The sequence below is a fragment of the Crinia signifera genome, chromosome 19 (assembly GCF_055691185.1).
Source record: "Crinia signifera chromosome 19, ASM5569118v1, whole genome shotgun sequence".
In the NCBI taxonomy this organism is placed as follows: Eukaryota; Metazoa; Chordata; class Amphibia; order Anura; family Myobatrachidae; genus Crinia; species Crinia signifera.
Window position 1 is genome coordinate 54,812,425 of NC_139226.1, and position 72,089 is coordinate 54,884,513.

A 72,089-nucleotide genomic window follows, 5' to 3' on the forward strand; every position below is an offset into this window, starting at 1 on the left:
CTCGGTACATGTGGATATTTGCATATACAAATGCTCTGAGCCCATACTTGCCTACTTTTGAAAACTAGTTTCAGGGAGATTATAGTTGGTAATAGAATTTTGCGCAGCGTCCCACTGAGTGTGTCATGCTCCACCCAAAGGGCGTGTCTAGTTCCATATATGGAGAGATTGTGAAAAGAGATTGTGAATGTGGCACCTAGAATCGTGGGTGTGTACAGCTACATCTGAGACTTATATCCAAATGTAGATGAGCCCCAAAGCAGTTAGTAAGAGCTACTGTACTTGGTAAAGTGCTGGTAAATGGATAGGATGATTCAATGTAAATGTATCTGTCTCTTATTCCTTTTCCCCAAAAAAATGTAACAGTGTAATGGGGGGCAAGGTGAAATGAGGGAGATTGCTAGACTAATGAGGGAGAGAGGGAGATTGCTACTATTTCAGGGAGTCTCCTGCAGAATGCAGGAGGGTAGGCAACTATGTCTGAGCCGCACCAGAATTCGCATGATTGCGATCCAACGTGAATCACCCCCATAATGTGTGCAAAAGTCCATATGCATCATATGCTAACTGTGTATTTTTTAAAGAGGAACTTTCAGCATGAGTTCTTTGTTTTTGTTGATGTGCATAGTGTTGCTTAGCGTATATCCTGCAGGTATTGCTTTATGATAATCTTCCTCTTTGCTGAGCTGTGGACTTATATATTAGAGTTACTGTGTATGCAGAAGTGATCTGACTCAACTGGGAGATATTGCCAGAGATCGTTAGAGAAAAGATAAAAAAAGAAAAACTGCCACCATAAGGATTCTGTAGCTTCATACATACTGGCCCTTATTCTGGTTCACCCGCAAAGGCAAATTCCTTCTAAAACCATGCGCACTGCAGGAGGGGCAGATGTAACTTGTGAAGTGAGAGTTAGATTTGGGTGGGTTATTTTGTTTCTGTGCAGGGAGAATACTGGCTGCTTTATTTTTACACTGCAATACAGATCTCACTTTGAAGTAAAACCCCACACAAATCTAATTCTCTGCACAAAGTACATTGCCCCCCCCCCCCCCCTGCAGTGCACATGGTTTTGTCCATTTCAGAAGGAATTTGCCATTGCAAGTGAACCAGAATAAGGGCCACTGTGAGAGAGGGAGAACAGGTAGATTAAGACTGGGGGGCTCTAAAAATCAACTTTTGGGATATAGAGATGGGGTAATAGTGTGCCAGCCTGGACATCTCTAAACTTGTTCAGAACATTAAAATGTGTATGGGCTCGCATTACTGCCACACCTCGGGCAAGGTTGCTATCCCCAATAGACATCTATGAAGATAATGTCTAGGTCAGTGGTCTCCAAACTTTTTTGGGTCGGGAGCTACTCGCGATAAAATAAACCGCCCGAAGAGCTACTAAAGTAAAAAATGTTTAAAAATCTGCATAATATCAAAAAAAACACACGGCAATGCCCCAGACATAATATGGCACACACTGCAATGTCCAATATGTCACAAACATACCTCCCAACACTGTAGGTAGAGGAGAAGAGAAGAGGGTTCAGCTACTACCGTGGAACTCCTGCGAGGCTACATCCCCCATTTTTTCCGCTATGGGGGCATGGTCAGCTCTCTAAGAGCTGTAGCCACATGGGGTGCGGCCATGGAAAATGGGGGTGTGATACACATATGCCCTCAATAGTGCAGTGCCAGATACACATGACCCCAATAGTGCAGTCCGTGATACCCATTATAAATATGCCCCGCACCGTGATGCTCCATTATACAAATGCCACACACCGCGATGCTCATTATACATATGCCACAATGTGAAGCTCCATTATACAAATGCCCCACAGCGTGATGCTCCATTATACATATGCCACACACACAATGCCCATTATACATATGCCCAACAACGTGATACTCCGTTATACAAATGCCGCACACCGTGATGCTCCATTATACATATGCCACACACCGTGATGCACCATTATACATATGCCTCACCGTGATGCTCCATTATACATATGCCCCACACAGTGATGCTCCATTATACATATGCCACACACCGTGATGCACCATTATACATATGCCTCACCGTGATGCTCCATTAATCATATGCCCCACACCGTGATGCTCCATTATACTTATGCCACACACCGTGATGCACCATTATACATATGCCACACCGTGATGCTCCATTATACATATGCCTCACCGTGATGCTCCATTATACATATGCCACACACCGTGATGCCCATTATACATATGCCACACACCGTGATGCTCCATTATACATATGCCACACACCGTGATGCTCCATTAATCATATGCCACACACCGTGATGCTCCATTTATCATATGCCACACACCATGATGCTCCATTAATCATATGCCACACACCGTGATGCTCCATTTATCATATGCCACACACCGTGATGCTCCATTAATCATATGCCACACACTGTGATGCTCCATTAATCATATGCCACACACCGTGATGCTCCATTATACATATGCCCCACACAGTGATGCTCCATTATACATATGCCCCACACAGTGATGCTCCATTATACATATGCCCCACACAGTGATGCTCCATTATACATATGCCACACACCGTGATGCTCCATTAATCATATGCCCCACACCGTGAAGCTCCATTATACATATGCCACACAAATGATGCCCATTATACATATGCCCCACACCTTGATGCTCATTAATTAATAATCATCAAGGTATCTGGGGCATATGCCACACACATGATGCCCATTATACAAATGCCCCACAGCGTGAAGCTCATTATTAATGAGCATCAAGTGTGTGGCATCATGTGTGTGGCATATGCCCCACACACCTTGATGATTATTAATTAAAGAGTATCAAGGTGTGGGGCATATGTTTAATGGGCATTATTTGTGTGGCATATGTTTAATGACTCATTAAACATATGCCATACACATGATGCCCATTATACCTCAAGCAGTAAACAGTTGCGCACACACAGTTTAAAAAAAAAAAAATTACCTAACCGAGTTAAGCAGAGGCTGTGGCGTCGATAAGTGCGGCAACCTGTGGACAAACAGTGCGCGGTGACGGGCTGGAACTCACACTCAGGTCCGTGCGCTGCTGGGGAAACCTCTCTCTTCGCTCCCGTTCACGGGCTGTCAGTCACTCCAGGGTCCCTCTCTGTAGTCTGTCGCCGGTACACCGCCGTGTTACCGCATACACCAACACGGCCAATGCGTGGCAGGAGGACTCCGCCCATGCGTGCTCCTGCTGTGCTAGATGCCGCGAGGCGCATGCTGCGCCCGTGCCGCTTGATGGCGCTATAGAGGCGGTCGTGCTCACCCTGCCCAGTCGCCGCCATTACACGAGCGGCAGCGGGGAGTCCCCGAGCTACTCTAAAACACCCGGCGAGCTACCCGTCGCTCGCGAGCGACGGGTTGGCGAACTCTGGTCTAGGTCAACAGTCAAACGGTCAACTCCAAACAGGTCGACCTGTATTAGGTCGATATTGACAAAATGTTGACATGTACAAGGTCGATACTGACAAACGTTTAACACACGCAAATGGTCGACATGACAGTGGTCAACACTTCAAAAGTTCAATATGAATTGAGCCTTGCGAGGGTACAAGGTACACTTTTGGGGGCACCACATGCTCAGGTGTCTACATTGGCACAAAAAATGTGTAAAACTCATGCTGACTGTCATGTCACAGCATATTCCATGTCAACCTTTTGCTTATGTCAATCTTTTGTCACTGTCAACATTTTGTTAATATTGTCCTAATGCTTAATGACCTTTTGTCAATGTCGTACACATACATAAATACTTTTACACACATACATAATACATAAACATACATACAGTCACACACACATACATACAGTATATACCGTCACACACCTACACGCTTACATAGTCAAACACATATACACAGTACGGATGGTGTAATGGTTAGCATTACTGCCTCACAGCACTGAGGTCATGGGTTTGATTCCCACCATGGCCCTAACTGTGTGGAGTTTGTATATTCTCCCCATACTTGGGTGGGTTTCCTCCGGGTACTCCGATGTCCTCACACAGGTTAATTGGCTCCCAACAAAATTAACCCTAGAATGTTTGTGTGTGCGTGTACATGTGGTAGGGAATATAGATTGTAAGCTCCACTGGGGCAGGGACTGATGTGAATGTTCTAATATTCTCTGTAATGCGCTGCGGAATCTGTGTGCGCTATATAAGAAACTGTTGATAAATAAATAATAAATATATACTCTCACACACCATGTATACACATATTCTACAAAAAGGAAGGACAGAGGGGGCACCTTTCTATTGTTACAAAAAATGCAATATATCACAGCAACAGCCCAAAGGTACAGTAGTACTCATCTCATGTACTTTCTCTGTCGTGGGCTTAAAACCACATGGTGTGAATACTGTATATATATTTACCACTGGCAATACAGCAGCGTCTCCTTATCGGGGTAGCCGAGACCACACACAGTGTCTGGAATCCTGCTGGCATGCTGGGACCTTTTGACATTGGTATTGGAGACTGACCTGTGATGCTGTATAAGTCCAGCGGTGGTGTCCTGTGCTACTGTATAAGTCCCGCAGTGGTGTCCTGTGCTGTACTGATATATAAGTCCAGTGGTAGTGTCCTGTTCTGCTGTGTAATTGCAGAGGTCCTGTCCTGTGCAGTTAGTAGTGCTGCTCTCCTGTGCTGTTAGGGGTGCTGCTGTCCTGTGCTGTACAGGGGTGTACAGAGCTGCTATCCAGGAGTGCTTTTCTGGGGCGCTATCCTGTGCTGTTAGGGGTGCTGCTTCCTTGGCTGTGCAGGGGTGTACAGAACTGCTGTCGTGGAATGCTATTCTGGGGTGCTATCCTGTGAACTATAGTGTGCTTTTAGGGGTGCTGCTTCCTGTGCTGTTAGGGGTGCAGTATATTAGTCCAGTGGTGTTGGACTGTGCTGTTATATAAGTGCACTGGGGGTGCATATTGATACAGAAATGGAGGAGGAGGACACACAATTTAAAGATCAGGAACCACCTCCTAGTGCTGAAGTTGCTGCCACTATTCATGACATTGACGGTGCAATCCATCAATGTCATCTGCTAAGGCCGATGCCCAATGTCATAGATGGCATAAAAAAAGTCAAAGTTACAGATGGGGCAGGTCCCATCTTGGCAGGGGATGGCGATGGCGACGCCAGCCGCCATCCCCCACCAGCGCCATCTGCATAACGAGAAGGGGACGCGCGTGCACGCTGTCAGAAGGGGACGCGCGCATGTCCCCTTCTGACAGCGCTTCCAGCCGCTCCCCCGGGTCACCGCCGGCTTGTCGGCAGTAACCCGGGGTCCCCGCTGCCTGCCCGCACCCCCCCCCGTAACCCTGTCCGTCTCCCTGAGGCGGAGACGGACAGGGTTCCCGTCGCCCCGCCGACGGAGATTGAGACGCGCGTGCGCGTGAGACACAGGTGCGTCTCAGTTAGATGGTGAGGCAGGCCGCTGGCGGATCGCCAGTGCTGACGTTCTGGCGATTCGCCAGCAAGGAAGAGGCCTGCCCCATCTGTAGTTCACGAGAAACATTATGCCATTCACAAAGTGGAAAGGAAAGCCTAAGGCTTGTTCATGACTGGTGGTTCAGCTTCTCCTGAAGATGGAAGCCCTCCTCCCTCTCGAAAGATTAAACAAATAAAACTGGTTAAAGCACAGATATCACAAATCCCAGAGGAGAGTCCAAGTGTGCTCGTGGTTGCAATGTTTAGGGGCTCCTTCCACCATTTGCAAGTGCTGGGAGGAGCACCGCCAGTCCAGTTGCTGACATTGAGATTGAGGATGTCACTGTAGAAGTACACCAAGGTGAGGAGGTCTGGAATTATTTCTATACAAATCCAGACAACTGTTTCACCACATGTAGTCTTTGTAAAAATGTAATTAGTAGGGGTAAGGATGCTAACCACCCAGGAACATCCTCCCTGCTGCTGGGAGTTGATTGTCATCCCAGACAGGGAGTCGCAGGACCACTTCTACTACTTTAACTAAGCAATTTACTGTCCAACAGTCCTTTGCGAGGAAGACAGTGGCAGAACTCTGGGAGGCAATGGAGTCATCTGCCGCCGGGCTCCTGCTCTCAAGGGGGCACCTCTCCACCACTGCCAGTTTAAATCCATTGTTGAAAGCCATCAAAATTGCTTCTAAAATATATATGTGTTTTCTCTCTCTCTCCCTCTCCCCTATAGAGAGACTATATATATTTTGAATAACGTGTGTGTGTGGGGGGGGGGGGGGAGAGAGGGGGGCGCACCAATTTTCATCTTGCCTCCGGGCAACTGGGACGAACTTACGCCACTGGAGGAAGATGAAGCAGTCACCCTGTTGCAAAGCGGATTACTGAGGCCATAACAACTATACTGGTCTTAGACGTGCAGCCAGTATCCACCATCAGTGCATACGGATTAGGACAGTTGATTGATGTACCGTGGAAGGGATTGTCACTCTCCCATCCGAAGTTTGGGGTTTGTGCATGCACATGTGCGAATATGTGCATGTGCAGACTCCCAAAGCGAACGTCTTTGGCAGGTTTCACAAGTCTCGACAATGAGCAACCATCAAGTGATTTTTCTTCCGTTCGGCAAGCGAATGTGTATGCGTCTGCTCGTATGCTAGTGAGCATATTCGGGCGGCAGGGGTGCCAGGCGTTTGGGGGGGCAGCGGGTGGCAATTATCTGCGACGATACACAGCCTAGCGTACAGGTCTGAATCAGGCCTGGTGCGTTGAAAAATGACAGGGGCATGCAGGAGATGCTGTCGGTGGCCTCAATAATTAAGGGACACTTTCGACATTCAGCGACTGCAACATTCAGCAACACATTCGACATTCAGCGTCATTAAGAACCTGCCCTGCCATCATCTGAAGCAAGAGGTAGTAACGAGGTGGAATTGTATCCTCTATATGCCTCCGAGGATAGAGGAGCAGCAAAAGGCCATTCAAGGCTATGCTTCAACCCATGACATAGGCAAAGGAGAATATGTTTATCAAATTAATTTTAAATTTCATCAGGAAGACCAGCAATTGCCTCCAGAAAGTTCAGAGGGACCTGTGATGGTGGATTCCAATAGGAACAAATTAATACTCTGTGAGGATGAGGATCTTCACAATAAAAGGGGTGAGGAATTGGAGGATGAGGAAGACATTTTGCCTCTATAGAGTCAGTTTGTGCAAGAAGAGATTGATTGCTTCTTTCTTTGTTGGGGCCTAAGCAAACCAATCATTTCAGCTACAGTCATGTGGCAGATCTTGTCACAGAAATGATTGGTTTGTTAAAGTGTGCATGTCCTGTTCATACAACATAAGGGTGGGTGGGCGGACCCAAGGACAATCCCATCTTGCACCTCTTTTCTTTGCATTATGTGCTTATTGGAGCATTTTTTGCCACAGTTTTTAAAACTGCCATCCTGTCTGCCACTGCAGTGCCACTTCTAGATGCTACCTCGGTGCAACCTTTTGCCCTAAAAACAACATTGGGAGGTGTGAGGTGTTCAGAATAGACTGGAAATGAGTTCCAAAAAAAAAAAAAACAGATCCAAAACCTGGAAGGGTGGTTTTGGGAAAGCCAATTCAGATCCAAAACACGAACAGAGATCCCGATCCAAAACCTAAAAATTGTCCGGTGCAGCTGTATTCTTTCTCTTTGTGTGTGGCACCAGCAAGGTAGCATCCCTCACAGTCGGGATCCCGACAGTCATTTACTCGACGTTAAAACACAGACAGACGGGTTCCCGTCAGCCACCTGCTATTCTCCCTCGTGGCGTGCGTAGCGAGACACCATGCCCGCAGCGTGGCGAGCTCAGCGAGCCCGCAAGGGGCTTTGTTGCGCTTGCCATGCTGTCTGAGTCCGGCTAGTCGGGATTCCGACGTCGAGCTAATGGAAACTGCCATGACATGTCTGCATTTTTTTAACTACTCCCTATTAACATCTTCCTGTCAATCACTTTGCCATAAAGGAATATGGTCGTTAGGGCAACACATATAAGGTTGACATGCATTTTGTCAACCACTGAAGGTCAACATGACATAGGTTCACACATGAAATAGACACGGCTAAGGTCGACATGATTGGAAAGTCGACAGAAGCATTAGCTCGACAATGGCTAGGTCGACAGTCACAAGGTCGACCTGAGTATTTCACTTATTTTCAAGCCGACATCTGCCGACAGGCAGTTTTTCATGCCCTACCATCCACTAGGTGAAGGCAGAACAGAATAGTGTGCCGACGGTAATGAGGCACAGCGCCCGAAGCATGGCGAGCGCAGTCATAAGACGCGGTGCACTTTGATGGTGTCCATGTTGACTATGTTGACATTCAGGACAAAAAAAGTGAAAAACCCATGTCAACCTTTTTACTCTCAATCTAGCCAATTTCACTGCAGGTGGGGCAGATGTAACTTGTGCAGAGAGAATTAGATTTGGGTGGGGTTTTACTTCAAAGTGATATCTATATTGCAGTGTAAAAATAAAGCAGCCAGTATTTACCCTGCACAGAAACAAAATAACTCACCTAAATCTAATTCTCTCTGCACATTTTACATCTGCCCCCCTGCAGTGCACATGGTTTTGTCCATCTAAAGGTGCCCATACACTTTGCGATGAACTCCGTCCTTTTAGTACTAGATTGCATAGCATCTAGTACAAAAAGCATACAATGTGCTAAGCACCGTACTTTTTGTACTAGATACGATGCAATCTAGTACTAAAAGCACGGCTGCACAGACTTTATGTGCTGTGCGAGGGGATACCCACGGGAGCGCGCATCGCATCGCACAGCACTATTGTACCGTGTATGGGCACTTTAAGAAGGATTTTGTCAGAAAGGGTGAACTAAAATAAGGCCCCATGACACATGCACAGTGAGTTGGCGCAGTCTGCTGGTCGTTGATCCTCGGCTTCTGTTTATAAACATTAATTAAGCCCAAAGTTATGAACTTAAGGAATAAATAATAATAATAATAATAATAATAATAAAATAACCATTTTATAAAGTCAAACAGATTGATGAAATCATTTCTATAATAAGCAATATGTTTAGTATGAATGGCTGTAACATTTTTAGAAATAGGGTTCTTACTTGAAACATCAGAAAATTAAAGATGTACATTAATTAAAATCAAAGTTGATTGATGCAGGCAATTTGATGCAGAGTTTGTTCAAAGGGAAATTTGAGTAAAGCCAGAGCAAGACTAATTTAGCAGAGACAATTACACAGCATAACTCTCAGGACTTTGAGACCATGATTTTTGGCAATTTGCACGGTCCTTTATGCGCACGTAATGCAATGTTGTTACATTCTGCAAGTTTATTTCCATAAAACAAAATGAATGTCTGACACTGAGAGGTTAAAAAAAATATGCACTTAGCAAAACCGCATAATTATCCCGGCCATATCCATGTAATGATGTCCCTCTGCCCTCTCTCCTAATAGTGCCCAGCTACCTAAACAGATTGGCTCAGTGTGGGCACCCAGCGTATCCATGAGAAAATGACAGGGGGGCACCATGATGTGTGTGTGTGTGGGAGGGGGGGGGGGTTGTTGGGGGTGCCAGTGTACATGCTCAGAGGGCGGTGAGAGAGAGGAAGAGAGCAGAGAGAGAGGGCAGGAATGGGATTAAAAATAGGCCCTGGCACTTAAAGTACACATGCCCACCTTGGCGTCAAAAGTGAAGAATGTTGTTGTGCGTGCACCTCCAGGAAAGAGGGTGTGGCCACTCAAAAGGGGGCATGTCCTTGAGTGTAGTGTACCACACCATATACCACTTCTACACATTATGCAACAAAGTACTAGACCCCATTATACTTGCCAATCGCAGCTCGCTCCCGGTCCGGCAGCCAATCAGGAGCCACCACAGCTGTCAGGAGAATGTTTGGTGAAGGGCAAAATGGACTGGAAATTACTGGAAAATAATTGCATAGATTTCATTAATACTAGAGGGGAAAAACAGGACCACGTTACATGATTTTAGGGTACTTATGTAGTATCTGGGCTGCCGATTTTTTGATTGTATGCCTTAACTTAAGGCATACAATCAGTGCGATGCGATGCGATATCGCATCGCATGCGACCATATCGCATGCGATGCGATGCGATGACCCGATTTTTCCATAGGATTCAATGTTAAAATGGACTGAGTCCATTTTAACATGGAATTCAATGGGAAAAAGGGGTCCTTTTCTTACCCCTACTATCCAAGTGGGCATGGAGCTGGATATAAACCTGTGGCGAGCGTAGCGAGCTACCAAGCCCGAAGCGTGGCGAGCGAAGCGTGCCTCGCGAGGGGACGGTATTCTGTGTCCCCTCGTGGGGCTCACTACGCTCGCCACGCTTCGGGCTCGGTGGCTCGCTACGCTCGCCACAGGTTTATATCCAACTCCATGCCCACTTGGATAGTAGGGGTATGAAAAGGACCCCTTTTCCCATTGAATTCCATGTTAAAATGGACTCAGTCCATTTTAACATTGAATCCTATGGAAAAATCGGGTCCATCGCATCGCATCGCATGCGATATGGTCGTATGCGATGCGATGGACCCGATTTCAAAATCGGCAGCCCAGATACTACATAAGTACCGATTTTAGTTTTATCAATTGTTTAAGAAACAGAGATCCAAACCCGTAACTAAACACAAACCACTTGAGGGTGATTTTCCAAAACTAAAACATAACAATGATTTAGAACCAAAGCCAAAACATGGGGGTCTGGGCCCATCTCTACTTTTTTATAGGCATCATAGTCCAGTGGCAAGCAAATTGAGCAATCAGGCTTATCAGAACCACCTGCCTTTTCTCTGGTGGTTTTACAAATTTATATGATCCCCATATGTAAAATCAAGATTGCCGTTTTAGGTCTGCCTGTTTGAAATAATGCAGTTTGGTGTGTGGTTGGTTAGAGCTCACAGTTCACAAACTGCACATAAAAATGGCAAAATTCATGAATTTTGGGAAAACTACCTTCTCCAGCTGAGATAGATACAGTACTGTCTATGAAAAACACTATGTGGGAGCATGTGCTACGAAGGGGAGAATTTGTCCCCCTCAGCAATTGGCCCTGGACCCTGGAACAACCTGAGAAACACCAATTATATGTTTGAGGGCAAAATAAATAAAAAATTAAATGTAGGATCCTTTGTTACTATACTACAGTATGACAGTGATTTCCATACTGGGTACCGTGGCACTAGGGTGACCAACTCATCCCTTTAATCTGGGACACATATTAATTACACAGGTTCTGTGGCAGTTTAAAACCAGGTGAAATGGAGTCTTGAGGTGTGGCAGTTTAAAACCAGGTGAAAGCCAGCCACAGAACCTGTGTAATTAATATGTGTCCCGGATTAAAGGGATGAGTTGGTCACCCTACGTGGCACCCTGATGTGCTGCAGGGCAATTGCAGGAGTGCCACAGTTTGGAGGTCCACAACCATATTAACCCTTTGTGAATTTGTCGAAATAGGTGTGAAAACTGCCAAGCAAACATTATTATTCATCATACTGACCTGCATTGTTTACCTTATATAGGAAATATCTTTTTTTTTTTACACAACATCTTTTATTTGAACTTTTAAAACAAATGTGAGCGGCGTTGGGGTTTTAGATATTTTGCACATCTCTCACAAAGATGTTGGAACTCAAAGGGTTCAATTATTTATTGTGAATGATAAAATATGTGTCAGGAATCACAGTGTGTGGTCGCTTCTGTGGTCGCGTCCCTTACCCTCTCGCTGATGCGTCCTGTGGTGCAGGCACGCAGTCAGTGTTTCCCCTGGCCACAGACCATGGTGCTATGTCCCCTGTGTCCTCTCGGGGCCTGCTCGCAGCATTCCAAATTGCCTTGAACAACTGTTCTGTTCCCTGTGTGCTTTCTCCAGTTTCAGAGTTCCTAGGCTCCAGGCTTACCAGCACTCCAGCGTTATCTCCACCTGTGACCTGCCATCAGAGTCCTGACAGACAATATCATCTCCGGCTCCCAAGCCATTGACAACTATTACCGCCTCACAGGCCGTCGACGCGATCTATGTTTCCCAGGCCATCGACAATTATCACTGCCTCTCAGGCCATTGACACTCATCTCCAGCTTCCAGGCTGTTGACACTCATCTCCAGCTCTTAGGCCATCGACAACTATCACTGGCTTCCAGGCCATCGACAATCATCTCTGGCTCCAAGGTCGTTTACACTCATCTCCGGCTTCCAGGCCATTGGCAACTATCACTGGCTCCCAGGCTGTCAACAGTCACCTACGGCTCCCAGGCCATTGACACTTACCTCCGGTTCCCAGGCTGTCAGCAACCATCTCCGGCTTCAAGGCCGTGGACAACTTTCACCAGCTCCCAGGCCGTCAACACTTACCTCCTGATCCCAGGCCATCGACAACTATCACTGGCTCCCAGGCTATCGACAATATCTATGGCTTCCAGGCCATCGACGATATCTCCGGCTTCCAGGCCATCGACAATCATCTCTGGCTCCAAGGCCATTGACACTCATCTCCAGCTTCCAGGCTGTTGACACTCATCTCCAGCTCTTAGGCCATCGACAACTATCACTGGCTTCCAGGCCATCGACAATCATCTCTGGCTCCAAGGTCGTTTACACTCATCTCCGGCTTCCAGGCCATTGGCAACTATCACTGGCTCCCAGGCTGTCAACAGTCACCTACGGCTCCCAGGCCATTGACACTTACCTCCGGTTCCCAGGCTGTCAGCAACCATCTCCGGCTTCCAGGCCGTGGACAACTTTCACCAGCTCCCAGGCCGTCAACACTCACCTCCTGATCCCAGGCCATCGACAACTATCACTGGCTCCCAGGCTATCGACAATATCTATGGCTTCCAGGCCATCGACGATATCTCCGGCTTCCAGGCCATCGACAATCATCTCAGGCTCCAAGGCCATTGACACTCATCTCCAGCTTCCAGGCTGTTGACACTCATCTCCAGCTCTTAGGCCATCGACAACTATCACTGGCTTCCAGGCCATCGACAATCATCTCTGGCTCCAAGGTCGTTTACACTCATCTCCGGCTTCCAGGCCATTGGCAACTATCACTGGCTCCCAGGCTGTCAACAGTCACCTACGGCTCCCAGGCCATTGACACTTACCTCCGGTTCCCAGGCTGTCAGCAACCATCTCCGGCTTCCAGGCCGTGGACAACTTTCACCAGCTCCCAGGCCGTCAACACTCACCTCCTGATCCCAGGCCATCGACAACTATCACTGGCTCCCAGGCTATCGACAATATCTATGGCTTCCAGGCCATCGACGATATCTCCGGCTTCCAGGCCATCGACAATCATCTCTGGCTCCAAGGCCATTGACACTCATCTCCGGCTTCCAGGCCCTCGACAACTATCACCGACTCCCAGGCCGTCAACAGTCACCCCGGGCTCCCAGGCCGTTGACACTAACCTCTGGCTCCCAGGCTGTCAGAAACCATCTCAGGCTTTCAGGCCATTGACAACTTTCACCGGCTCCCAGGCCATCAACACTCACCTCCGGCCCCCAGGCCGTATACAACTATTACTGGCTCCCAGGCCATCAACAACTATCACTGGCTCCCAGGCTGTTAACACTATCTCCGGCTCCCAGGCTGTCGACACTATCTCCGGCTCCCACGCTGTTGACACTTGCTCCAGCTCCCAGGCTGTCGACACTCATCTCAGTCTCCCAGGCCGTCAACACTCATCTCCGGCTCCCAGGCCATCTACACTTACCTCCGGCTCCCAAGCCATCCACACTTACCTCTGGCTCCCAGGCCCTCAGCTACTATCTCTGGCTTCCAGGCCGTTGTCTCCTGTCATCACTGGCTTCTAGGCCAATCACTATTGATACCCTCAGTCCCCAGATTGACACCCACTGAATTCTTAATGTGGCCATACACTGCTACGATGTCTCACAGCAGTGTAAGGCCACCCGATACCTGCAAGCAATTTGTTGGGATGGATCGCATGCATCCCTGCTCCCCGCCCGCCCTACCGCCAGGAGAGAGATCCCAGGGTGGGTGGTTGTACGGCCAGCAGGTCCGACCACCAGCTCTGAGGTGACATCAAACAGAGCTGATTTGGGCCGATTTTACGGCCTGATTTCTCAAAATCGGCCCAATGTATGGGCACCTTAAATCTAGTCTTTCTCAAGATCTCCAGTATACACTTCCCAGTGTCCTCTGTCACCAGTCAGCTAAGTTCCAGAGAACCAGGGCAGGGAGCGGTGACTTGCTCATCGGGCGCCGCTAAGTCCAAAGCTCCTTGCAGGCCCCCTGATGAAAACCACCGGTGAGTTAGACTCCGCGCCCCTGTTCCTGGACTTCGCTAACCCTCCGGTTCAGCTGGGAACACAGAATTCTCCAGTGCTGACAATATGTGTCACAACCCAACGCAACCCTGTCTAACACAACATACCAAAATTTAAGAATGACAGGTAAGCACATATTGCTAAATATATTTTTTTCTCAATTTATTAAGAATTTCTCAATCACAAACTTCTGGCTTATGGGTGCTGTGAAAAATATGCTGATACACAAAGGGACCATAATTCAAGAAAGTTTGAGAACCTTATACCGTACTATACAATTATAACTATTTTACCTTCTTGTGTTTTTTAATTTTATGAATATATGTTTATTATTTTAAAACACCAGAACCTGAACACTTTCCTTATGTTCCTTATGTTTAGAATGTACTGGATTTCCTAAATTCCTTACTAATCTCTATAAATGTACTATGGTTCTATCTATTACCGTAGCAGACAGGAGTGCCCCAAGTGAGGATAATACTTTTCTTCTTTTTCCTTTTACATAAATCTGTCTCTTAGTCTGTTATGGTTATGTGATTTATTTATTAAGATGGAATTCTGTTCGGTACTTGTGTTGTTTCACGGCGGCAGTTACGTTGTCAGCGTAGCGTCCGTGTCAGAATAAGCGTAGTGTTCCTGCGACCAGCGTAGTTAGCGTAGTCAGTCAGAAAAAGCGTAGTGTTCCCACAAGTGTCCCTGTCAGAATCAGCGTAGTGTTCCCGTAGCCGCTTAGCGTGGCCAGCATCTCTGTCAGAGCCAGCGTACTGTTTCTGCGGTCAGCGTAGTCAGTCAGCGGTACGCAGTTAGTGGAGTCACATTGGCAGTTATGGCTGGCGAAAAGTTAACATTATATAAAACTATCTACGCCAGCCCGAGGATTACATGTAAAGTAATCCGCCTCCCCTTGCGGGGGCTCGGTGGCTAGCTGCACTCGCCACACTTTATAAGATCAACTCCAAGCTGATGTGGATAGTGGGGGGTATGAAAAGGTCGGGAGGACGCGTAACGCTCCCCCTCACCACGCTTCGGGGTGGCGTGGATAGTGGGGGTTTGAAAAGGAGGGATTTGCCAGTATGTAACATGGAGCACTGGCAAATGTGTCCTTTATTGTGCATGAGACGCATTTGCGCACCGCACCCCCCTTTGTGCAGGAGCCGCACGCGCTACCGAACCCCTAACCCTGTCTGCAGGGTTGCCGTACCCTGCCGCAATACTAACTGAGACGCACAAGTACTGAGACGCACAAGCGTCTCATACAGGTGGAGCACCTCTCCGCTGGTGCCTGCATGATCCGCTCTCCGCCGGCGTCCGCCAGTGCAGGGGATCTGGCGGTTACCGTCGCTGTATGAGAGGTGCTCACAACGCTTGCCAGGGACAGAGCTGCAGCTCCCGGGGACAGTACGATGACTACGCTAACTACGAAGGGTCGCCGCGGAGACAGTACACTTACTACGCTAGACATCCGTTGGGCTACGCTGACAACGTAGCTTAGGCTGCCGCCGTGAAACTACACAAGTAAGGCAGCCATTGGGCTACGCTGTTCTATGCTGACAACGTAGATTCAAACATAGCTTAGGCTGCCACCGTGAAACTACACAAGTACCTTCTGTTCCTTTTCACCATTTTGTCATCGATGTACCAGTTCCAGGACGTGTTGTGTATATGTAATCAATCTTTAGATGACATTTCCGTCCTATGTATACATGTAGATTTGAACATACTTGAGGGCAAATTTGTTTCCATAGCTGTCAGTTGTATCTATACTGTAGGTATGGTTGGCAGATGAAATACGTACATGTGAGTATACTGTATGTTTAATGATTTTTACAATTACATCTAATTAATCACTGTCAGTGTCAGCATAATGTTTTTCTATTCGGGCAAATGCAACTCAACTTCCCACTAAGCTTAGACGTGGAGTGGCTCAAGGCCACACTCCTGTGACTTATGGCACTCCCCAGAGATATGGGTCTAAGTCTAGAAGAGTAGGCCACACTCTTACCGCACACATGCACAAATAATGCCTTAGCTGCAGGTTCTATTCCTCCTCCACCCCCCCAGTTTAGATAGTCAAAATCCGGTACTTATGTATTATCTGGGCTCCCATGTTAAATGCACCCCATTTTTTCATACCCCTACTATCTAACTACGCATGGAGTTGATTTTATACAGTGTGGCGAGCGCATCGAGCCACCGTGCCCGAAGCGTGGTGAGCGCAGCGAGCCCCGTGAGGGGACGCGGTCTCATAAGAAAAACGGGAGCCCAGATATTACATAAGTACCCAAAATCCTATAGTAAATTAGCCGAAATTGCAGAGTATTAACCCTGCGCTAACATTGTGAGGTCAGTATCACAAGAGACTATGCAGGCAAGACAATTTTGACTCTGTTTATGTGTACAGTGTACAGTATTTGGCCATTGGCCAAATAACACATAGTCAAAATTGTAAGCGAAGATAGTCAAATCACACCATGTGTATGCCGCTTTAGTTTTTATGTGTATTACTATGCCATTCATAGGATCCTTCTAATTCATGGGTCTTCAAACTGCGGCCCTCCAGATGTTGTGAAACTACAAATACCAGCATGCCTTGCCACAGTTTTGCTATAAGGGAGTGTTAAAACTGTGGCAAGGCATGCTGGGATTTGTAGTTTCACAACATCTGGAGAGCCGCAGTTTGAAGACCCATGTTCTAATTTCTCTAGTTGTTGAGTATTGATTATTACTGTTAGGAGTGGTGGTGTGGTGACCTGGTTGCTGATGCCCAGCAGTCCTTTCTGTCTCCTGCAAACAAAGGCTTTGCCTATAACAGCCACGTTTGAAGAGGCAAATTAGGTCCGCACCAACTCCGGTGCCACCAGGTCTTAATGAAAGATAAGGCTGCTGCAGGAGGCTAGACACCACAAAAGGAGAAACTGACCACACACCACCCCTGATACGTCACTACGGATCCACGGGTGCAACAATGTTCCTGAACATTTCCTACAACAGTGTGTACTACTTCCTTCAGAGAACAACACAAATAGTCTCTAACTAGAGTAGAAAAAGAAGTGGAAGAAGTGTTTAGATCACACAGAAGAACATTTGTGAAAAGATACTCGAAGAGTGCTTGATGCCATCTGTCACGCATGGTGGAGGTAATGTGATGGTCTGGGGCTGCTTTGGTGCTGGTAAAGTGGCTGATTTGTACAAGGTTATTTGGGATTTTGAATAAGGAACTCTATCCCTCCATTTGCCAATGCCATGCCATACCCTCTGGACAGCGCTTGATTGGAGCAAAATCCCTCCTCCAAAAGGACAGTGGGTCTTATTCTAATCGGTACGGTGAGACCGTATACGGGCGGATCGGGTTTTTTTCCATCTGCACATGCGTAGCTTTCGCAATGCGCAGGTGCGGCGACCTCACACCACTCACGGACGGGTCTCTCCGTGCGAAAAATCCTGTCCGCAAGAGTACGGTCATTGTGGGCGGCATGGGAGCGTTTTTAGGGGAGCGGCTGGAATAATGTGGAAAACTGGGCGGAAACATGGGCGTACACGGGGGTGTGCACCACAAATGTACGGTGCTACAACCACTCGATCGGCGAACGCACCGTGCATTTTGGGCCAAAAACAAACGGATGACAAAGATAGCTCCAGACCACCCCTAGAGATACCGTATGAGAGCGGACGCCTGGGTCTTCTAATTAACGCTGATTACTACACCTGAATGTAATAAGCAATGCTGCAGCCTATTAAGGGAAAACCATGATTTCACTACCTGCAAGCCACACACAGCCCTCAAACACATTGGAAGCATATCTTTCTACACTTCTCTACATGTAAAGGTTGTTTTAATTTTAGGTAAGATTCATTCTAAGACCTGCTTATATATGTCAAGGTAGTTATTTTATAACCATCTATACCCATTCAGTAAGTGTTTTTGTAAACTTTAAAAAGCAGGACACTCAATTCACAGAAGTCGACATGTGTCAACTTTTTCACTGTAACACCAACATAACTTTATTTAAAAGCAAAACCAATGTGGGGACACATAGATAGTGATTAAAATGCAACATTAGAACACAATAAATATACATGTAATGAGGGTTAAAATGTTGTTTTATTAGAGTGTTTATTAAGGTACACAATTGAGTTAATAGAAAACAATTATTGAATAACAGTTAGAATAATTAATTAATTGTCTTAATTATAGTTGAAAGGCAAGATTTTCAGTGCCATATATGTGAAGGGTATGCCACCGTGCACGGACGTACGCTCACTCTCACGATCAGTGACACACGCTGAGTTTTCCATTGAAAAAAGGCGAGACCCGTCCATGCACTGTGGCGTACGCTCCTATATACGGAAGATGTCGGTGTGAAAACGGATGAGACCCGTCCGTACAAGGTGGCGTACGCTCAAGTGTACGCCACTCCCCATTGTCAGTGTTTGTGACCGTCCGTATGCGGCTGTTCTGTGGGCGGACTTACGCTCACCGTCGGGAAACGTATGGTAAAACGGACCGTACGTACGTTGCACCGACCTAACCAGAATAAGGCCCAGTGACCCAAAGCATACCTCCAAATTATGCAAGAACTATTTAGAGACGAAGCAGGAAGCTGGTATTCTGTCTGTAATGGAGTGGCCAGCGCAGTTACTAGATCTCAACCCCATTGAGAAGTTGTGGGAACAGCTTGACCCTCTATGCAAGAGGTGCCCATCAAGCCAATCCAACTTGTGGGAGGTGCTTCAGGAAGTGTGGGGTGAAACATCTTCAGATTACCTCAACATATTACCAGCTGGAATACCAAAGGCCTGCAATGCTGTAATTGCTGCAAAAGGAGCATTCTTTGATGAAAGCAAAGTTTGAAGGCCAAAATTATTATTTCAAATAAAAATCATTATTTTAAACCTTGCCAATGTCTTGACAATATGTTCTATACATTTTGCAACTCATTTGATAAATAAATGTCAGTTTTTATGTAAAACATGAAATTGTCTGGGTGACCCCAAACTTTTGAACGGTAGTGTATGTATATGTAATGAAATAATATAATAAATATATATTTTGGTAGCAAATCTAGATGTGAGTGAAATGTGTTGGAGTTGCGTACAATTGAAGCATGCTCAGTGACTGTGAATACATGCAAGAGAAAAAGGTAACTCAGTGATCTCATCCCTTTGCTGTAATAAACCCGTGTTTTGCCAATAATGTTACACATGAAATATATGGAAAATGGTGGTTAAAAAAGAGTGTCTGCAAATGCAAATGAAATATTGATATACATAGAATGGGGCGGCAGACAGTAGTAGTAGTAGTATGTTTATTTATAAGGCGCCGCAAAGTGTCCGCAGCGCCGTACATAGCAAACAAAAAAACAAATTACAAGGTAATGTACAGGGTGTTTTGAAAAATACAGTATAAATAGGGGTATAGCTGGTAGAACTAAAATCAGCATCAGTTCAGAAGTAGGTGTCAAAGTTGTCGAGGAGACTGAAGATGAAGTAGAGGAAGGGAAGAACAGGACAGGAGCACAGGTGAGGTAAAGAGGTAGGGTGAGTACGTGAGGAAGGAGGACCCTACTCATAAGAGTTAACATACTAAAAATAGGTGGGTGGACGAACGAAAAGCAATAGGATAAGTAGGAACAGAGGGGAACGGAGGCAGGATAGGAGGATCAAAAGAGGTTAGGAGGAGGGATAGGCTAGTCGAAAAAAGTGGGTTTTGAGGGAGCGATTGAAGGAGGTAAGGGAATCAGAAAGCCTGATGGGTGGCGGGAGGTTGTTGCAGTGCAGGCGGGAGGTTGTTCCAGTGCAGGGGGGCAGCGCGAGAGAAGTCTTGGACAGGGGAGTGATGTTGAGTCTTTGCGCATGCTGATTTATGCGCATGTGCAGACGCTGGATGCAAGCGGGCATGGTGAACTGCTAGTTCGCCATCCTGTTCGCACCTAGCAGTGTGGGCGGGTGGTGGTGGTGGTGGGGGGGGCGGCAATGGGTCACACCCACAGGGATTCCTAGCATTTCATGGGCGTTCCCATGAAAATGCTGGGCGTTCCCATGGTGATTTGCCCATGACAGGGGTGTAGGGGACAGGCAGCTGATGTCAGTGGCCTGCCTGTTTCCGCACAGAGCCCTCACCAATGTAAGACACTAGAGAGGTGTCTTACATCTGCGAGCACTGATTTCACCCCAACAACCAAGGCTGCGAAAGGATGTTTATGCTAAACATCCATTTGCAACCATGCGGGAAACTTGGTGAGCAGCCGCGCGGGTGTCGTTACATCCATTTTGCAGCATTGCGTGTGGACCAGAATAAGGTCCGACATGGAAATAAAGAAGTGGAAATGTGGAAAATGCGGCTGGAGCTCGGCCCCCTGAAGCTTTAGGAATTTATATGTTTGACATAAATTTTAGATGTTTTTTATTTTTAATACAATGTTGTAAAATACAATGTTATTTTAAAAGGTGCATGTGATGCAAACATAATATATCTATTATTGTACAATTAACAATTACGTTTAAATACATATTGAACAAAAGGTTGGGGCAATTAATTTCCATATATATATATATATATATATATCCTGACGAAAATTGTGAAAAATACAATTGAAACGTTGATACGAACGGAGCTTGGTGTCCAGTAAATTTTTTCACAAGTTGTCCAGAGTGCCGCATTACATACCTGCCTATATATATATATATATATATATATATATATATATATATATATATAGATGATAGAAGGACGCGGCACTCCAGACCAATCTCAAAAAGGAATAACTTTTATTGTGCTCAGCAATGTTTCAATACGCTGGGGGGGCGGTACCTTATTGCCGTCTCTGGCGTAGACATCACACCTGTTTGGTATTTATAGAAGGCATTGTTCACTGTTTGTATTGAGCTTGAAGAAAATACACACCCGTATTGAAACGTTGCTGAGCACAATAAAAGTTATTCCTTTTTGAGATTGGTCTGGAGTGCCGCGTCCTTCTATTGTCTACATCTCCCCTTGATGAAGGCACCCGACAAGCTGCAAGTATATGGTGGTGTGCCCGGCGCCCAAAGAAGTCTATATATATATATATATATATAAAGGAAGAAAGAGACTGGCACTCAAGGGTCTTCGTAAAAAACAGTGTATTCACAGGAAAAACATCCAACGTTTCGGGGCTGCGCCGACGTACATACATCAAAAAGTCAAACGCAGACGCAGATCAGCATGGTGCAGGAACGCCTGCACCATGCTGATCTGCGTTTGACTTTTTGATGTATATACATGACCACTTCTGCCTATGCTCCTTGATAAAGGTCCGGATGTAGGACCGAAACGTCAGGGCTTATAAAAGTTGGCACAAGCTGTTTGATGTCCTCATATGAATTAAAGACCACTTTTTGAATTTTATCAGAGCTTGTTTCTTTGATAATGTGGCGAGTGCACATTCCCTGATGGGAGAACTCCACTAGATTTGACGGCACGGATTCTTTCCAGTACCCTCTATGCGCACCCCACCAATACTTCATTCCACCAGTGAGAGTGCGGTCAACCCACGGAACTATATATATATATATATAGCCGCGTGTGGTATCACACACAGTTAATCGGATAGTGAGGCTCAAGAAATTCTATTTGATGATACCGAGAAAACTTTGCAGTTTGAACCGAAATACTGATAATAATCAATTATTCCAAATAAAAAAATGCTAAATTTATTACCTATTACATGGTACCTCATTGTCGAAATATTACAAGGAGCAACTTATTCCCCGGGGTTTTTGCATAAAAAATACCCCTAACATCGGACGATTTAACCCATATTTCTGCTGCAAGTGGATCGGGATATTAAACAAAAGTAGTAACGACCTCATGTTACTCGTAATTAAAGAAGCTAAAAAGGAATTACAAGTTACCAGAGAAAAATTGCGGACATATGCCGCAGAGTATAACATTAACACCATACAAAGCGACAACCCGGATTGGCATCAGAGAATAAATACCAAAATTGAGACATATAGAAGGGATTTGATGAAATTCAAAGCTAACAAATACTCCACTGTCTGCCGTGATTAAGATGATAACAGAGTTTACCGTTGGCTAATGGGCAGTGTCTCCGCCCCTCAATGACAGCGGTATTCCTCAAATCATAGGGGATACAGAGAGCGCAAACAACAGAGACCAAGGGATACAGCTACATCATACTCAGATAGCGACTTTGCATTGAGAGATACTGATGAATCAAATCCACCTAGTGACGTCCCTTTAGGCACGGTCACCGTCAAAAGAGGTCGTGGACGACCACCCGCAGGGGGCGTCAAAACGAGAGGACCAAAAGAAGTATCCACCTCAAAGAAGACCTTATATACAACTTATCATCTCAAATATTAACACCAATTGAAACCCAAGTGTTAAATAAAGAACTCTCATTCACTCCCACAAATCAGTATAGTGATGTACAATGGCAAATAGACAAATACCGATTTGGACGTAATCTAAGACTACGAAAGTTTTTTTCCAAATAAAGAATCTAACATCCAGGACTCTACAATCACTCAACAATTTCTCAGACAACGCAGCAGTTCTACCTTCGATCCAGCTACACAAAATCCGTCCATCCCGACATTCTTGAGACTGGTGGACGAAGCAGTAATTAAATACAATGAAACCACAAATATCAAACATCATAATTTGACCCGACAAGAACAAAAAGCTTTAAAAGATCTAGGCCAATACCGGGATATCATCATCAGGCCCGCCGATAAAGGCAGGGCCATCGTCGTTTAAAATTTAGAGACTACAAAACAGAAATAGAGTCACACTGAATGATTGTCAGACATACAAGCGACTGGAGGGGGAACCCCACCAGCAAATATAAAATGGAATTGGATAATTTGTTATCAAATGCAGTCATCAATAATATCTTGGATGCTACTCTATGCAAAGCTTTACAATAGAATCACCCCGTCATTCCGATAAATTAAACAGTACCAAAAGTACACAACAATTTACAAAAAACCCCAGGACGACCGATTATCTCGGCCAGGAATTCTATCTATCAGCCGATATCCACATTGTTGGACAACATAATACAACCGCAAGTACAAAAACAAGGTTCCTATATCAAGGACACTACAGACTTTCTTTTACGTTTACAACAAATCCCTAAAATCCCAGAGGAAGCCTTTTTTGGTCACGTTAGACGTGTGTAATTTATACACGTCAATTCCACATCAATCGGGTATCACTATTATGAAGAACAGTCTAGAGGAAAAAAATTTACAAGCTCTCCAACATGATTTATTTTTACAGCTATTATCCTTGACTACGAACAAATAAATGGGTGTGCAATGGGAAGTAACATTTCTCCAAGCTTTGCCAATATGTATATGTTTGAGAAGGAGAAGAAATAATTTCTTGAGGACCCCAACATTAACCAACATATTATTATGTACTCTCACTTTATTGATGACGGATTTCTGATATTGATGGGTGTAAAGGACCAACTAGAGCACCATATTCGATACATCAATGAACAAATATCGCCAATTAAATATACATTCAGCATCCAGTCAGATACCATTTACTACCTAGATGTCCAAATTACTAAAACGGACAGTATATTACATACTAGTATCTTCTAAAAAAAACAGACCGAAATACAATATAATTGACGTCTAGCCATCATCCAAAGCCACTTAAGCTAGGTCTTCCAAAACCACAATTGATACGGGCAGCAAGAATCTCGAGTACACCAGTAACTGCAAAACTAAATATGGACGAAGTGGTAAACAAATTTTTTGCTAGGGGATACAACTTGAGAACGTTGCAACAACTACAACAAGATGTACTATCCATTTCACGACAAGATCTATTACAAAGGAAACCCCAAAAAGCGGAGAATCTGTTGCCTGGGAAACAGGAATATACAACTTCCAGTGCAGTTGTACAGAGAGCAACTAGGGCCCTTTGGCCAATTGTTAAATCCTATCAATCATTACCATGCTTTCACCAAACGAGGCCCATGTCTTGTTATACCAGGGTTAAAAATATCAGTGATATTGTTCATACCGACATAACCAACTATACCAGCAAAGAGACTCAGTCATCCTTCTTAACCAAAGCACTGGGTTGTCACCAGTGCCTTAAATGCACTATGTGCAAAAACATTGTGGTATGTCACAAATTTAAGCACCCTCATACAGATTACAAATTCCCCATTAGACATATATTGACGTGTACGATGACCCATGTCATCTACAGTATGTCATCCATTGTCCTTGTCACCTACACTATGTAGGAAAGACCATACGCACCATCAGAGAACGGATGGCGCTACATAGATCGGCAATTTGATCAAAAAAAGCAGATCAACCGGTGGCAAGACATTTTTTGGAAGCACACCATACCATCACAGATCTAAAATGTATTATTATCGACCACGTCCCGCCATCAAACAGAGGAGGGTCCCCCCGGGGGACTTAATGAAAGACTAAACTGGAACATCTTTTTTCATCATTAAAGTCATCTAAAATCATCTCCCTTTTTGACCACCTCTCCTGCCTACCGATTACTTCCTCCCACTCCTACCTCCAAGACTTTTCATATGCTGCTCCCTACCTCTGGAATTCTCTACCTCTCTCCCTCCCTAAAAAATTATAAACGGCTCAAATCCAACTTCTTAATCAAACCCAGCCAAATCTCACCTCAACTCTCTGTTACATGATACAGGTCCAGTCTCCCTTATCCGTATATTCCAAAAACTGAAATATTCTGAAAACTGTAGTAATTGAACACTGCAGATCCCTTGTGGCTCCATATAAATAAAGGATAATAATATGTATAAATAGTATATGAAGCAGTACTACACAAAATAATTCTTAAATGTTCAAAAACTTGAATGTTTCATAATGCCAGCTTTTGATTATTTTCTCAGTTCCTTATGTAATGAAGAAGCTAAAATAGCATCCACCCTTCATTTTGTGCAACTTGCTGGAGTCTCGGTATTTCAAGACTTACTTTCCAATATTTTTTTTTTCTTTTAAGATTCCAGAACACTGTGTCACTATAGAGATTCACCAAAAAGCCTGCTTAGTCATATTACCATCGCACGAAAAAATGTGGTTTCAGCTATATTTAAAGAAGTACTCATTATTTCCACTGAACAATTATGATTTATAGACTATAAAACATTTTTATCCGCCCAGACACAGGGGTATATTCAATTGATGCCAGATCCATTCCAAAATTATTTTGTCGGAATGGATCCGGCATCCATTATTCAATGCAGTGGCCAAATCCGGAAGTTGGATTTGGCTGCTGATTGATGCTCGACCGGCCGGTGCGGGGACCGGGTGAGCGTGGAGGCAGTGGGAGCCGGGACGGAGCCTGGATGAAGCTGCTCTCACCTGGCCGGGCGGCGGGACAGGTGAGTGCGGCAGTTTCGACATGCATTGAATATACCCCACAGTGTAGGAATAGTGATACAACAATCGTTAGTTACTCAATCAAATTATTGAACCATCATAAGTGTTATATTGCTTAGAAAATGCCCTAACATTGCTCCATGTGTAGAGGCCATAGCGATGGGAGTACACCTCCCGAAACATGTTGATGCAGACCCAGTGTGTTTAACTTGGGAGAGAGAGGTATTTGGTGCAGTGGTGATCCTGCGATCTTTGCTCTGGGCGATATCCGGATTTGACCCCAGCATAATTTTCGTTTGGACCTCATTCCACCTGCTGTCTTTCAAACCCTCAATTTTAAAGTGTATATTTTTATCCAACAATAAAAATCATTCTAAGGAAAAAGAAACCTTGATGAGTGTTATACTTCTTCACCAATCGTAAGTACTGGTACGCCATTATCAGATATCTTAAAGAAACCTAGATGTGTGTTCCATAATCTATAGATTGTGTGAGTTCGGTACGCCAGAAAATACCAATATCTATAAAGAACAGTATACCGTCAAGTATTGCTCTGTCAAAAAATTTTTAAAACTACCCTTCACATTTTTGTAATATCTTTTTTCCATTTACCGTGAAATTTGAACATTCGACATCGCAATTGCTGAGGAGAACCTGAAGAGATCAACAACAAGATCACAAGGGAAGTTGGATTTAAGCTTCAATACACACTATTATTTTATTTGATTTTATTTTTTTCCCTTCCCAAACAAGGGGGAGCGCCCAGTATTCAGCACCACCCTCTAATCTCTATCATTGTTTATTTTGGGGCTCTTTTTGGGAGAGCTCTTACGGTGCAGATCAGGCAGATCCTCCACAATAAGCGCCACGTTACTCTACTACCAATATATCCATAGCGATAGCAATGCCCGGCCCCTCGTGTCGCAATTGCTCGGCAATTAAAATCCAGCATGCTGGATAAATCTAGTTAGATCGCCGGTCAGGGCCTGTGTACTTACCAGAAAATACTGTCCCTGACAGATCGCTCAGCCCACAGCACTGACACAGCGCTGTGCAGTGCTGTTTGCTGAGCGATCTACATTGCTCAGATCGCTCAGCAAAATCTCTACCTGTGTAGGCCACATAAGGGAAATGTTAATCTAGACAAGAAAGATAACATATTCCTTTAGCACCCTGCAGTGGGCCAGCAAAAGGGGCATGCATCCTACATTAGATTGCAGAGATCTCAGTAACATACATTTGCAAGCATATAGTAAGGCACCAGCCACGGCAAGGCGTCTCTGCTCTGGTGGTCCTACACTCAGTACCGGTGTAAGGTACCCAAGCGCCCCAGATGGGGGGGTGCCAAACTGCTACACCCGCTCCGGGGGATTGCGGGTGCCGCTCATGGTGGGAGATGCCACATGGGGGTGCGGCCGTTTCGCTACATGGGGGGGGGGGCGGCGGCCATATCGCTACGGGGATGGGGGGTGTGTGCGGCCGTAAGGCCTCCGACCTGCTGCAGGGGAGGGAGAAGGGGGGTTTGCGGCGTCACTCACCTGGCTGCTGCACAGGGAAAGGGGGTGGGGCAGTCCCACTGCTCACATGCCGCCGACCCGATCCAGGTCCACGTGGGTGGGGGTGCCGCTCACCAGGCTCCACACTGGGGGGAAGGGAATGGCTGCTCCTAAGTGCCAACCTCAACTGGCCGGAACCCCAGGCAAATGCCTAAAGCTGCCTAGTGGTGGCGCCGGCCCTGCCTACACTACATAATAATATAATAGCACCACTTGCGGTACATACATGTATTTCTAATTAAAAGCTAACTCACAGGGAGACACTCCAGGATGATCCACTATGGCAATACAAGGATCAGCATACACTAAAGCTAATTATTCCATACAATATGACTTGAGGGTGTTTCCATAAGAATAAAAAAATCAATACAAATCAATATTATTATGTTATTCAGACCTGAGCGCATGACTGCAATTTCACAGGCCAGTCAAATATGGAATGGCTTTTTTAATTGCTAGTTGCAATCAAGTTCATTGGCATGAAGCTGGTGATTGTGGGTGGTAACAGGTTATTTAATGGGAGTGTCAGAGAAAACGCGGACATGACTAGGCGTTTTCATGGAGGGTGTGTGACGTCCAGGGGTGCCAACAGGTCGGTTGGACCCTGGTAAAATGGAGGGGATGTGGCCAACCAGGTGGGGTTTCTGGGAGGGGTCGGGGCTACGCCTCCATGAAAAAAGTAATTGAGAGTGAGAGATAAGACAGGCAGCCGCTGCAGCTGTCTCCCTCCCCAGCTCAGCAAATGGCATTGAGCAGCCATAAACCTGAAATCAAATATGAGACTGACCATCTAAAAAAAAAAACAGGGGGTGAAGTAGTCCAGGTCTTCTGCCAAATGCCGGTGATTCCGGCAGCTCCCCGCATCGGACTGAGGAGAGACGCAGAGAACATTCATCTTCCGCGCCTCTCCTCCGAATGATTCTATTGGCCGCCTAGAGGCCAATCAGGAGCTGACTTTCGCGGCTCCTGATTGGCCGCTAGGAGGAGAGGCGCGGAAGATGAAACATCTCTGCGCCTCTTCTGCGCCTCTCCGGCAGCTCCCCGGTACGGGGATCTGCTGGAATCACTGGCATTTGGCAGAAGACCTTGACTACTTTGAAACTAAGAGGACAGGTCTTCCCAGGAGGAGCTTGGTGAGTTGGATTTCCTTCCACAAGTCCCCCATGGATTTCTTCGGATCCAGGACTCCGGACTCTTCAGCCCTGGAGCCCCGGACCAGCCCCGGAAAGATGCAAAGATATACATCTGACGTATCGGTGACATGACCGCTCCCCTAAGAAACGCTATTGTCTACAAATTAGTAGACATAACAAAAGGGTACGAGTCAGAAAAATCAACGCTTATTAATTAAGTCCATTTACATTGAAAACTGTAATACACTATTGTGTCTTTTGTTTCTCTGTTTTTCTTTTGGGTAACCAATAAGAGAAAAAGGATCTCTATGAAACACTGGATGTAGACAATAAAAATCATATATCATCTGTTTTTGAAAATATAATAATATCCATAACATAAGCCTTACATCAGATGTCAGGAAAGTATATGCCCCTGAGGTTGAGCTGAGACGATGATTTGTGATGAGGACTAGGTACAGTTGTTGAATGAGATTGGTGGAAGTTACGATGGTAAAACTGAAACTAGGCATCCCCCAACTTTCTTTCTTTCCTTTTCTCTTACCCCCCCGCTCCCCCCCCCCTTCACCCCCTACCTTACTCCCATCTTTAACTTCTTGATTCTCTAACTCCTTCACTTCTATTACTTTCCCTCCCCATCTTTCCAAATGTCGTGTCTTGTCTTGTTTGTTTGTCTGGGTTGTTTATAATATAGGATGAATGTGGGTGTACGGGGAGTACTAAACGACATGATTGGTGTGTAGACCAGGGAAGATTTTATATATAATGAGGCATAACACCTGTCAGGATTTTACTATTGAAAAGAAGGATTTAATTCAATGACAGGAACAAGGCCTAATTTATCAAAATAGTAGACAGATATAATGGGGAAATGGTACAAATTGCTTATGACTCGCGATATTTGATTCATATATGATCCATACTTGATTTAAACTGGCTTTAAGTGTCTTCATTGGTGTATATACACAACTATTACGCCCAAGATGGTCTATTGTATTTGTTTGTTTGTCAATTATGTGTATGTCTACTTTCTTTGAAAAAACCTGAATAAAAACTATTTAAAAAAAAAAAAAAAGAGAAAAAGGATCTCATGTACAACCAGCGCTAAGGGGATATATTGGTAACCTCTCTTTATAATGTCTACAATATCTGCCTTATTTTTGTCAGTTTGGCATACAGATGAACAAGGTATGGGTCATTGGGACAACCCATATTAGGTCGACATGCATTGTTCAACCACAGAAGGTCGACATGGCTTAGGTCAACACATGAAATACAGATGGAGCAGTTCACATTGGAGTTGCTCCTGGCAATTCTATCTCCATTCGCCAGGCCCCGCAACATGCCGACAGCCGATGGAAGGGGGCGCGCATGCACGAGATGCTTGCACACCCTGGTGTGTCGGTGCCCTCTGCCGCCCTCCGCTGGCTCCCCGCACCCCCAACAAACTCTGCCCATCTAGGGCAGGGAATCCGCTCCCCACCCCTGTGCTGATGGGGAGGCGCGAGACACTCGCGCCTCCCCATCAGATGGAGCGCCTGACCACCAGCCTGAGCCAGCTATGGGGATCTGGCGACTCCTCATGCTAAGAGAAACAGAAAAGTCCTGCGCTACACCAAATCAATATTTTTTTAAGTTTGTATTTAGATTCAGTAATGTTACATACCTGTAATAGTAATTTTGCTTGGCCAGACCTGACTCACTGTTAGGTGCTGCTGTTCTGGTTGGGATTGCTCAAGATCCCAGACAGAAGTAAAAGAATATAGACAGATAGAACTGCGCACCCAAACTTGGAGTTAGATAACACAATTTAATAACAATCAAGTAAAATATACAGATAAAAACATAATAGAAAAAATCGAGGAAATAAAGATAAAAATAAAAAATAAAGATAAAAAATTAATAATCAATAAATACAACTGGTTGTATGTGAGGTTTACTTAAAACTGCATAATTGACCTGGTGATATTTGGTGTTGCCAGGCTAGAAATGTCTAGTAAATATAATATTGATAGCAGCCGCTACACATTCCCGGGTTAGTGCTGGAGTTAGTAGGCACACTATTATGCCCTGTTTGTTAGTTGTGAATATTATTTCTTAGTGCTTTATAGTCCTTTTCCTTCTCTGGCCAGACAATTTAGAATTGGTACCTTATAGATGACCTTATGCTGCTGTGTCCTGGTCTCCCAGTTTTTGGCGCTGATTCGCCAGATGTACAACTTTGTCTGGAGTGATTTCTCAGGCAAGCCGGTCGTGGTGGTTTTGATGGTACCAGTCCTCCTAAATGCGGTGCCAATAGGATGATTCCTCAGGCTGGCTGGGAGGCGCTCCATCTTTAAATCGACATGGCTAAGTTCGACAGGGTTGGAAGGCCAACACAAGCATTAGGTCAAAAGGTTGACATTAGTGTTTCACTTTTTTTTGTCCCGAATGCCAACATAGACACCATCAAAGTGTACTGCTGCACTCACCATGCTTCGGGCACGGTGTCTCTCTACGCTCAGCACACTATTTTATTCTCCCTTTACAACCTGATGGATGGTAAGGCAGGAAATTCCGCCTATCGGTACGTTGGCTCAAAAAAAAAACCTCATGTTGACCTTTGCCATTGTCAACCTAATGCTTGTGTTAATCTTCCAACCCTGTCGACCTTAGCCATGTTGACCTTTTTCATGTGTCGACCGAAGCCATGTTGACCATCAGGGGTCGACCCAATGTATGTAAGCTTAATACCACCCAGGTGCATTTCATAGCACATGCAGGGACAGGGACACTGATAGTAGCCCATACCTGTGTCTACTGACCACACCTGTGAAGTTGCCATTGCCAGGGAGGGTTTTGGAGGAACTCTCTGCTGGCTCATTTTGCAAACAATAGTCCATAGGCTGCAATGGGCTAACAGTGCTTGGTAAATCTGACAGCATTGCACCCTCCATAGAAGTCTATGGGATTGCATCCTCCATAGAAGTCTATGGGTACTGCGGCTGCTTTTGGAAATAGAGGGACTGCATCAGTCATTAGAGATATCTGCTGTGGTTCCTCTGTCATACATTTGGGTGGTGCTAAAATCTGGGAAGGGTGGGGGCATAAAAGCATAGGACATTTAACAAAAGGGGTGTATACATACAAATGTGGCCACCAGGGCCAGCAGCAGAAATTGTGGGTTGTTATTTTGATCTTATGGTGGGATCTCTGTAGCAAGAAATCATCAAATAAATTTCTATTCTCCAGGCAGGTGGTAGCTTTAGTCAGTATTTCCTATTCATTGTCTGTTTGCATAGAAATACAGTATAACAAATATCGACTTCATACAACACAGGTAATACAGTATGGGGGTTTCTTTGTTTTTTTTTTTGTTTTTTTTTAAACTGGTGTTTTAATGAAGATATTGTGCCATGGCCTTTTCCTTATAATCTTGAAAGTTGTGCACAACTGTCCAGCTTCTTCCCATCTCTGTCTCTCCAGCAGTCTCATCCCAGAAGCCTCAGTTTCTCTTGCAGCCTCACTCCTCATCCTGTGTCCATGTAGCAGCCTCAGCATTACACCAACCCTGTGTCTATACAACAGCTTCAGCCTTCCACCACCCCTGTTTCTCTTCAGCAGTCTCAGCATTACACCACCACTGAGTCTCTTCAACAGCCCCAGTGTCACGAATCACCACACACAGCTCGCGGTGGGTCTGTTACTTAGCCATCTGTGCGCTATGGTGGGTCTCCAAGCTGGCAGCAGTGGGTTCCTGCCAGTGAAGCTGGTAGATGGACTATGTTGGTGTAAATCAGAGGCAGGCAAGTCTCCAGAGGAGACTGAGTACATGCCTGTTCTGACTCTGTTACACCTACTTTTCTGACCAATCACAGCTCCCTCAGGGTATATACAGTATAGAAGGGTTACTTGAAGAGATGGTTGTCAGTACAACATCTTTCATTGCCTGCTGTGTCCCTACGTCAGAGATTCTTGGTATACTTCAGCAGTCTTCACTTGAGTCACGTTTTCATTTATTCAACTGCCCCAAGCAGATTCAAGTCTGACTCCTCTAGTATAATTCCCTGGCAGCTCCTCCTCCCGTAATTCTCCCAGCCAACAGTTCAGCCATGTTATTCAATCGGGGTCGGTCAAGTCAGGCTTTCCATTAGGAAACTCTTCTTCTTCTTGGTTCTACAGCTTTATTTCACTTGCATTATCGTAAGCTAGCCTCAAAGACAAATATTTGGGACAGTGCTATTATTTCTATCATCCAGTTCTAAAGACGATTATTTTGAACTGATATTGCCTTTGTTTTATTTCTCATATTTCTGTTTATGAGAAGAAACTTTATTTAATCAGCTTGTTTTAATCCAGAATTAGTTGAGTCTGTAGTAATATCTGAACTTTCTTTGAATTCATTGACACCCCTGACAATCAGCCTTCCATCATCCCAGTATATTTCCATAATTGTAGCTGCCCACAATTACCTTAAGTGGTACTTCTGCATGCTTCTCTTATCTACGCCTCAGCAATGCCGACTACTATGATGTTACAGTATGTGTGCTGCAATGCAATACAAGCGTATTGTGCCGGGTAATGTCAGTGAAGTGGCTTTCTGGTCCTTACATGAATGTGCTCTGCTGTGTACACCCACAGTTGCAGGAGATAGTGACCACAACAAAGACATATACTGTACTGTATGCACTTATCAGGAGGCTCTTTGTGGGGTTTCAACCTCTTATACAAAAAGTACATTGTGTGATGATTATAAATGGCAAACACTTTTGATTGAGTACAGCTTTAAACCTTAAGGCCACCTTACACTTGTGAGATTTTGTCAGATTTTACCCAATTCAGATGGATTGGGCCAATTTATCTGACAAAATCTGATGTGCCTGATGCTGTGGGATCCCGAGCGCATTGGGTCTAACCAAGAGATTGATCCTGCACATAGGATAAATCTCAAGTCAATCAGGTCCAACTTGTTGGACAACAAGTTGGACAAGTGTAAGGGGCCTTTTCACTAATACTGCTCCATCTATTAGTGTTGTTATAATTTTTAGAAATAGCGATATGTACCTGCGCACTGGGTTTGGTTGTTTGGTCCTAGCGGATGCACTTGTCGGGAGACCGGCCCGGATGGGTTTAGCAGATTTTAAATAGGTTGGTAGTGCTACGCTCTGCTCCTTGGTATGTGTGGTAATAATAAATATGTATGCAGGGGGATGGTTAAAAGATGATTCACAGACTGTCTCGTCTTAACGTTTCAATACATATTTCAGAATTTTCATCAGAAGTACATAAAACAAGTGAAAGGTACATACCTTTATCCCTTCACCTTCACTCCATGTGCGACCAACTCCCGCTGCGTGTGCGTGGCTGCTGTGTCGCTCTGTTGCCGATGTCACACTGCAGGAGCAAAGTGGTTACTAAGTAACCGTGATAAACAAAAAGTGCATAATAGAAAAAGAATGGATGTCACTAGTGACAGCAGGTTTTATAGCTAAATACTAGTGACAGCAGGTTTTAAAGCTAAATATAGAATCAATCCTATAATATATAATAATATAATAGTATATGTCGATTCTTCTATTTATAAAACCTGCTGTCACAGTCTAGTATCGTGGCACAACGAAAATTGCCCAATTTATTTAAAATTGCAGTATATGGTACAAAAATCTGTATAGTGTACAGTGTGATAATACAATTTGTGTATAATTACAATAGCATTACAGTACTAGATACATATATAGGGTTTGTAGTATAATAGTAGAGTTTACGTACAATTATAGTAGGTAGTGTATGATAGTGATGTCAGTTTTATTTTCTCTTCCCGACTAATGATTTCACTTCATTGTCCAGGTTCAGGCCTCGTGGGTTCAGTGTCTTAAGTTCCTCCATCCATCTAAATTCTGTTGTATTTATTAGTTGGGTGTCATTTCACCCTCTCCAGTTGGGGTGTACTTTTTTGATTGCTATAAAGGACAGGGATCTTAGGTCACTATTGCGGTGGTCTTTATAGTGTTTGGAGAGGTTATGGTCTTCGAAGAGGTTATGGTCTTCGAAGAGGTGTTCATTCAGACATGTCTTTAGAGGTCTTGTGGTGCGCCCTATGTATTGTTTGTTGCATGACCACTGTAGAAGGTATATTCGTCCCTTGCTGTCGCAAGAGATTCGGTTTCCGATGATGTAGGATTTTCTAGTGGTCGATGATATAAATTAAGTGGCTGGTTTTGTACTTTATGTTCCATGGTAAGTGCATTTTTATGCAGTTGTCACAGTAGTAGATCCATTACTTGAGGTGGTTTTGGTGATTGTGGTTTGGCTGATCTGTTTTGATGGGATGTGGCTGTGTACCAGTTTGTCTATGAGATTGGGTGCCTTCCTGAAAAGAAGTCTTGGTTTGTCTAGAATGTCTCCTGTCAGTTGTCCATCTTGTCTCAGCAAAGCCAGCGTTTCCGTAGGAACTTTTGCATGTTTGTGGCTTGTTTTGAGTAGTTTGGGATGAACAGTGTTTTTTTTAGTGAATCTGACCTCTTGTCTTTGTATTTTAGGAGGTTTCTTCTTTCTGTGGCTTCTATTTATTTGTATGCTGCCTCAAGATGTTGGTGGGTGTAGTCCTTCTTGAATTGGGAGGTGAGTTCGGTGCTCTGTTGTTTTAAGTCTTCCAGCCTGGAACAGTTGCGGCGTAGTCTCAGGCATTGGCTTTTGGGTATTGCTTGTAGCCATTTTGGGAGGTGTCCACTTGATAAGATGAAGCTGTTTAAATCGACCATTTTCCTATATGTTCTCCTATGTATCATTGAATCAGCAATGAAGATCTGTAGGTCCAGAAAATTGACTTGTAGTTTGCTGTAGTCTGTGATGAATTTTAGGTTGTTGTTATTGTAGTTTATGTGTTTCAGGAATGATTGTAGTCACATCTCTGTGCCTTTCCAGATAAAAACTAAATCTATATATCTTGTCTAGAGTGTAAGAGTTGCCCCAAAGTCATGTGCCTTCTATATGTGGAGGTCTTCCCACCAACTCAAGAAAAGATTTGCGTAACTTAGCACAAATTTCGTACCCATCGCTGTCCCAGTGGTCTGGTGGTAGAATTGGTTTTCAAACCATACGTAGTTGTGTTGTAATATGAACATGATTCTGTCTATAATGAAGTCACAGTATTTGGTGGTCAGGGTAGGGTCTTGTTCAAGGTGGTAGTGGATGCTTCCTATACCTTGCTTTTGGTCTATTATTGAGTAGAGCGAGGTCACATCTAAGGTTACCAGCCAGAGGTCTTCCTTCCATGTTATTTCTTGTCCTGTGGTATTAATTATAATAAAATATTAAGCTCCAACGGAAGCCTAGCCAGGGTCAGACTGGCCCACAGGGATAAAGGAGAAACCCCAGCTGGGCCTTACATCTTGAGGGCTCACCTTCAACTCTATCCCTCCCCGTAGCACCTGCGCCTAGCTATCCCTAACAGCCTAGCACAACCTTCCCCCTAGTGCTTGTTTATCTTCACTCCTCCCCCGCTATATAGCCAAAATCTAACCATCAGGTCCCTGCAGAATGTCATAATTTCACCTGGGCATTTTGCAGACACTGGCATGTTCATTGTTAATATTTTAACAGTGAGGACATCATCTAGATTGTGGTGTCAACACTGACAGGTCATTGGCTGCATTTAACACCTAAACACAATCTTCCAGTAGTGGGCTTCCCCCTAGGCATGTGAGGTTTGTGTCTATGGGGAGCATCTGTGCACAGAGTAGGTCTGAGGATTCCACTAATCTGCGACTGAGACAGGCTGGAAGTGGTCATCAATGATGTCATGACTCTCCTCAAAAATGCCAGGGTGTTTTTCAGACACACACAGAAAATGGCAGGTTTCCACCCCCCCAAATGTCAGCTCCCTTCAAAGTTAGCCAACATTGCTTTTACGATCCATGTGCATTTCTTGGCAGTATTTTCCTTGAACAAATGTGATGCGTGCAATTTGCAATTCTCTATGTAGCGATCCATGCTGAATTAGCCCCTGGGTGTACTACCCCACATGGCTCTGGACACACCCACACAGCACTGGATACACCTCCTCCCCTTTTCAGTATAGACTTTTACAAGTAATTCCGCTCCAGGCCCATGTGGCCCTCAATCTGGCTCTGGAGATAATAATGACATTATTCATTTTCTTTGTCTTTGTGCCCTTGGTAGTGGGTTCATCTGGTCTTGCTAACTCCCGTCTTTCCCACACTGGCCACACACAGTGGTACTAATGTCAGTTAGGTTCCAGTTTTCATTTCATTTTTTCCAAAACCTGACAGGTCAAAATAAATTTCTGTATGATTGTCCGAGTTCTTTAGGTCACACCAGGTTGTAATTTGGTGTGTGTATAGTATTACATGCCTGACCTTTATACTGTTTGTACTGATTGTATGTTTATTTATACTAACATTCAGGAAACCAATTTGTAAAAATTGAAAATATGCCACAAAACATAAACCAAAAAACACATACAAAACACGTTGGGACTTCCCAAACCGAACCCCTCCTATCCTTTAGGTGAAAAGTAATCAAAACTTGTTGCTTCAGTCCTGCCAACTTGCATACACCACAGTTGTATGCCCCCCTATCAAAATACAAGAGTATATGCTTATGCAACAATTTTACAGCAGTTCTTTTATATAACTTAAGATACGGATCCAAGCTTTGTGAACGGCTCAGCTTACCTCTTTGCCATTCTAACTGCTTACAATCCTAACTTAACTGAAAACATCTGTCTGCAGACAGTTGCAGAATGTGAACGCTGGACAGCTGCCCAGTTTTAGAAAGGGGAAGGGTAGTGGTGCTGGTGGGGGAGATGTGATTAATATGCCTAGAAAAGTTCTTTTTTAACGTGTGGTTTAGATGGGTGTGGGGTGGGAGGTACAGTCTCCATCAACTTTTCAAGAAGGGAGGAGTGCCCTTACTGCAAACAACTTAGTGTAAACTCTGACTGCAGGCATCACTTCTATGTGAACAGAGAGGGCTACAGAGAGAGGCTACAAAAGTAAAGCTTTCGGGTTTACAAAGACGACTTACTACTGCACACAGCGTAACGGTAAGATATTTTGTTTTTACTGTTCTGTAGAACTCTGGATAAAGTCTCAAAATTTTTGTTATGGTTTCAAACTAGCGGAACATTAATGTAAGAATTAAAAAAAATTGCACATTAAAAAATATACCTTTCATTTCTATCAAAAACATATATTTTTTTTACTGCAAAAATAAATGACAGATGAGGGAAATGGTTTGGGAAGAGGGGGCCTGAAGTTAGGAGGGAGGGGTGGCATGGATGCCAGGCTTGTAAGTGAATTATCACGTGGGTTGAAATAGAAGATGGTACGCTGGTTAATGTATTCTGCTGGCCATTAGATTTATGCATTTATACCAAGAAAAGAAGTGCAGGCATTGGTCATGCAGGTATGTTGATCAGCTTAGAATGATGCTCAGAGATGACTTATCTGCAGGATGTTATGTAAGATATAATTAGAAGTGAATGTAAGCCACATTAACAGTTACCATTTAATGCTGGTGACCGTGGTGGAAGGAAATGATTTTTATTAACATGTAGAATATTAGGAGCCAGGGAATGATTCAGCACTGACGCTTGCTCAATGTACCTACAGTGCATGTGTTTCACAGCTGGACATCAAAGAGCTTCAGTATTATTTTTATTTAAGATTCTGTTCCACACAGCCCTGGATATGTAGCCAGATCCTAGAGGATTACTTTATGTGGATACATATGGCGTGTGCCTGGGCTGGTATGCTAACTCTCGCTAGCAGATTGCTGTCAGATGTCAATACATTGCGTAAAATTAGGTACAGCCGTAAGGAGCAAGGATAGGCCCCTGATGTCTGGCCTATTGGGTGTAGGCAATAGACTGAGTGGAGTAAAGGTGTTTTCATGAAGAAGCACGTAGACCCAGATTCAGACTTTTATGTACCTGTAGCATACTTCCTTACTTTGAATCAAGGAGATTACAGTAGGACCTGGGTCTTCAAACTGTGGCCCTCCAGATGTTGTGAAACTACAAAGATGTTGTGAAACTACAAATCCCAGCATGCCTTGCCACAGTTTTAACACTCCCTTATAGCAAAACTGTGGCAAGGCATGCTGGGATTTGAAATTTCACAACATCTGGAGGGCCGCAGGTTGAAGACCCATGCAGTAGGATGTCCCCGGGGGGCGTGTCACTTTCTGTTTAAAGGGTGTGTCTAGCGCCACATATGGGTCTATTCTTGTATGCTTGTTGTTGTGATATATTTCTATATAACATTAGTAACGATATATTTTGGGAAGTTATGCAAGCATTGATACTAACATTGCTGTCTGCAATATGAGGATTCTTGTTAGCTATTATAAATGTGCTTCAATATTTATTTTCTTTTCACTCAGCACAGTATACATGAGTAATGTGATTCCTATGCAATACATTTTTAATGCAATTTGACCTTCTGTGACTTCATCCCTAAGTATATCAATATTTTTTCACTTTTCAGTGTGTTAAAAGTTCTTTTACTATGAAATCTGGATTATGTGCAATTTGTAGGCACTGCCTATATTTATTGGATGTGCTGTTCTATACCATCATAGCATTAGCCAAATCAATATGGACACCAGTTACTGTAATTACACAAATGTGTTTAACTACAGAAAGATTGCAAGCAAACATTCTTATCCTTACAGCTGCAGCAACATGCTATGGGTCAGTGCACACCAGCACATATAAGAAAAACATTGTGGGGAAATTTTATTAAGATGTGTATTCTACTTCACATGTGATGTTGCTATGGGCAACCAATCAGATACTGTCTACTGTCTTCTAGAGGGTGCTAAATAAATAAGTAGACTGATTGGTTGCCCATTGCAAGATCACATGTGAAGTAAAATACACATCTTAGCAAATTTCCCTCTGTATGATCACTGTTTGGCTGGCTCTCTCCTGTCAGGGGTCCCCAGAAGAGACTATTAAACTGAAAAGCTAAAGCAAATTAAAGTGATTTCAGCAAAGCATTGTCCTTGTAAAAACTCCTTAGTGGCACCCTTGGCAGAATCCAATGATTAGGAGGTCAATGCAGGGCAGCAGGAGATTTATGACTGAAATGGGAGCCTACTGCAGGATGCAGGAGGTTAGGACCCTATAGCCTGTAAGGAGGTGTATCTTATGTGGATGCTGATAGAGATGATGAGGATCAGCAGCTGCTTCTGATAGGCTGATTGAGTCTGGACCACTGTCTTTGATAGGAATCATTAGCATGACCACTTTATTATATGAAGTCATGGTCTTCTATTCTCATTTCTTAATTGATCTTCATATTTGGAAAGTGAAAGTTACAAATATTCCTATTAGATTCTAAAGGGGAAAATAAAAGGTGTTTGTGTATAGTTGAATTTAAATAGTATATTTATTTGCTACAGTGTTTAACTGTAATTTGTCAACTGTGACTTTTGCATCTACTACTAACACTGTCAAACCACAAATCCTGGTGTGGGTACTATTCTTACCCACTTTCTGGGTGGGATCTGCGGTTGTCATGACAACCAGATCATATCATGGCCCTTCCCTTTGCTATACAATGCAATATTTACCAGTAAAATGATAATGATACGATTCAGCACAAATCAGGTCATCAACCCACCTGGACCAACCACTTCACTCAGGAAGTGTGCCACATTGGTCGACAGCTAGGGGTTCCAGAGAATTGTCTAACTTTATAGGCACCTGGGACATGTATTAGAGATTTGTGAGTCTCCTGGACGTTCCAGGGAGTAGGCAAGTATGGAGTAAACCTGGCGCTTATGCAATTGTTGAAGAGATGTGTTCGACTCATCAAAAACAGATGCATTGTGCACCTGCTTTATTTATATTTAAATGCATCCAACCCTGCACCTTTGCGTGTAAGGGTGTGATGGTGCAGTTTGCAGCATGATATACAACTGCAAAGCACCCTCCAGGACACAACACACATAATTAAGCACAGCAAATGTCTTTCGAAGTAAGGGATGAGAAATAGGTTTGCTTAGGTCTCCAATTACACTATTCCTTTACTTCATTCTGCCTTCTCTATCAATGTTTATTGCTAATCATATTGTGGGGGAACCGCCTGCTCAGCAAAATCCCTGATAAGTAGGTGAGAGCGACAGTTTTAAGGCCCCCATACACTATGCGATTTTCGGCCGATTTCATCCGATGTCGGCACTTTGGGCCGATAAATCGGGTGAAATCGGCCAATATAGCATGTGTTTGACATCTGATCTGATCTGATGCGCGGTCCCGTGCGCATCGGATCTGATCAGGTGGTCGGACCTGCCGAACATAAGATATATCGGCATCTGACCCATCATGGGCACATCGTGGGTGCTTTTGCACCCATGATGTATCAGATCCGATATATCTTTATGTTTTGGACCGTGCTCCCGCCCCCCGCAGTACGCGAACATTACCGGAAGCCGGAAGCCGCCGCAGAGTCCTGTAAGCCTAAGGCTGTCAGTGAAATTACTGATCACCCAGCCTTACCGGCGCCGCTCCCTCCTCTGTGCACCTGTCACCCAGCCTTACCGGCGCCGCTCCCTCCGCTGTGCACCTGTCACTCAGCCTTACCGGCGCCGCTCCCTCCGCTGTGCACCTGTCACTCAGCCTTACCGGCGCCGCTCCCTCCGCTGTGCACCTGTCACTGCCGCATCCTCCGCTCCAGCCGCTCTATCGCTGATTTTTTTAATTGTACATTCAGCGTTTGGATGAATTGGATGGTGTGTGCACACCACTAGCAATTTTATTTATGCAATGGATTTTAGCTGTTCATGTAAGGTGACGCATGGATCGTACATATGAAAGGATAGTTGCACTCCGTATCATATGAAATGCGGCTTTCTGTTTGTTTATTTTTCATTTAACACATGTTCAGAGGCTAGCAGTTTTGCATGTGAGCAGCACTTTGGTTGTCTCACTCTGCTATATCGCTGATTTTTTTAGTCGTCAATTGGCACATCTGTCCAATAAATTTAATGGTGTGTGCATACAGCTAGCAGTTTTATTTGCAAAGGCTAGCGGTCAGTTCATATATGCAATGTCTTATATAGCGCAGTAGATTCCGTTGCAGCGTCTTATATAGCGTAGCAGATTCCATTACAGTGTCATATATAGCGCAGCAGATTCCGTTACAGTGTCTTATATAGCGCAGCAGATTCCGTTACAGTGTCTTATATAGCGCAGCAGATTCCGTTACAGTGTCTTATATAGCGCAGCAGATTCCGTTACAGCGTCTTATATAGCGCAGCAGATTCCGTTACAGTTTCTTATATAGCGCAGCAGATTCCGTTACAGCGTCTTATATAGCGCAGCAGATTCCGTTACAGTGTCTTATATAGCGCAGCAGATTCCGTTACAGTGTCTTATATAGCGCAGCAGATTCCGTTACAGTGTCTTATATAGCGCAGCAGATTCCGTTACAGTGTCTTATATAGTGCAGCAGATTCCGTTACAGCGTCTTATATAGTGCAGCAGATTCCGTTACAGTGTCTTATATAGAGCAGCAGATTCCGTTACAGCGTCTTATATAGCGCAGCGGATTCCGTTACAGCGTCTTATATAGCGCAGCAGATTCCGTTACAGTGTCTTATATAGCGCAGTAGATTCCGTTGCAGCGTCTTATATAGCGTAGCAGATTCCGGTATAGCGTCTTATATAGCGCAGCAGATTCTGTTACAGCGTCTTATATAGCGCAGCAGATTCCGTTACAGCGTCTTATATAGCGCAGCAGATTCCGTTGCACTTTACAATAGTAGACAGTGATAAAACAAACTGGGTAACAACAGACAGACTTGGAGGTTAGAGGGCCCTGCTGCAAGCTTACAATCTATAGGATAAATCACATGTGATTTATCTGACTCAAATTGGATGTAAAAAATGGCACATCAAGTGTCTAATTGTATGTAGACCTCCTGCGAAGCTGCCAGGGAAGTTTAAGGGAAATCAGATGCAATTTACAGGTCAGATAAATCTTACTAGTGTATGGGGGCCTTTACAGGGCTAATAGGATAGTCCCTGGGGGCCAACTAAGCACAATCGTTGATCTTGGGCAATTGGATACCACCCATGGTGTTATACAGTATACAGGACCAGATTAAGAGCCACATGGGTTTTAGGGTGAGATTGTTAAAGGTCTTATACCAAAGCCATCCCTAAGCCATCCCCTTTGGCCATCTTATACCAAAGCCATCCCCTGAATGCCCTAGGTATGATTTTTGGCTGGTGCCCCCCTAGCACCAGCAGCAAGTCCGCCTCTGACCCAGAACCCTTTCCTGAGCACAGTACTCATTACCCAGCAGCACAGATCACAGCAGCAGCCAGCAACACCCATCACCCCTAGCTCATAGCAATCCTCATCCACGGAGCAGAAACTAGACATTTTGGTGCACTGTGCAAGCAAGACTCCAAATTTTATGTCACACAGTAGTGCAACTTATTCACATTACATAACATGTAGAATCCCTTATTCATGTTACACCACAAAATAGTACAAGGCTTGTCTACCCTCCCGGAATGGCCGGGAGGCTCTCGGAATTCAGGTCCCCCTCCCGGCCATTCCCAAGTCTCCCGCATCAGCCACGCTGTCCCCCTCAGCCCCCCTTCCCTGCTGCGCTACATAGCGATTTTCGCGGTCTGTAGTGAGGGGCAGGGCTAAAATGACGCAAATTGTGTCATTTCGTATCATTTTACTTGGTGACGTCCACCTTGTCCCGCCCCCTGACATGCTGCAGTCTGGTCTCCTCTTCGGGCTTCTCCCAGAGAGGAGAATGAAAAAGTAGGCAAGTATGGGCAGTACCCCTTTTACCTTAAACACATTACACCCATACCAGTCCCGCCGCTGCCTGATGCCAAGATGAGCCATCCCTAGGCTTGGAATGTATGCTCCTTGGCGTACCAAATACCCTCTAGGCATTTGCTTAGTTTGTCTATGCCTAGGGCTGGCTCTAGCTGATAAGGGGAGGAGGTGTGTACAGGGCCAAATGGGTGTGTGCAACTCCTAACCTATCAGCCCCAATATCTCCCTAATTTACAGAAAACTTGCATAAATTAGAGAAAAATATAACAACATTTTTTTTTTTAATACTGATGATTTATGGCCGACGGTGTGGTCATCTAGACAGACGGTCATCATCATGTTGTCATGACGATGAGCCTATTTTTATGTGGAATCACTAGACTTCCTAATTAAAAAACTGTGAAAAAAAGGAAGTGATTGAATATTGTCACAACTCCCTGAACGCCCTGATTTGTCACTTCCATATTGTCAATGTTATATTAACGCCATGGACATTAATAGTTTGCATGAGAAAAATAGATACTGTGCTGTCTATAACGCTGATCATTGGATCAGATTTAGTTTTAAGAAATGTATACGGTATATCAATATCAATACCAGGAATAGGGCACATAGCAAATGTGGTTCCTTAAAAATATATAGATTAAATACCATTGACATAAAATCTTCATTAAATACCATTTCCTTGTGTCTATATGGATAAAAATAATGAGCATATGTGTCTTTTTTTTTTTTTAAACGACACTAGAATATTCACCTGCTGTATATTTAGTACATCGGGCTATAATTCTAGCCAACATGGCAAATAAAACGTTGCCATTTTAATGATTAAAAATGAAGTTAGTTAATTAAACATACTATGCATTTAGGATGGGCGACAAACATTTGTTATAGCGGTGTAAGACCTGAAATCATTGTCTGAGTGGTTACACAACAGTACCACTAGCCGTCTCTCTAACCAATTACAGCACAGAAATCTGGATGAATGCTACCTTTGAGCGTTCCCAATATACCAACGGAATATGCAGGATTGTGGAATCTCTCAGCAGAATAGCACACACACCATCCAATGCACAGGACTGGGATACTCTGAGCAATACTGACAGAAACTGGATTCTGGATGCAGCCAGTAATGCCATACGGGATACAGTCACCTCACCAGGTCGACACCATCAAGGTCGAAATACATTGGGTCGACCACTGAAGGTCGACACAAACAAAGCATTAGGTCGACATTGGGAAGGTCGAAAGTCAAAGATATTTCATGCCGGGTGTGGAGGGAGAATATAATAGTATAGTATAATAGCCCAAAACATGGCGAGTGCAGCGAGTCATGCGAGGGGACACGGTGCACCGATACAGTGTCCATGTCGACTTTTTCGACATGCGGGACAAAAAACCCTGAAAAACCCATGTTGACCTGTTGACTGTCAGCCTTCCCAATGTCGACCCAATGTCCACCTTTGACTATGTCCATATTAGGCATGTCGACCTTTATTCTGTGTCAACCTAAGGCATGTCGACCTACACCCAATGTATGTCTACCTTAATTTGGTTGGCCCAATAACCCATACTCATGCCATACATGCTGTCTTCTGACATTCAGAGCTTGGTGATTTCTTGGCAACAGCACCTAATGGTGATTCCAATGCATGGGAAATAGCTATACACCTCTCCCAACCAATACATGATGGTCATTTACTAACCACAGAATATGTGGAAAACATACGTCCATATTTACTAACAATGCCACTTTAATACTATGGGGTGTGTGTGTGTGTGTGTGTGTGTGTGTGTGTGTGTGTGTGTGTGTAGGGGGGTATTCAAACTGTGCCAATGTTCCCAACAGTCAGTAACATATAGGGGGATATCCAATCCCCGCCGATATTTCTGTCAGTGGAAATAGTGGCGGGCACCTAATCAATGCTGTCCTTCATACAGCATTGAGGAGGGAGCTCATCAGAACTGACCCGACTTTAAAAGCAGTCAGGCCCAATTTGCCAACAAATGCATCGCGACAATCCATGGCCGTTTTTTGCAGACAAGCCCCTGATCGTTAGGTGGGACATTGAATCAAGCGGGCTTAAAACGGGCCAGGGTCCCAACTGTCAGGCCGTACCGACAGTTGGAATCTGGGATTGAATACTCTCTCAACACTTTTCGATATTCGCGGTAGAATTTACATTAAATCTATTCAATCTTTTTGACAGAAAAATCACAGGTTTAACCCCAAAAGTGGCATTGTTGCCGACTTTTGGGCTGAGAGTGGAGAGGTCAGCCAGCTCAGTGAAGCAGGGGAGCAGGGCCATCACTGGGAGGGAAAAAGGGGGCGGTCCGGGGCGGAGCCATGGACATCCTTTCCTATTGGGGGCATGTCTATAGTGGTTGCAACATTTTCCATTTTTGCACCTCCTCACCCCCCGCACCATGCAGTGCCGGTATTTCAGGCATTGCACTGTCGGGGGCAGGGCCCACAGACATTCTGAGACAGCATGCAAGTATGGCGCACAGATAGTGGACAGACTTACATTAAGACTCTGCATACCCCAGTTATCTGAGCCGCTGTTGTTCGCAATCGTGGGCCAGTTGCCACAATTCTTGTGCCCGTGGCTGTTCACGGGCATGAATATACGCACTCACTACCATAATGCATTGGTGCATGGTTCAGAATTCAATTAGGGAAGCCACACCCACTGCCGTTCCAAACTGTCTCACTGGCAGTGGGTGTTCCTCCTCTATTTGAATATTAAAGTGTGCTACAGCCCCAAGTCTGCAGCCACCACCGATGAGTGAAAATGACACAAATACACATTAATGTCCAGCCTTTGGGCCAGATGTACTAAGCTTGAAAAGTGATAAAAAGGAGAGTGATAAACCACAAGCCAATCAGCTCCTACCTGCCATATCACAGGCTGGGTTTGAAAAATGACAGGTAAGAGCTGATTGGTTGATGGTTTATCACTCTCTATTTTATCACTTTTCAGGCTCAGTACATCTCGCCCTCAGTACTATAATAACGTGTTCCAAGTATTACAAGTCACGCTACAGTTTACATGTAGGACAACTTAAAGAGAGAGAACAAAGTACTACAGTATAGTGGGAAAAAGAAATGTTAACTGAAAACTAAAACACATGATAACAAAATATGCTGCCGATTAAATTTCCAGTGAGATGAGTGTAACGAGCACATGGCGGGCGGGGAAGCCTAATGTGGTCGGATGACTAACATCTGCTTCTCATTTAAGTGAAAACACAAGGACATTTTTGTGTAAGTCACAGGAAGTCAGAAAATAACATCATTTTCTCCATCTCTCTACATGTTCATGTCAAATTGTTCAGCAGAGATTTCAAGCTTTAAATTAGTGCTACTGAAAATAAACTCATTTACTGTTGGGTGGCTGTAAACAGACTGTTGGGCAGAATTCTTCTGTGTTTCTCTGGATACTCAGATGACCCTGTCCACATTCCTGAGTGAAAAAACACTGCTTATAGCATCAGCAACTGGTAACCCCATGGATGCTTGGAGGAGAGGGGCGGTGGTCAGGAGGGGAAATGTGAGACAACAGTGTAGTAAGGTCAGTCACCGCTTCACCCTCATCGTATTAGTTCATGTGGTGCCAAAGACATGAAACGACTCCCCCCAAAAGCTTCATTATATGACTTTAACCTTTTATGTGACAACAAGGACATGAGCCCTGTGGAGCCAGTTTTATCCCTTACATAAATGTCGGTTCTGTGTTAGTTACTAAGACGGTCCTGAGGTTTAAAGATATACTCTTGGATATGCCAATAATGAGATACTGTACAGTATGGTTCGCCACAATTATGCCTATAAGATTTTTGCAGAGCTGATCCTTCTCGGGGCCTATTTCTTATGTCTTGCTTAATGTTAACATAAAATGTAATTTCTTATTACTGCATATGAAATTATTTTTTTGCCCAATTTATTACGTTCTCCCGCCATGACAGTGGCTCTGAAAAGGGCCCATCCCGATAAATAGTAATAGTAAGGTTGTCTGCTGCATACAAGGGTCCAGGAGCTAAAGCGGTACTGGAGAGGTGGTGGAACTCATTACCCTTGGTTTGATGAGACTTTGTGGTTATAATCCAGTGTCATTTCCCATTGCTACCACAGTCCTTGTTGGTTTTTCATATCTGTGAGAAAGTGATAATTGTGAGGTACTGTATAGGTGTCTCTAGGGCTCAAGGTGCCCATACATGGTACAAGATTGCTGCACGTTTTGAACTAGATTGCATCGCATGCGATTTGCGAGCGATGCAATTGGGACCTAGTTGAAAAAGCACGGGCTGCACAGACTTTATGTTCTGTGCGATGGGATGCCTGCGGGAGCGGGCATAACACAGCACCCTCGCACAGTGTATGGGCACCTTCAGAGCTGATGTAAAGTACAGGAAACTCAAGCTGCATATACTGTATGTCCTGTTCTGGAAACACTCACGTGGCAAAGAGGAATACGTTGTTTTGATCTGGAAATGTCAGTTATAATGATTTTTCAGCATTTTTGTACATTACGTTCACTATTTGTGGTCTTGACGGCGCATTCCAAGCACCAGAAATGCCCACACTCACCTCTACTTGTCTGTGAGTTTGAACGACATGTGCATTAGAAACCACTTCACTTGAGCCTGCAGAATTACAACCACATTGCAGGGAACATCTGTCACATTCTCCAAATACTTGTATTGTCAATGAGCTATAGATTAAATGTTAAGTATAGCACCAGGGCAGACATTACAGTATGTCATATTATATTGCTAACAGTTGACATTACTAGCGCTTCTTTGCGAGCCAACCAGAATGAGGGCCATTGTCGCATTGTAGTTTCCCCAGTTCTCACTACAATATGTAACATTATAGTGCTACAAGATTGTATTATACCAAATTATAGGGAAGTCCATCGACTATTCAAAATTATCGTTGATTTATGGACAATGTTGATTACTTTCTGCATGCATAGAGAGGCTGTGCTGCTTTGGAAGCAACCTGTCATCTATCTCCCCACTTCCCGGCTCCCTGCCCCCCCCCCCCCCCCCCCCCATTCGACGCCACTGCCCACGACCTTTGGCACTTCAGTGTATGCCTTCACTACAGGTAGCAAACTTGGTAGAATTTCCTGTAGAAAATTGAAGCCAATTGATTGGCTTTATACAGCTGTGTGGTGGAATCATGAAGCTAGACATATGCCACCACACAGGACCTAAAAATGTATTTATTATACGGTACTACTTATGTAATATCTGGGCTCCCGTTTTTCTTATGAGACCGCGTCCCCTCGCGGGGCTCGCTGTGCTCGCCACGCTTCGGGCACGGTGGCTCGCCACACTATATAAAATCAACTCCATGCGTAGTTGGATAGTAGGGGTATGAAAAAATCGGGTGCATTTAACATGGGAGCCCAGATAATACATAAGTACCGCACTGGTCTATAAGGGATATGTTACTGTATAGGGTGGTCAATATAAAGTATGTGTGTTGTTTAATCTGGAATGAGAGGGGGAAATTTACTAAGAATACGAATACAAAAAAATTGTATTTGTATACTTAATACAAATGAATACGAATGATTCTATTGGCGCCTAGCGGCCAATCAGGAGCTGACTTTCTCGGCTCCTGATTGGCCACTAGGTGGCCAATAGAATCATTCAGAGGAGAGGCGTGGAAGATGAAACATCTCTGCGCCTCTCCTCAGTCCGTGACAGCTGATCACCGGGACACTCGCGTGTTGTTATTTTGCGAAGACCTGGACTACTTCAGGAAAAAAGAGGACCAGATCTTCACCACAGGAGACATGTAAGAAGAATTGGTACTTATGTATTATCTGGGCTCCCATGTTAAATGCACCCCATTTTTTCATACCCCTACTATCCAACTACGCATGGAGTTGATTTTATATAGTGTGGCGAGCGCAGCGAGCCACCGTGCCCGAAGCGTGGCGAGCGCAGCGAGCCCCACGAGGGGACACGGTCTCATAAGAAAAACGGGGCCCTTTAATGCCCCGCAGGCTGGGACTTGTGGTTCTCCAAGTCCCACATTGCGGGGGAGGCTTGCTGGGGTCATAGTTCCACTGTATTAAACAATAGTTTATATTCAATTTTACACTCAATCAGCCCGGTGACCACCGCACAGGGTCACCGGGGACAGCACCAGGCTTCAGCCTGGTCAGGTAAGTCCTGGAGCGGGGGGACCCCTTTATTGGGGGGGTCCCCACTCCCCCAGGGCCCCTGGCCAGGTTGACTGGTCAGTAGGGTTAATGTTTTGGCCGCAGGACGTTTTCTAATAAGTGTCCCCCTGCTGTGACATTACCCTGCTGGCTGGTTTGGCCTGGGGCTGGTTCTTATAATACGGGGGACCACTAGTCATTTTGTCCCCCGTATTTTGGGATCCAGCCCCGGACCTGGAACCTGGGGCTGGTTTTAAAAAATCGGGGAACCCCTATTTGCCGGGTTCCCTGATTTTTTATTACCGGCCCTGGCTCTTTCAACCTGGTGCTGGTAACGGCCGTGGGGGGGACCCCGCGCTGTTTTTTTAAATGTATTTATTTCTTTTTCTATTTTTTTACACTGAAGCCTGCACGGATCTGACTGATCCGTGCAGGCTAAAGCCAAATACGACAGGAAAATAAAGTGTATTTTCCTGCCGTATTTGGCCCGCCATTCACGGGAGTTTTACGCTAATTAGCGGCTGTATTGAAAATCAGGAACCACGATTCTTTGGATTGGTGATTTCTGTCGTATTTCTGTCGTATTCTATCGATGGTGTATTCACTGGTATTTGTAAATACAAGTACGAATGTCCCATCAATACGAATACGAAAATTCGTATTTTTGGCATAGTAAATGGCAAAAATACGTATACGCCCAAAAAATCGAATTTTCGTATGAAAATACGATTTTTTTCCCTCAAATTTTTGTTAGTAAATATCACCCAGTATGGCAATTGTCCACAGTAATTTTTTTTCCTTATGGCTGACCGCAGCAATTTTGCTATTCAATTGGCCGAAAGATATTTAGCTATTGTAATCATTACTTTATGATAAAAATATCGGGACTTGGTTCAGGACCCCTTGGACACCTCATAATGATCAATTAGTCAATTAGACATTTCAGTTATCTTAATTGCACAAATAAGTACATGCCAGTTTTAGGGTGATAGTCTGCAAAAAAGCAGAATCATTAATAAAAAGATGTGGGACAGGCATATGGGATAGACGTATGAATGGGATAGGTGGTTTTATACCATTGCAATAAATACTATATTTCCCATTTTGTCTGGGATTTTAGGACCAAGAGAATGATGAGACACAGACAATAAAGTAGAGCCAACTTTGTATAATTCAAATGTCTACACCAGTGGTTCCCAAACTGTGTGACTACCGTAGGCACCATGGGGTGCTACTGGACACTTGTAGGGGTGTGTCTGGTTGGTGGTCCAGTTCAAAAACTATTTTTTTTTCAATTCAAAGTAATAGGCTTGTGGCTGATAATCTTAATATATGTGGACAATTAGTTCCACAACCATGTCTGCCACCACATAACTGAAGCTAAGGGTGACAGGTAACCACAATTTACTTAATTGAATATGTTTTTTGTATTTATCAACTAGAATCTTTTGGACTAGGAGAACCTTTAAAAAATGCTGATACTCTAGGGCTCCGTAATTCAAGAAAGTTGGGAACCACTGGTCTACTCTCTTATGTAAGGTTCCGCTTTATAATGTTAATAAAAAAAATGTCTTAACAGATTCTAACAGTTTTTTTGTTTCTTTTTTTTAGTTTATCCATAGGAGACCTGAAAATGAGTCTTCTTCTCTTTGGTGTAACTGCCCTGCACATCGTCATATTGATTATCCTCTTTGTTGCCACCCTTGACAATGTAAGCAAAATAATGATGCTTTATGTAGACATGATCCCATTACGTATCATCACTATAATATTTTATCAACTCCTGATGTCATATAACGTAAGGACACAGACCTTGTCAATGTCGTTAATTAAACGAAACAAAGCCTTCTAAAAAATATTGTTTGAAACAGAGATTCCTACTCGTTGGGTTGATTAGCTAGTGATATTGCATTAGGTGACCTTACCAGCACAATATTTGATAAATTAGGGCTTTAATATTTTTCATAGAGAATATCAAGTCATTCATATAACATTAAGATGCTAATATCTTCACATTTCCTATTTAATACAATATAAATATAGCCATATCTGCACGTCATGCTGGATCAGGGGGATATTGCGCCTTGTGCCATTATGACATCACAAAGTTAGGGTAGCTGGCACCAGGAAGTACATAATTACACAGAGTGTCCTAAGGATGCTGCAGATAGCTGGAAAGTAGTGGCGTGACAATGGCACTTCAGCCCAAGCAGTGGTTTTGGGGAGCTGGTGCTGTGGTGGGACTGGATGTCCATATGGAATCTGCTGAAAATGTCCCTCCAAAAATGGCCACCGCTTTGCAGGAGACAGATGTGAAAGGACCTAGTGGACAGATAGATAGATGCTAGAGGTCCTACTGGATAGCATATACAGCTGTCATGGTAAGCAATGGACTAAATGGAGGCCCACGTGCTCAGGTGTCAACATTGACACCCAAAAAGTAAAAAAAACTCATGTATACCTTTTCATGTGTTTACCTTTCCTGTGTCGACATTTTGTTTGTTCTAGTGTTGACCTTGTGCATGTTGACCTTTTGGATTCGACCTAAACATTGTCAACATAATATACCACACCTCCTTGCTTCCATGAAATGGAACTATACAGCAGCCAAAAGTCAGGCTATATCTACAATCGGCTGAGATGCGTCCGATTGTATCATGCACTTTCTTCCTATGTTCAGGGCGCAAATGTGTCAAACTCTACAGAGCCCTATAATGCCAAAGACTAGCAGACAGTGTTATGAGACGGTTAACAAGAAAGTCACAAAGTTGGATTCAAGTGGAGCCATAACTGACCCCAATTGTAGTGTACATTATAAATATGAAGCGGGTGTGTTGGACTAGGGTCATCATCAGGGGCTTATTAAGAGAGGAAGAGGCCAGTGTGCAGTCTCCCCTGAAGCAGAAAGCAGCAGTGGCAGCGACTCTTTGTACTAGGTGGTGCACGGATCTCTGGGAAAATGATGCAGCGGCAATGTTCACAGTGATTTCATCTACTTCCCATGTGCAAAAAGCTGTCAAAATTACAGCTGCGCCATTTTCCTGAAGATCTACTTACTACCTAGTGCTCAGAGTCATTGCTGCAGAAGTCCAGAGGTAAGTATTGAAAAAATGGATGCAGGTTGTTGGGTATGGGGCCCTCTGGACCCAGGGCCCCATTATTTGCATCTCCATAATGTTATTATGTAATGGATGTATGTATCATGAGCCCATCCAACATACCAGTCACATGACTGCAGTACTAGATTATACCATACTTTGAAACTAACTGTGCTTCATTTATAGCTGTCTGTCTAGTTGAAATGTGTAACTTTATTAAATACAACAGTGGAAAACAATGTGCGATGTAACTTCCATCTGTATTATATTCCAGTCATGGTGGGTGCTACCAGAAGATGGGACATTGAACCTGTGGCATGACTGCATTTATAACAACAGCTCGGAGAGCTGGGTGTGCTCCACAGTGTCTACTAGTGGTAAGTCATCACAGATACAGCGTGTGCATGTAGAGCGGCCGCCTTCTTACACAACATAACAACCAAGCAATGCAGACTACAGCCATTGTATAGTGGTTGCTGCACGACGAGGAATCATGTCCCTTAGAATTATACCTATTAAAGCGCTGATTCCCTTTATGGCCTCACTAGGTCTTCAGTTAAAGCCTCTGGTGATGAGGTTCATTCTGTTACAGAGACATAAAAAAATATTAATATTGAAATAAATGAAACTTTTAGTGCCTGCAAAATACTCACTATTATCTTGTTCTTTAGTTTTCATCTTTTGTGCTCTCAGTAAAAAATGATTTTACATTTTATGCGTTTGTTTCATTTAAACACTTAGGATCTGCAAGGTTTATGCTCTTTCATGACCAGCCTAATTTATATATGACTTTATATTATTGGTTACTGTATATATAATATTTAACCAAATGCCTGCCAGTTATAGGTGGCTCAGATAATATACTGTTTGCCAGGTGTACTAAGCTTAAAACAGTGATAAAAAGGGAGTGATGAACCACCAGCCAATCAGCTCCTAGCTTCCATGTCACAGGCTGTGTGACATGGACAGTCTGTGACAGATAGGAGCTGATTGGTTGGTCTGGCTCTGAGTGAGAGCTTTAGAAACAAATAGGAAGGATGGTGTATATCACTATCAGACAACCTAATAGTGTGTACTGCGATGCGCTCTGCCTATACTGTGATGAAAGCAGGATAACATGCGACATGAGATCTCCTCACTGCAGGGAGTGAATGTAATTCCTGTCTTATCCTCCTCAGAATGGTTCCACGCTGTGCAAGCTCTCATGGTGCTCTCAGTCCTGTTCTCCAGCTTGTCCTTCATGCTGTTCATGTGCCAGCTCTACACCATGGAACGCGGAGGATTGTTTTATGCAACTGGCATCTTTCAGATTCTGGCGAGTAAGTAATGGCGGCTGCTGAGCTGGCCAAGTATAACCTATCTGCCAATGGCAAACCTTTGCTTTTTTGTTTATCAATGTATTTATAGAAATATAACTTTGACACTATGAATTAGGGCTACTCAGCAGTGGCATAATTAGATATTTGTAGGCCCCATAGCAAAAGATTGTTATGGGGCCCTAAGTACCACCCAATAATGAAAAGTGGCAGTTACAACCTTGCTGCTCGGTATTATTTGGTCACACACTGTATCACATGCCTGGAAGTTAGAAAGTAATAGCATATCATATCCAATGCCGCTGAGAACTATGGTGGGCCTGGGTTCTAGGGGGCATGGTCACCAGAGGGGGTGTGGATATACATTCTTCCTATATAGCAGTGATATGCAGTGGGGTAAATGGTGGGGGAGGTATTGACTCGTGACTAGTGGCTTGGGCATTATACACAGGTGCTTCTGTATATACTGCAGAGATGTGCAGACAACGTAGGCAGGGCCTCACCTGTCCTACTTCAGTATACTTCAGAATATTGACTATAAAAATTCTTATAATATAAATATTTATAATATCCGTATCATTTTTATAGTCAAAACCCTGGAGTATGCTGAGTATACTCTGAGAGACTATGGGGGAAATTTACTAAGAATACAAATACGATTTTTCGTATTCGTATTCTTAATACGAATGAATACAAATGCATACGGCTGTTTAAGCGTGTATGCAAATTCATGTTCCGGAGGGTAATTTACAAAGCAGTCAAATACGACTACTTTGTAAACCCCGATGTCATATCCATTTGTATTAGTATAGGCAGTCTGCACGGATCAGTCCGATCCGTACAGGCTGCAGTGTGTAAAAAAAAAGAAAAATAAATAAATACAAAAACCAGCGTGGGGTCTCCCATGGCCGTAACCAGCACCAGGCTCTTTGAGCCGGGTCTGGTTCTAAAAAATCAGGAAACCAACCAGATAGGGCTTCGCTGAATTTTTAAAACCAGCCCCAGGCTCCAGGGCTGGTCCCCAAAATACGGGGGACAAAATTAATAGGGGTCCCCCGTATTTTAGGAACCAGCCCCAGGCCCAACCAGCCAGCAGGGTAATGCCACAGCCGGGTGGAGACTTTTTATACAAATCCCCCCGGCCAAAGCATTAACCCTACCGACTAGTCAGCCTGGCCAGGGGTTCTGAGGAAGTAGGGACCCCCCCCAATAAAGGGGTCCCCCCCTCCAGGACTTACCTGGCCAGGCTGAAGTCTGGTGCTGTCCACCGGTACCCCTGGGTTGTGGATCTTTGTGTATCTGGTTGGTTTACTGATTTTTTTAGAACAAGACCAGACTCGGCTCTTTGAGCCTGGTGCTGGTTACGGCCTTGGGGAGGGACCCCACGCCGTTTTTTAAATTTATTTTTCTATTTTTTTTTACACTGCAAGCTGCACGGATCTGACTGATCCATGCAGGCTAAAGCCAAATACGCCAGGAAATTGAGGTCTATTTTCCTGGCTTATTTGGATGGCAGTTATTGGCAGTTTGCTGATAATTATTAAAATACGGCCGCTTAGTAAATTAGGAATCACCGTTCTTTTGAATGGTGATTCCTATCCGTATTTTCCAATGGCGTATACATTCGTATTTGTAAATACAAATATGAATGTGCCATAAATACGAATACAAATATGCATATTTTTGGTATAGTAAATGCCAGAAATACGAATACATCTAAAAAATTTGTATTTTACTATGAAAATATAAATTTTTTAGGTGTGTTTGCCTTAGTAAATTTCCCCCAATGCCTCATCTGCCACACCTGACCACACATCATTGATGGGCTGTGGTGCCAGTGCCATTTTCCTAGTGACCTCTCTAGTGCGCATATGCAGAGCTCATCAATGCCATTTTCCCAGTGTCCTCTCTGCTGCACAAATGCAGATCTCAACAGCACAATATTCTCAGTGACCTCTCTACTGCACATGTGTAGATCTTGTGAGCGCCATTTTCCCAGTGACCTCTCTACTGCACATGTATAGATCTTATCAGCGCCATTTTCCCAGTGACCTCTCTACTGCGCATATGCGGATCTCATCAACTGCATTTTCCCAGTATCCTCTCTACTGCACATGTCAAGTAGAGAGGTCACTACTGCACATGTGCAGATCTTATCAGTGCCGTTTTCCCAGTGTCCTCTCTACTGCACATGTGCAGATCTTAGCCACCATTTTCCCAGTGTCCTCTCTACTACACATACTGTATGCAGATCTTAACAGCGACATTTTTCCAGTGACCTCTCTACTACCCATGTGTAGATCTTATCAGCACTATTTTCCTAGTGATTTCTGCAGGGCTCAGAGGAAAGGCAAATATAGTCTATAGGTGCCACCGAAATAGATACGCCCATGGTCAGATTCCATTTCAGCTCCCACATATATTTATAATGCAAACAATGATCCATTTTATTACTGCTAATAACAACATTGTGTGTGAATTTTCTGGATAACTGAATACTTTCCCTATTTGTGCAGGTCTGGCGGTCTTCACTGGGGCACTGATCTACACAATATTCGTGAAGGAGTTTAATAAAACCAAGGGAGAAGGAGGCTATTTTGGCCACTGCTATATACTCGCTTGGATAGCTTTTCCTCTCAGCATGATTAGCGGAATCATGTATATACACCTAAGAAAACGTGACTAACAGTCAGAACATTGTCCTATATCCCACTTATCAGGAGACCTGAAGAAGGCACTGTGGTCAGACTCTCTGGGATTGATAACTGCTTTTTTAGGTTTCAACAGCATCACCCTGTCCTGAAATCATGTGACCAATTGCATCATCATCATCATCAATATTCAATCGAAAGATCTTCAATTTCCCGGAAATAGTGGCACATATTACCATAGATGATTTGGCATAGAATGGATTTATGAACATAGCACATACATGCCAACTTTCCATCATGGCAGCCATCACTTTGGCAATAACTGCAATACAGTAGTTTCTGGAGAACAGGCTTTGCCGACATTTTTGCATTTATAATGCCTTCAGGAAAGGATTCCTGCTCTAATTATGAAGCTGATTAAAATATGTCATACACCCCAACAGCGCTCCTAGAAGGCACAGGAAGTGAGGAAGGACAAAAATAATTGCTTTGCACATGACCTTGGAAATAATATTAACCGGATTCTAGACATTTCTACACAAGTGAATGCAAAAGTTGTATTTCATAAAGGAGACACTCGTCCAGTATCTAGCCAAGTTTATCTTCTATTGTATCAGTGCTAGTTCTCCGCCTTGCTATTGTCATAGAAATTACAAGCGAAAACATTTGACCACACAATGTTTACATTTTGTGCACAGCATCCATTGTAACTCCATGATGCTGTGTTTGCTGTGGAGCTAAACACATTTTAGCAAAATTACAAAAAATGAAATAAAAATATTCACAGGGACTTTAATCTTGCCGGTGTTTTTCACCAGGTGAAAAAAACGGCAAAGATTTGCCTATCAGTATTCCACCCGGGTCCGATTTTGAGTATATTTTTGCCCATGCAATTTCACCTTTTTTATTTGTGAATCGGGATGGGCGAAAACGGACGCAAATTTGTCAAAAGCTCTTGAATTCATGTAAATTTTGCCGATTTATGCAGGGTGAATTGAATTCATCCAAAAAAAAAAAAAAACATTGAAAATTGCAGATGTTTCGTCTGCTAAAAATTTTGCCCAGGATTGAATACTATTAATTTGAAAGCGACAGTTTTTTTTTTAAATTGAAAAGTAGAGGACAATCCAATCTTTTATATGAGATTATTTTGAATGTAAAAAAATCCAGAAGAAAATAGCACAATAGTTATGGAAATATTTTAGTATTAAAGACAGCCAGTGTTGCTATACATACGGGCCATACATCAGCACTGCAATTCCGCAATCCGATCCGCTGATTGGATAGGCATTTGTGATCAACGATCCAATAGGGAAATTCTGCATGTAAGGAAATCTCAGATTTCAGATCCCAATCATTTTTCTGGATGGGATCAGCAAATCAGGAAAATCCAACATTTTGGATTTTTCTTACTACCCCATATGGTGATCGGGCAATTGCAGAAATCAGTCTCAGGTGTATGTAATTTGTAATGTAATACATTCAACATAAGATTCTTCTTTGTGCCTTTATATACTGTATTGTTCATTTGTGTAATAGATACAAGCACTACTTCTTTAGGCTGTTTTAGTCTGCTGCTTAGATTAACAAAAGACTTACACTATCCTGCCATCTAGGGGCTCATTCATTGGACAATTCCTCACATAAAATTATAATAATAATAATAATAATAATAATAATAATACATTTTGTTTATAGTTAAAACAACAACCTTGATAGTGTATATGTACATTAGTTTTGTCCTTTGTGTGCTAATGGTTGGGTTGCCAGGTCAGCCAATGAAATTGTTAATGTACATATACTGCATACAGGATGCTCTAATGCAGCGGTTCCCAACCTTTTATTCTCCCGAAGCCCTTGATTAGGTTTTTCATTTATGAGTACCCCCCTCCTGAAATATCCACAGAAGATAAGAGTGGAGTAAAGTGAGTAGTTGGCATGTCCTTATGCGTGTCCTTATATTAAGAAGTAGCGGAGCAGTAGTGAGCGGTCAGGAATCGGGTCCCTTTGTGTCTGGTCTCTGGCTGTGTACTCTCTCTGGGGTTCCCGCTAACGCCTGTAAGATTAATACCGCTGCTTCCTCCACCCGTGTCAGCGCAGGGCAAAGGAGCGCTGATGTCTGAGGGCAGCACAGGTAGCTGGCAGTGGATTGCTGGTCAGGCAAAAGCACGAGGAGACGGTGATGATGTTGCAGACAGAATCGGATGTAACGCCACGTGGTTCGTCTCCATGGAAATAGGAGACTTGGGGGCAGATTTATTAAGCTTGGAGAAGAGATAAACTGGAGATAAAGCGGAGAAAAGGTAAAAGGAGATAAAGCACCAGCCAATCAGCGGTGTTTGAAAAAGAGAGTTGGGAGTTGATTGGCTGGTGCTTTGTCTCCTTTTACCTTTTCTCCGCTTTATCTCCAGTTTATCTCTTCTCCAAGCTTAATAAATCTGCACCTTATTCCCCCATCTGGAGACTTCTTCTGCAATTAGCAATATTTTTAGTACCCAAAAACTGGTCTGCAGAGTACCCCCAGGTTGGAAACCGCTGCTCTAGTGCATTAAACCGAATTCAATTGTATAAGTGCCAATTACATTTGTTTCTATGAAGGTAAGTAATGTGTATTTCATATATATATATATATAAAAGTAAACTAACTAGGGATGTCATTCAATATATTTTTCCACAGAACAAAGTATTAAGTGTTATTTTCTATATATTTGTGTTTTCCGAAGATGCTTTTTCCCAAAGGAATGTTGTGTGCTAGTGAAATCCAATCTACAAACAACATCCTATTATACTTCTATCAAGTGGGTGCAAAGTTATTGCTGCTTTCACTTTTGTTGCAAAATTCAAAACCTCTGCAAAAAATTCCAATAGCTGGATGAATGAGAGCATTGTTTTACCATGTTGGAGTTAAGACCATATTTGAATGTAACTGTGTTTGTTGCTCAATAAACTGGCTCGCTTGAAAAGCTGTGAAATTGAGTTGAAAACTGTTACTTCCTGTTCTAAGATACTGCCGGCAAGGTACGCGCACCACAGAGAAGCTGAGCTGAAATGTCTGCTTTGTCAGGGGGGCTGATCATCGGACATGCTGGCAAGTGTAGTGCTATGATAACTGCTGGCTGTAACCACAGTTTAAATTTTTATGAACACCTAACACGCACAGATCACTTTGTTATTGATAACTTCTCCCATGTTATCACATTTTATTAATGCCACTATTCTTTTGGGTAGAGTCGAATGTTTTATCGTGCCCATTTGCTCACCCAAACAGGTAAGTTTTTTTTTGCGCGTTTCATCTCCCCCATATGTATGGTATAGCGGGTCCCCGTCCCATGCATATGTAATGAGCGGGCATTACATATGCATGGGGCAGGGACCCACTCATTCAATATGTACTGCACTCGGTCCCCTCTCATTAGATATGTACAGCGCAGGGCCAGCTCAGTGCTGACTGCTTCCTGGGTTGCCTGTCATTTCAGCCAGTGGCGCCCACCACAGACCCTGATGGCGCCGCTCCCCCAAGCCTCCGCGGGGTCTGCCACATATGTAGCTAAGCCACTGTTCAGAGCGATATCTTCTAGTGCAGTGGTAGCCAACCCTAGCCCTCGAGAGCTACCAACAGTTCACATTTTCCAGACAACCTAGCTGCTGCACTGCTGCACTCATTAATCACTGACACATTTTAAAAGATACACAGATGGAGCTAATTAGCTCACTTGTGATTCAGAGAGGAGACCTGCAAAACATGCACTGTTGGTAGCTCTTGAGGACTAGGGTTGGCTACCCTAGTTCTAGTGTGTATGCAGCTTTACTCTGGTATTTAATTAAACCTGATCATCGGTCAGGGGTAATTGTGTCTCCGCTGGGCTATTTTGTTTCACCTGCTTCCGGAACCGGGGAAACCTAAAAAATAAAGTCTGCATCTCGTACCTGATGTTTGTTCGGGGCTAATTGAATACCGGCCTTAGAATCTATAGCAATTTTAAAATCTCTAGATACTGTACATTACTCTGCGAGCAAATTTGTCTTCATCTAATAATTTTGATCACTGACTAGTGATATATCATTATGCGATTATACAGTACATTTAAGTACTAAGGTGAATAGGAGATGCCAGCTACAATCAGTGCAGCACTGATGTACAGTAAAATCAATACAGTCACAGTGACTGAAGGGTGTAATGGGTAATGGATAGGGACCATCATAATTCAGCCTACAGGAATGAGTATTACATTGGCTGATCTATTAATGGGTGCAAGGTTTGCAGTGCACAGGGCCCACACACTACACACCCTGCACCTATCTAATCATACTTACCTCATTTTTGGTCCAGAGCTGTCAGGTGTCCTCAGAACCACTGTGCAGGAGCCTCTCTTAAAGTGCCTCTGATTATAGGTTATCCCCTATTAGGAGGTTCCCCATCCTCCATAATACCCATAACTGCACCCCTCAGCCAGTGACAATGATTATATATCAGTGCCTTAGTATGACTCCCGATACCAATGCCTTTAATAAATGTCGCCTCTTTTTATTAATTTTCAATTAATAAAAAGCTTTCGTCTTTGTATTTCTATTTGGTTATGGTATTTTAGATCTACAATGTCTAGGTCTACAGTCATATGGTCGACAACTATTGGTCTACAGTGAAATGGTTGACAGTGAAAAGGTCGACATGAGTTTTCATGTTTTTGGGTGCCTATGTCGACATAGGTCGACATGGACAACGTCTAAGTGTACCTCATCCCCTCGCATGGCTCGCTACGGTCGCCATGCTTTGGGCTCAGTGCCTCAATGCACTCAGCACTCTATTATATTCTCCCTCCATGCCATAGTGGATGGTAGGGTATGAAAAACCGCCTTTCGGCACAAAATTTTGCAAAAACAGTAAGTGGACCTTTTGACAATGTCAACTTTTTGGCCGTCGACCTTTTCACTGTCGACCTTTGGACCATGTCGACCTTTTGACTGTCGACCTTTGACCCTGTTAACCTTTTGCCTGTTGACCCTGTCGACCTTTTGACTGTTGATCAATATTGGTTGACCTTATGACTGTCGACCTTGAGTCAATCCATCATGAGTCTGGATACCTTCTATTTGGTGTATTACAATATATTTTGCGCTGACCGCTGTTAAAAAGTTTCAAATAAACCCATTTTGCTTCCATAACCTAAGAAACTAATATTATCAAAAATAGTGGGGATACTTTTATAATGATGCAGGTGTTATGTGTGCTTTCTACTATACAAAGGAGAAAAAAGCTTTCATTCTAACATCATATTAGACAAGAAAAAATCCTTTTAGTTCACCACAGTACAGAGAAAATCACTCCCTACTGTAATTCACATGATGCACGTTCCACATTTCTGTCCGAGGTTCTGTTACTGGATTTGAATGGTCCATGATGCTTTACAACAGAATTAACTGAATCAAATATCCTGAGTTGCCATAACAACAGTAATAGTTGTGATTTCAGCATATGAATTAGCTGCAGTGCAGAGTTAGCACAATACTTAGAAGAGGAACAATGAATTTACTTTAACGTGAACTATAACCTGGATACCATTCTTAACTATAAATTTAGATGAAAAAAAGAGAAGTTCCGAAAACACTGTGATCATAGCAGTAATGTGTTGTTACTGTGCAGCGCTGCATTAACACTTATTTGACCATTTCCTTTCAGAGAATGTTCTTTAACCCCTTCCTGACAGAGCCAGTTTTTGCGTTCCTGACAGAGCCCTTTTTTTCAAATCTGACATGTCTCACTTAAGTGGGGATAACTTTTTTTTGCTTTTACTTATCCCAGTGATTTTGAGATTGTTTTTTCGTGACACATTGTACTTCAAATTAGTGGTAAATTTGGGTCGATACAGTCTGTGTTTTTTTGTGAAAAATACCAAAATGTCGTAAAAAAATGGAAAATTTAGCAATTTGCAAAATGTTAAATTTTCTGCTTGTGAGACAAATAATCATACCACTCAAAATAGTTAATAACTAACATAGACCATATGTCTACTTTATGTTTCCATCATTATTTCAACTTCCTTTTAATTTTTTTGGACACTAGGAGGCTTACAATATGAATAGCAAATTCTCAAATTTTCAAGAAAATTTCAAACACTGATTTTTTTAGGGACCAGTTCAGTTCTGATGTGACTTTGAGGGACTTGTATGTGAGACACCCCCATAAATGATACCATTTCAAAAACTGCACCCCTCACAGTATTCAAAACAGCATTTTGGAAGTTTGTTAACCCTTTAGGTGTTTCACAGGAATTAAAACAAAGTGTAGGTGAAATTTAAAAATTTCATTTTTTTTGCAGATTTGCAATTTTAATACATTTTTCTAAGGAACACAGTACATTTTACTAGAGAAATGTGACTAAAAATTGATTCCCCCAATTCTTTTGTTTTCATAAATATCCTATATGTGGCCCTAGTGTGCACGTTGACCAAACCACAGGCTTCATAATAGAAGGAGCACCTACTTGATTTTGGAGCCTCCTTTTTATGAGATTATTTTTTAGGCACCATGTAGGTTTCTAGGCACCATAAGATGCTAAAAGTTAGGAACCCCCCCACAAGTGACCCCATTTTGCAAACTACACCCCTCAGGGAATTCATCTAGGGGTATAGTGTACATTTCAAACCCCCAGGGGTTTCACCAATTGTGGTACAACTGGGCAGTGAAAATGAAAAAAAATTTTTTTTACACAAAAATGCAGTTCTGGCTCCAAATTTGTCATTTTCAGAAGGTATGAAGGAGACAAAGCACCCCAATATCTGTGCCCCAATTTCTCCCGAGTACGGCAATGCCTCACATGTGACCAAAAAATACCATTTGGGTGCATGGCAGGACTCAGAAGGGAAGGAGTGATTTTTGGATTTTGCAGCTCAGATTCTGGTGGTATTTTGGTGGGTGCTATGTCGCATTAGCAAGACCCCCCAAGCACCAATACAGTGGAACCCCCCCACAAGTGACCCCATTTTGCAAACTACACCCCTCAGGGAATTCATCTAGGGGTATAGTGTACATTTCAAACCCCCAGGGGTTTCACCAATTTTGATACAACTGGGCAGTGAAAATGAAAAATTACATTTTTTTACACAAAAATGCAGTTCTGGCTCAAAATTTTTCATTTTCAGAAGGTATGAAGGAGAAAAAGCACCCCAAAATCTGTGCCCCAATTTCTCCCGAGTACGGCAATGCCTCACATGTGACCAAAAAATACCAGTTGGGTGCATGGCAGGACTCAGAAGGGAAGGAGTGATTTTTGGATTTTGCAGCACAGATTTTGGTGGAATGAATGGTGGGTGCTATGTTGCACCAATACAGTGGAACCCCCCCACAAGTCACCCCATTTTGCAAAGTACACCCCTCAGGGAATTCATCTAGGGGTATAGTGTACATTTCAAACCCCCAGGGGTTTCACCAATTTTGATACAAGTGGGCAGTGAAAATGAAAAATTACATTTTTTACACAAAAATGCAGTTCTGGCTCAAAATTTTTCATTTTCAGAAGGTATGAAGGAGAAAAAGCACCCCAAAATCTGTGCCCCAATTTCTCCCGAGTACGGCAATGCCTCACATGTGACCAAAAAATACCATTTGGGTGCATGGCAGGACTCAGAAGGGAAGGAGTGATTTTTGGATTTTGCAGCTCAGATTCTGGTGGAATTTTGGTGGGTGCTATGTCGCATTAGCAAGACCCCCCAAGCACCAATACAGTGGAACCCCCCCACAAGTGACCCCATTTTGCAAACTACACACCTCAGGGAATTCATCTAGGGGTATAGTGTACATTTCAAACCCCCAGGGGTTTCACCAATTTTGATACAACTGGGCAGTGAAAATGAAAAATTCCATTTTTTTACACAAAAATGCAGTTCTGGCTCAAAATGTTTCATTTTCAGAAGGTATGAAGGAGAAAAAGCACCCCAAAATCTGTGCCCCAATTTCTCCCGAGTACGGCAATGCCTCACATGTGACCAAAAAATACCAGTTGGGTGCATGGCAGGACTCAGAAGGGAAGGAGTGATTTTTGGATTTTGCAGCTCAGATTCTGGTGGAATTTTGGTGGGTGCTATGTCGCATTAGCAAGACCCCCCAAGCACCAATACAGTGGAACCCCCCCACAAGTGACCCCATTTTGCAAACTACACCCCTCAGGGAATTCATCTAGGGGTATAGTGTACATTTCAAACCCCCAGGGGTTTCACCAATTTTGATACAAGTGGGCAGTGAAAATGAAAAATTACATTTTTTACACAAAAATGCAGTTCTGGCTCAAAATTTTTCATTTTCAGAAGGTATGAAGGAGAAAAAGCACCCCAAAATCTGTGCCCCAATTTCTCCCGAGTACGGCAATGCCTCACATGTGACCAAAAAATACCATTTGGGTGCATGGCAGGACTCAGAAGGGAAGGAGTGATTTTTGGATTTTGCAGCTCAGATTCTGGTGGAATTTTGGTGGGTGCTATGTCGCATTAGCAAGACCCCCCAAGCACCAATACAGTGGAACCCCCCCACAAGTGACCCCATTTTGCAAACTACACCCCTCAGGGAATTCATCTAGGGGTATAGTGTACATTTCAAACCCCCAGGGGTTTCACCAATTTTGATACAACTGGGCAGTGAAAATGAAAAATTACATTTTTTTACACAAAAATGCAGTTCTGGCTCAAAATGTTTCATTTTCAGAAGGTATGAAGGAGAAAAAGCACCCCAAAATCTGTGCCCCAATTTCTCCCGAGTACGGCAATGCCTCACATGTGACCAAAAAATACCAGTTGGGTGCATGGCAGGACTCAGAAGGGAAGGAGTGATTTTTGGATTTTGCAGCTCAGATTCTGGTGGAATTTTGGTGGGTGCTATGTCGCATTAGCAAGACCCCCCAAGCACCAATACAGTGGAACCCCCCCACAAGTGACCCCATTTTGCAAACTACACCCCTCAGGGAATTCATCTAGGGGTATAGTGTACATTTCAAACCCCCAGGGGTTTCACCAATTTTGATACAAGTGGGCAGTGAAAATGAAAAATTACATTTTTTACACAAAAATGCAGTTCTGGCTCAAAATTTTTCATTTTCAGAAGGTATGAAGGAGAAAAAGCACCCCAAAATCTGTGCCCCAATTTCTCCCGAGTACGGCAATGCCTCACATGTGACCAAAAAATACCATTTGGGTGCATGGCAGGACTCAGAAGGGAAGGAGTGATTTTTGGATTTTGCAGCTCAGATTCTGGTGGAATTTTGGTGGGTGCTATGTCGCATTAGCAAGACCCCCCAAGCACCAATACAGTGAAACCCCCCCACAAGTGACCCCATTTTGCAAACTACACCCCTCAGGGAATTCATCTAGGGGTATAGTGTACATTTCAAACCCCCAGGGGTTTCACCAATTTTGATACAACTGGGCAGTGAAAATGAAAAATTCCATTTTTTTACACAAAAATGCAGTTCTGGCTCAAAATGTTTCATTTTCAGAAGGTATGAAGGAGAAAAAGCACCCCAAAATCTGTGCCCCAATTTCTCCCGAGTACGGCAATGCCTCACATGTGACCAAAAAATACCAGTTGGGTGCATGGCAGGACTCAGAAGGGAAGGAGTGATTTTTGGATTTTGCAGCTCAGATTCTGGTGGAATTTTGGTGGGTGCTATGTCGCATTAGCAAGACCCCCCAAGCACCAATACAGTGGAACCCCCCCACAAGTGACCCCATTTTGCAAACTACACCCCTCAGGGAATTCATCTAGGGGTATAGTGTACATTTCAAACCCCCAGGGGTTTCACCAATTTTGATACAAGTGGGCAGTGAAAATGAAAAATTACATTTTTTACACAAAAATGCAGTTCTGGCTCAAAATTTTTCATTTTCAGAAGGTATGAAGTAGAAAAAGCACCCCAAAATCTGTGCCCCAATTTCTCCCGAGTACGGCAATGCCTCACATGTGACCAAAAAATACCATTTGGGTGCATGGCAGGACTCAGAAGGGAAGGAGTGATTTTTGGATTTTGCAGCTCAGATTCTGGTGGAATTTTGGTGGGTGCTATGTCGCATTAGCAAGACCCCCCAAGCACCAATACAGTGGAACCCCCCCACAAGTGACCCCATTTTGCAAACTACACCCCTCAGGGAATTCATCTAGGGGTATAGTGTACATTTCAAACCCCCAGGGGTTTCACCAATTTTGATACAACTGGGCAGTGAAAATGAAAAATTACATTTTTTTACACAAAAATGCAGTTCTGGCTCAAAATTTTTCATTTTCAGAAGGTATGAAGGAGAAAAAGCACCCCAAAATCTGTGCCCCAATTTCTCCCGAGTACGGCAATGCCTCACATGTGACCAAAAATTACCAGTTGGGTGCATGGCAGGACTCAGAAGGGAAGGAGTGATTTTTGGATTTTGCAGCACAGATTTTGGTGGAATGAATGGTGGGTGCTATGTTGCACCAATACAGTGGAACCCCCCCACAAGTCACCCCATTTTGCAAAGTACACCCCTCAGGGAATTCATCTAGGGGTATAGTGTACATTTCAAACCCCCAGGGGTTTCACCAATTTTGATACAAGTGGGCAGTGAAAATGAAAAATTAAATTTTTTTACACAAAAATGCAGTTCTGGTTTTAAAATTTTTCATTTTCAGAAGGAATGAAGGAGACAAAGCACCCCAAAATCTGTGCCCCAATTTCTCCCGAGTACGGCAATGCCTCATGTGTGACCAAAAAGTGGCAGGACTCAGAAGGGAAGGAGTGATATTTGGATTTTGCAGCACAAATTCTGGTGGAATGATGGTGGGTGCTATGTCGCATTAGCAAGACCCCCAAAGCACCAATACAGTGGAACCCCCCCACAAGTGACCCCATTTTGCAAAGTACACCCCTCAGGGAATTCATCTAGGGGTATAGTGTACATTTCAAACCCCCAGGGGTTTCACCAATTTTGATACAAGTCGGCAGTGAAAATGAAAAATTACATTTTTTTACACAAAAATGCAGTTCTGGCTCAAAATTTTTCATTTTCAGAAGGTATGATGGAGAAAAAGCACCCCAAAATCTGTGCCCCAATTTCTCCCGAGTACGGCAATGCCTCACATGTGACCAAAAAATACCAGTTGGGTGCATGGCAGGACTCAGAAGGGAAGGAGTGATTTTTGGATTTTGCGGCTCAGATTCTGGTGGAATGAATGGTGGGTGCTATGTGGCATTAGCAAGACCCCCGAAGCACGGTGAAATTATGAACCTAATAATCCATAGATGTGTGGTATATTTTAAAACACTCCTTTATACATAGGCCGGGTTTGTCGGGGCAAGTGTCACACTGGAAAATAGTTTGCTTTCTTATTCCCTTTTTATAGCAAACTTTGCACCTTTTTTGTGTCCTGCCCTTTTTTCCAGTGGAGGGGGTTTCATCAGGAAAATGCTGCCCTGGTACAATACGGGGGCCAGTACTAGAAGTACTGGGGCCCTCTGCCTGCTGGTTCCCAAATATTAGGCCCTTTATGACTTCCTCTTGAAAGTGCATAAATGTCCCCCTCTGGCCGGTAGAACGGAATAGCACGTAAGCGTTATACAGTGCCATCTGGATGATATACACGGCCAGCTTCTTGTACCAGATTTTTGTTTTCCGCAGGGCACTGTACGGCTTCAGTACCTGATCTGAAAGATCCACTCCGCCCATGTACCTATTGTAATCCAGGATACAATTAGGTTTTGAGGTGTGGGTACTGGTACCTCGTACAGGGACGGAGGTGGTACTGTCTCCGTGAATTGTTGTCAGTATAAGGACATCCCTCTTGTCCTTATATTTGACCAACAACATATTTTCGGTGCATATTCCCCTGCTTTCACCCCTTCTCATTACTTGGGCAATGTGCGTTTTTGGGAGGCCTCTTTGGTTCTTGCGCACAGTACCGCAAGCTGCTGTACCTCTTGAACCAAGGGCCTTAAACAGGGGGATGCTGGTGTAAAAGTTATCCACATAGAGGTGATAACCTTTATCCAGGAAGGGGTGCACTAAATCCCAGACAATTTTTCCACTAACACCTACGAGGGAGGGGGGGCATTCTGGCGGTTCAATTCTTGAATCCTTCCCTTCATATACCCTAAACCTGTGAGTGTACCCTGAGGTGCTTTCACACAGCTTATACATTTTTATGCCATACCTTGCCCTCTTACTGGGAAGGTACTGGCGGAATTTAACCCTTCCTTTAAAATGTATAAGGGACTCGTCTATGCAAATGAATTTATCTGGGATGTACATGTCTTCAAATTTGGCACTGAAATGATCAATGACCGGCCTGACTTTGAATAGCCGGTCAAAGGTGGGATCATCTCTGGGTGGGCACTGTGCATTATCGTTGTAATGCAAAAATTTAAGGATCGTCTCAAATCGAGCCCGGGGCATGGCCATATGGTAAAATGGGGTGCTGTACAGAACATCTGTACTCCAATATTGCCTAATTTCTGGCTTTTTTACTATGCCCATATGAAACACCAGACCCCAAAATGTCATCATCTCTACTGCATCTACAGGGGTCCACCTAGCAAATGATGACGTGGGGTTTTGAGCAATAAACTGCTGGGCATATAAATTAGTTTGGTCCACCATTAAATTTATAAAATCATCAGAGAAAAATAATTTGAAAAAGTCAATTTCTCTGAGACCTGTGGAATCAAATTGGATTCCTGGCATGGCCAAAAACTCAGGAACCTGGGGCTCAAAATTGTCTGGTGGTGGGGTCCATACGAGATCAATTATTGGGGGGGGGTCTCAGCTGCTCTACGGGGGCGTCTTTGAGGGGGTCCCTCATCACCAGAGGAGGAAGAGGAGCTTAAGGCGAATCCTTCAAATTCCCCGCTTGCATCACTGGCTGTGTCAGAGTCAGAAGCAATCATGGCATATGCCTCCTCCGCTGAATACATTCTTCTGGATGACTGGGATGACATTTGGGATGACATTTGGGATGCCATTTTTATTTTTGTGTTACTGGTAGTGAAATGTTTCAACACGTGTATAGTGTAGGGGGGGGGTACAAACTTTATTTCAACCCGGGGGGTATGTAGTGTGTAGTGTGTATGTAGTGCAGAAAAAAAAAAATACTTGATACAAAAAAAAAAATTGAAGGGGTTAAAAAAAAAAAAAATTGAAGGGGTTAAAAAATAAAATTGAAGGGGTTAAAAAAAAAAAATTGAAGGGGTTAAAAAAAAAAAAAAAAAGGTCCTGCGCCAAAAATTTAGCACAGATGTTGGTCAGTAACGTCCATCACTGAACAGCGCTCAAAGGCAACAGGAATTTGATCAAAAAAAAAATAGATCAACCCTGTGCCGAAAAAGATGATCAGTGATGTACGTCACTGATCAGCGCACAGCGGCCACAGGACACCCACAAAATCACAGTGTGTGTAAAAAAAAATTAAAAAAAGACCCCACAGCACACACACAAAAAAAAAAAAGGTGATCAGTGATGCGACACTGATTACCAGTGAGGGGCAGCAGGTGCACAACCTTTGGTGCAACTGACAGTGCAACTGGCAGGTATATATATAAAAAAAAAAAAACCTCTGCACCCCCAAAAAGTTGCTGATCACCTCAGATATAGTGATCAGCACAAAAGGCGGGGGCAGCAGACACAAAATTTAGCACTCTCTATCACTCTCTGTCACTATCTCTCTCTATCTCTCTATCTCTCACTATCTAACACTCTATGACACTGCAGCAGCAGCAGTGACAGGTATATATATATATATATAAAAAAAAACCTGCGCCCCCAAAAAGTTGCTGATCAGTTAATTTATACTGATCAGCACAAAAGGGGGGGCAGCAGTCAGTTATATAAAAAATATATAGCACAATCTGTCACTATCTCTATCTCTCTCTCTCTATCTCTCTTTCTATAACTATCACACTGCAGCAGCACAAAATATAGCACTCTCTGTCACTAGGCCTCTCTATCTCTCTCTATCTCCGACGGACCAATCACGGCCTTTGGGGGCGGGCGGGGTGACACCAGTGTCACCCTTACACCCCGCGGTGATTGGTGCTGTACTTTACAGCACCAATCACCTCCGATCGCGTGTCACCGGCGAACGTTATTCGCCGGTGACACAGAAAACGCTGTGAATGGCTGTTCACACTGAACAGCCAATCACAGCGATCGCCGACGGGGGGGGGCGGCATCGCAGCCCCCCCTGGGCATGCACGGACATGTCTGCTGTCAGGGACAGCAGACATGTTGAAACTGTCACCGCGTCTATAGACGCGGTGACAGTTAAATGCCATGACGTACATTTACGCCATGTGTCGGGAAGTACTTCCCGACCATGACGTAAATGTACGTCAATTGTCGGGAAGGGGTTAAGCATACCTCCCAACTTTGTCCTGCACTGAGGAGGAACCCCCCCCAGCACCCGATTTTTTTGTGGCGTGGCCTAGCGATATGGGGCGTGGCCTATTTTAGTGAGGGCACGCCTCTGGGCATCTATTCTGCAGCCTGTTGGCCTGGGGAGATAGTGACAGGGGGGACTCCCAATCCCCCCCCCCACCGCAGGACACTGCTGGCCCTAGGAGGGACGCAGGAACGTGCCAAAAAAACCGCCATGTTCCCACGAAAAGCGGGACAATTGGGAGGTATGCTTTAAGCACATCTAACTTTTACTATGCAGAATTGAGAAACGTTGGTGATGTTTGCAATTGGAAAATATGGCATATAGTTAATTTATAATCATGATTACTACCTATAACTCAGCCCAGCATATAACGCAGCATATTCCTTGCGCTTTACAAAAGGAGACAGTGATACAATAATATTAGTATTTACTGACAGTCAAAAGCTATGAGGGCCCTGCTGGCAGGCTTACACTTTATAGGGAAATAGGCATTGATGCACAAGGATACATATTTATAATTGCATAAAGTTTGCCAGAATGCAAAGGTTCCTGGTGTGCTGTATGATACGGTAATCCAGCAGTTTGGCCAAGGGTTAGAAAATGATGGAAAATGTGAAAAAAAAAGAGAGTGGATATGTGTGGCCTGTACATTGGGAATGTGATTGTATAGAAGAGGTTTATGAAGGTTATGTGGCTGGTTCTGGAATTTGATAAGCTTGCTGGAAGAGGTGAGTTTTCAGGGAACGCTTGTAGGTTTGGAGACTGGAGGAGAGTCTCATTGTGCATGGCAGAGCATTCCACAGAGTGGGTGCAGGCCTAAGAATGCCCTACAATCAGGAATGGGAGCAAGTAATTTGTGTGGATGAAAGATCTTGTGAGAAGCAAAGAGGTCAGGTTGGAAGATATATTAAGATAAGAGAAGACATGTATCTTGGTGTAGTTTGGTTTATGGCCTTCTGTGTGAGTAAAAGTATTTTGTATTGAATACAGTAGAATACAGGTAACCAATGAAGTGACTGACAGAGTAGCTTTGCAGACGATGAATATCCAGCTAGGAAGATTAGCCTCGCAGCTGCATTCATGATGGATTGTAGTCGTGAGAGTCTGTATTGGGGAAGCAATAAGGATTGTAATAAGGAGACTATTGTAATAATCAATGTATGAGATGATCAGAGCATGGATTCGATTGTCTTGTGTAAGGTAAGGGCGAATATTGA

General features: G+C 43.7%; 1 protein-coding gene across 1 annotated transcript; it reads left to right on the forward strand.

Moving 5' to 3' along the window:
* Positions 1–37,256: 37,256 nt before the first annotated feature.
* Positions 37,257–58,729, forward strand: EMP3 (epithelial membrane protein 3 (MAM blood group)). Its single transcript, XM_083162608.1, has 5 exons — positions 37,257–37,469; positions 51,033–51,132; positions 52,794–52,896; positions 53,698–53,838; positions 56,352–58,729. Exons 2-5 carry the CDS (start codon positions 51,055–51,057, stop codon positions 56,519–56,521), a joined length of 492 nt encoding a protein of 163 aa, XP_083018734.1. The 5' UTR covers positions 37,257–37,469; positions 51,033–51,054; the 3' UTR covers positions 56,522–58,729.
* Positions 58,730–72,089: the final 13,360 nt, after the last annotated feature.

What these genes read in the sequence shown, in the direction of transcription:
- EMP3 (XM_083162608.1), top strand. Translation starts at nt 51,055, where the DNA reads ATGAGTCTTCTTCTCTTTGGTGTAACTGCCCTGCACATCGTCATATTG. An exon ending in CTCCACAGTGTCTACTAGTG is followed by an intron (nt 52,897 to 53,697) that starts GTAAGTCATCAC and finishes TATCCTCCTCAG; the next exon opens with AATGGTTCCACGCTGTGCAA. An exon ending in CATCTTTCAGATTCTGGCGA is followed by an intron (nt 53,839 to 56,351) that starts GTAAGTAATGGC and finishes CTATTTGTGCAG; the next exon opens with GTCTGGCGGTCTTCACTGGG.